This window comes from Cryptomeria japonica, chromosome 10 (genome assembly GCF_030272615.1).
Source record: "Cryptomeria japonica chromosome 10, Sugi_1.0, whole genome shotgun sequence".
NCBI classification, from domain to species: Eukaryota; Viridiplantae; Streptophyta; class Pinopsida; order Cupressales; family Cupressaceae; genus Cryptomeria; species Cryptomeria japonica.
Window position 1 is genome coordinate 737,415,925 of NC_081414.1, and position 72,089 is coordinate 737,488,013.

The 72,089-nt window shown below is 36.4% G+C and overlaps 1 long non-coding RNA gene across 2 annotated transcripts; it reads right to left on the minus strand.

Moving 5' to 3' along the window:
- Window positions 1-20,582: 20,582 nt before the first annotated feature.
- On the minus strand, window positions 20,583-30,996 carry LOC131047345 (uncharacterized). Of its 2 annotated transcripts, none has more exons than XR_009106111.1 (5): window positions 30,380-30,996; window positions 30,083-30,204; window positions 21,356-21,509; window positions 21,079-21,210; window positions 20,583-20,890 (listed from the first exon to the last, which is right to left on the minus strand). It is a non-coding gene; the product is annotated as an uncharacterized LOC131047345 (long non-coding RNA). The 2 variants fall into 2 exon arrangements; XR_009106112.1 differs by having other exon boundaries at window positions 30,083-30,201; window positions 30,380-30,995.
- Between the last annotated feature and the right edge of the window lie 41,093 nt (window positions 30,997-72,089).

Here is a 72,089-nt window from a genome sequence, read left to right on the forward strand (position 1 = left end):
GGATTTTCCTGCTGTTGAAATGGTTGGAAGACAACAGGTAAAGCTTTGATTAGATAACAGCACTATATGCTGAGGCGGATCCTTTTCAGTTCCTTTATCCTGCAATCACACTCTGTAGTTTTCTCTCACTGGTATGGCAAGTATCTCATCACTCGGATACACACACAACATTTGCCAACAACTTACAATAACAAACATCATCAACCTTATAGACAACAATTAGGTCAGTAGCATAAACCCTAAACCATAAGCATTTTAGGTTTACAATACAAGAGGCCCAATCTTGACCGTCCAAACACTTTGTATAGAGAAATACAATTTCAAACAGATCACAAGGCAATCTGCATCATCCATTCTTCACCGCACATAGAAATGAGTAACTCATCATGATTTCTTCTCATACCGCTAAGAAGAATGTTCATTTCCGAGGTAGACATTTAACTCAGTCGATCTTCACATGCAAGATCCTCAAGGAAATCCTTCACGTGCACAAAGCTGACGTGGCATGACGATCTCATCTTCATCTCTTAGCTAACTCATCACAGAATGTCATCGGTTGCATCGCACAAGCAAGATTTCCAAATCGGAAACCCTAGAGCTGAGACTACCAACTGGTAGTCACACTTAGTGAAACCCAGACACCGGTTCATTGCATCTCTTCATACCGGTTCACCAACTTCTTCCAATCTGCATACCGATTCACTTGCACTTATTGACATCAATGACAACATACATTATCATCATATCAACATGTTGGTTCATCATATGTCAACAGTAAGCCCAAACCGAACCCATTCTATCTGACCCTTATAGTCAGGGATAAACTCTTGCATAATTCTATGATAGATTCTGGAGATAGCACCACTGTCATGCCTAGACAGATCGTTGAGGTCTTGAATATCAAGTGTGGGCCTTTAAGTAGAGGAGTCATGCAATTAGAGGGGAACAAGGTTTAGACCATAGGTCTTATCAAAAGTCTCTCGTTGACTTTGTTCGCATGTCCCAGTATTATTGTATCCCAAGAAGTAGTGGTCATTGACATCCCGCTTGTTTTCGGGCTCTGTCTTTCCCGAGATTTTATTGCGAAAATAGAAGGCTACCTGTCTTTAGATTGGTCCCACCTTATCCTCCGAACTCAGCGTGGTGCCAAGCTCAAAATGCTTTCAAAGCCCCTTCATGTTGAACACATAGCAGATTAGACCATGATTAATTTTGAACCCACTCATACTTCCATCTCAAATGAAGAAAGGAAAGTCATAGAACTCCTAGAGGATGAGGAAGTGATCGGGGAGATCCCACCTAACTAGGAGGTTTTCTTGAACAAATTCACAGACTTTGATCCCTTCTCTAACTACCATGCCACTGACCTAGGTACCTACTGCATCTTTGACGAAAACCAGGTCATCCCAAATCTTACCAAAGAACCATTTTCTAAAGAAGAGTTGTCATCGACACTCTAGACCCTGCACTTTGACGGCGCGAGATGCCAGGTAGGTTCTGGAGTCGAGATTCACCTTACTTCACCTTTAGGCAAGCGAATCTTGAAGTCTTTCCATCTACAATTTGCATGTTCTAACAACGAAGCAGAGTATGCAAGACTGATCCAAGGCTTGAGCTTGGCGGAAAGAATGGGTATTAAGAAATTGAGAGTCTTGGATGACTCTGAACTGGTGGTTCACCAAGTTCGAGGAACTTCCAGTGCCAAACATGTTTGCATGAGATCCTACCGTGCCAAATTAGAATTTGACCCTGTCGCGGCCTTGCTCACCAGTTCCCAAATGGTCTATGTGGTCATCCGGCTAGCTATCCCTGATAACGAAACCCACTGGCAAGTCTTCGAAAGTGATGAGAAGATTGCACTGTTCATTCAAAACTCAGGTGAGTTTGCAAACCAATTTCAACCTAAGGTGAAGGAGGCTTACGGAGAGAAAATCATCCAGTTGAAATCCAACAAGCTTCCTAATGGTCTGATCACTCTAGAAAATTTGTTCGACCATGATGAAGCCAAAAATGATAAGTGAAATCTTACAGCCAATAAAGGAGATTACACCAAAATGTCGATGGGAAATGGAAGAATACTCAAAGTAGGAAAAGATGTTTCTCTAGAGGACCGAAGAAGATTAACCCGGTATTGTGATGAATACATGGGTGTCCTAGCATAGTCCTACGAGGATTTGAAAGGCTATGACCCCAACGTCATTCAGCATACTATCGAACTCACTGATGGGGCTAAACCAGTCCGACAAAAGCAAAGGTCAGTCAACCCAAAAATTGAGTCCCTCATGGCTCAAGAGTTGAGGAAGTTGATCGAATCAAGGATTGTCTACCCCATTAAACACAGCACGTGGGTGTCCAATTTGGTGCCCGTAAGGAAAAATAATGAAGGCATCTGACTCTGTGTAGATTTCAGAGATTTGAACCAAGCATCTCTCAAAGATCACTACCCCTTGTCGTCCATGGAGCAGTTGTTGACCATGGTGGCGGGATCTAAAATATTCTCGATGCTCGATGGTTTCTTGGGATACAATCAAGTCTTGGTGAAGCCAAAAGACCAACACAAGATAAATTTCACCACCAAGTGGGGGACGTTCGCATACCGGAAGATGCCTTTCGGGTTGTCAAATGCTGGAGCAACTTTCCAAAGAGCTATGGATTTGGCCTTTAAAGAGCTCATCATTAAAATTATTTTGATATACTTGGATGACCTAACTGTGTTTTCTAAACACCAAGAGGATCATTTTGATCATCTCGAGTTGGTTTTCCAAAAGTGCCTCGAGTTTGGGATTTCCTTAACCCAAAGAAGTGTATCTTCAACGTCCCTCAAGGTAAGCTACTAGGACATATAGTGTCCAAGGAAGGTGTCTTCATTGACCCTGACTGAGTCAAAGCAATAAAAGATCTCCCCCTTCCGGTCAATAAAAAAGGAGTTCAGTCTTTCCTAGGAAAGGTCAACTTTGTCAGTCATTTTATTTCTGATTTTGCCAGAATAATAAGGCCCATCACCCTGATGCTCAAGAAGGAGACATTTCAAATGGACTCCTGAAGCCAAAGGAGCTTTTGACAAAATCAAAGATGCCATCTGTTCAGCCCCCGTGTTGTCTAACCCGGATATGTCAAAGGACTTTATAATGTATGTTTTTTCGGGGTAGTATAGCATTGTCATGGTCCTGACCTAGAAGGATGTCAAAAAAGGGAGTGAGCATCCTATAGCCTTTCATTCAAAGACTCTCAAAGAATATGAAGCTAAATATAAATTTGTCAAGAAGCAAGTCTTGGCCATGGTAAAGGGATTGAAAAAATTTAGGCACTTCATTTCCTGCAACAAGGCCACCTGTTTGTGGCTCACTCGACGGTCCGAGAATACATCATGGAAGGTCACATCGCCGAAAAGAGGCTAACTGGATCACTAAGATCCTGGAGTATGATGTTGATGTTAGGCCAACCAAAATAGTTCATGGCAAATGCTTATGTGAATATATAGTTCAAGAGTGTGAACCTCGTGAAGGTGAGATGAAAACAGAGGAAGACGTGATGGTTTCCCTTGAGTCTCCAAACACATGCTGGATGGAGGCCCGAAAGCACTTCATGAAGACAAAGATTTTCCCTGAAAGGTCTCCCTCTGGAAAAGAAAAGGTTCTATAGACTTCAAAACAACAGTTTCCACTTGGTGGATGACATACTTTTCAAAAGGAATTTTGATGGGGTCTTGCTCTGTTGCATAGATCAATGCCAAGTTGATAAAATCCTACATGAATTTCACTATGGCTCGTCGAGAGGTCATTTCTCAACACAAACAACTATCATCAAAATCACTTGTGTCGGATATTTTTGGCCTTCCATGTTCAAATATGTGCACACTTTGGTGAGAGAATGCAAGGAGTGCCAGTATTACACTGGTAGGGGCAGAAAAGCAACAATGCCACTCAGACCCGTGATGGTAGAAGAGCCTTTTGCCCAATGGGGACTCGACTTCATAGGGAGGATCAATCCCCCGAGCTCGGCCGGACACAAATGGATCCTGACTGCTACTGATTACTTCACCAGATCGTCTGAAGTCGTCCCCTTAAAGAATTCATCAGAGAGCGAAGTGCTGACATTCCTAGAGGATCTGGTGTGTCGATATGGTTCGCCAAAGACCATTATATCAGTCAACACGCGTGCATTCACCGGTTAGTGAATCACTCAATTTTCCCTTAGCAAGGGTATCTATCTCAAAACCTTCTCTAACTACTACCCACAGGGGAATGGGCTCGCCGAGTCCACTAATAAAAACCTTATTAGGCTCATCAAGAGGATAGGCTTAGAATATAAGAGGGAATGGCACCACCACTTGAGGAGTGCATTGTGGGAGGACCGCATAACGCCCAAGTAGATCTTGAAAAACTCCCCATACAAGCTAGTCTATGGGAAGGATGCATTATTTCTCATCTCTTTAGAGATTTCGGCCCTACAACTACTCAAGTCCATTGAAGTGGCAGAGAATGGCCCCATGGCCATGAGATTGGTGGAAATTATGGAACTAGAAGGAGCTAGAGAAACAACTTTTGCATCTCTCTAGGACCGACAACAAACCATCAAGAGGTGGTTTGATAGCAAAAAGAGTTCCAATCCAGTTTTCAGGCCAGGGGACCTTGTGCTAAAATATAATGAAAGAGCGGCCAAGCCTGGTTAGCACACTAAGTTTGATGGCTTGTGGGAGGGGCCTTTTAGCATCGTAAATTGCAAGGGTTTAAATTCATTTGACCTCGAGGATATGCATGGAGACTCTCTCCGGATCCCATTCAATGGGATCCACCTCAAACCGTTCCATTAAGGTTTTCCCTTTCTTAATGTACATATTGTAAATAGTTCTTTTTTTCGTGCCTTACTTATTTTAATTATTCTCAGTCATAATCCAAGCAAAGTAATTGAAATCATCTTCATCGTCCTCCATCTAGAAGTCCGAGTCTCCACTATCATCTGGAGTGTCATCTCCCTCCGACCACTTGTGGCCATAATTGCCATCAGACACCCCAACCATGTAGATAACAACCAGATTTGATTGTATGTGCGACATCAAAACCCGAGGAAAGATCTAGTCACTGAAATTTGAATACCATTTAGTATCATCCAGGACAGGGACTATCATATGAACTCACAAGAGGAACTCTGCAGCAAGCTCGGCGCGAAACCGATGGGAGGATAGCGTCATCATCCTCGGACCGCTAATGAGCAAGTGTAAGGTTACTTCTTTGTCGGAAGTAATAAAATGCCTTAGGTCAGACGCTAAGGGGAGCCCCCTGAAGGGGACATGGTATGCCACCACATCTTCCAACCTGCCCAGATAATCTTGAGAAAAGAGCGCCTTGGTGAGTTGTGAAGTGAATAGCCCAGCCAACTGAAATCCAACAATGAGGCCACGAAGCATGAACAGATATCTGTGTTTACATAGTATCGATCTGCATTGTCAATAAAATCCTCGTCGAGCACCCATTTAACAGCGGCGATTATCAAGGGGTTCTTCCACCGTGTCATCATTTGTAGCCTTCGGTCATAGATGTTCCCAAGGAAAGTGACCTGCGCTTTGTTGTTGACGAGCCTAACATGAGTATCCATCTTCTGAAGAAACTTCGTCATTGAGGCTAACACTATGCAAAAGAATGTCTAAAAAGACATATTTATAACGAAACTATAGCTCAAGGTGACAAGCGGTTGAGCCGCCAATGCTCCCAAACTCCAACGCTCCTGTCATTCTTTATTAATTCGCACAAGAGAATGAGCTTTGATTCAGAGTTGGCGATGTCCTACCCAGTGCCTCGAAGTAGGAGTTTATGCAAGCAAACGCCATGCGTATGTGTAGGTACATCACATTTAAACCACGACCTCCGTAGGACTGTCTCAACTTGTGCGAGCCTTGCTATCTACCGATCTTCTTGGTAAAAGAGATCTGTTCGGACAAGATTTTCGTCTCAAGTGGCTTCAAGCAACGACGGGCTAAATAAGTTTTCTCTCAAAATTTAAAAGATGATGGCACTCTTCCTCATCAAAAGTTAATTGAAACCGCAAAGTGAGTTGGCATGTGTGTGAATGGACGCTTGCTATTAATTGTCTTCTTTTGCGAAAATCTAGGGATGCAGTGCATTAAAGAAATGTGGTTGACCTTTTTTTCATCTTATTGCTCTTTTGTAACCTAAGTGTTCAATTTTCTCTCAAAATTTGAAAGGTTGGCGGAGAAAAGCCCTCAAGCTGAAAATGGAAGTCGAAGCCACATCTTCAGGCTCTGCTCAAGGAGGACTGTGGGTGGATATTTTTGGAGAGCTCTCGTACTAGATTCTTTTGAGAACATCTTTGAGCACAAGGGACGTATTGAAGACGAAGATGGTCACCCGTAATACGTCCCTTGTGCTAGATTCTTTTGAGAACATCTTCGAGCCTGAAATCTGCAAGCAGCCCAAGAACCTTAGAGAGGTTGCATGCAATAGAATGCTCCACCACATAGCAGAACCACAATCAATGGTGACTCGGTTCTGGGGTAGTGGTGTGCCTCAATTTGTGGTCCCCTTGGTTCCATACTGTCCAGAGCTCATAGTGGTCTGCGCCGGGGGTTTCGACCCCACCTCTTGTTCAATCAGTGGCTCATTCTTGAGGGTGGTTATCTCCCCAAAAGCTATTAGGACTATGATGTGTTGTCCCATTTTTGAAGGGACGGAGGTATTCTATGAGACTACAATGGACGAATTCTGAGGCACTAGAAGAGATGCATTGTCTTTTTGCCAACGTACGCTCAACCGGAGTTTGTCTTCTGGGCTCCTGAAGCTCCCCCTTGTCCTACAGCAACCTAAAGCGCGAGGATCTCAAAGATATTTCCTCCACCCTTGCCTAGTTATGCGGTCATGATAATGACCAAGACATCACAACCACGATGATGGGCTTTCTTTTTAAATGCAAAAAACAGAGGGAGTCCTTCCATTTTGACTTCTCGATTTTTATAGCTAGAGCCATGGTGAAGTAATTATTAGAATTTCAACAGTTGCGGCGGTTCAGGTTTTCCTTGATCTTATTCCATTTGCTCTTGCACCAAAAGGAGGCCTTCTCCAGCCAACACATGCAGTTGGCAACCTGTGATGAGTCAGGAAACAAGATGGCGGTGTCGGCTTGGACACCCCTATTGCTAGCTTCCATGCATACCAGGATTCTGACTTTTTCCTGACTCTGGTGCTTAAAGATTTTGGTTCAATCCCTAACGAACCACTGGCCCATTTCTCTTAGGTCCAGATGAACTGGATGCAAAATGAGCACCCTCCCTGCGACTGGTTCATAGGCCGTGATTTTTCTTTCGTACGAGTGCATGGTTTCTCCAAGGAACCATTTTGCTTGCCCGTCTATGTGACTGAGAGAACCCTTGCTCTAGAGATCGTGCAGTAGTTGGTGGGGATTGAGAGGGCCATTGGAGAAGGAAAGCACAATACCTCTATTTCTGAAGACCACAAGGCAATTGATCCAATCACTCTGGTTCAAAGGAACATTGCAGAAGAGGTCCTGACATCCAAGCTAGTGTAGCTCAGGTTGGTAGTGATTGATGATTCTTGGAGCTATGACCCCAATGGTTGCCTCAGTAAGAGGAAAAATGCAGTAAAGAATGAGCCACAGAGATCGTGGGAGGGGCGCACAAACCCTCAGGCTGATGACCCAAATTTGTATGTGGGTCTCGATGATTTTCCTGTCCTTAAGTGCCCCTCATGGTTGAGCTTTTATTTAGTCTTATAGAGGTATAATCCTGCTAAGCCTATTCCTCGGGTGATGTTAGAAAACATGACTTCGGATGCCTAGACCAAGAAAAAGAGGGAAGATTTTTGGATCTATCAGCATGAAGTAAGTCATCCTAGAGCTAATATCGAGAATGCCCCCTTAGACGAGCACTTCGAGCTAGAATGGCATCAGCTCAATAAATCATATGAAGAGACAAGTGATAGTCCCCACGTGGGGACTCGTCCCCCGAGGTGGCCCTGTGGTAGGATGTAGAGGTTATAAATATTGAAGAGAAAGATCCAGAACCCCATATCCTCCTTCCTCTAGCTGGTTCTGCCCGTAGGCCCTATTCCCAGGTTGGTAAGAGACAAGCTGAGAAGCAGGCACGTGACTCCCCTCCTAGGAAAAGGCAGCATCTAAGTTCTACAAAGAAGAGTTCGCCCTCTCAATCCCAAGGGGTCCTCTTGGATCCTCAGCAGTTGGTGACTTCCACGATCCAGTGTAGGCTTGGTTTTGGAGAGTCCAATCCTCCCTTGATTATGGGGGTAGTGTCCACAAACCCTTTTCCGTTAGGAGCATCTCCTTTCGTCCCATTATTTTCTCCATCAACCATTGCCCATCCTATTCAAACCACTTTTGGTGGGCCTATTTCCTAGTTCCCCTTTGTGGTTCCCCTTGGCGCAACATTTGTGGGCCAGGCTATTGATAACCCAAATGATTTCCAGCAGCATGTTGCCTATTCCAAGACAGCTCACATTGGTAGAACGAGCAAACGAAAGGAAAAGGAGGGTGTCCATCCAGCTCGTCCACACCTACAAACTCATTTCAGTGAAGAGAAAGATTTTCTCTTCTTTGTAAACTTGTTCCCTAAGGTTAATAAGCCAAAATCTCAAATGAGGCCCAATGATTATACCTTGCATGCTATCAGTGTCAACCTTCTAAATGCTACGGCATCTGACAAGGTTGAAGTTATGAAAGAAACTTCAAAGGTCGTGTCTTCAGACTTCATCAAAAAGAGTCATCGCCTGGAGAAGATACAAGCAAAGAATGCACATCTTCGTGAATCCTTGACCCAACTGAGGAAAGAAGACAAGGCCTGAAGTGCAGAAATCAATCGCCTGCAAGGTTTGCCGACACGGGCCAATTTAGAGAAGGGAAAGTTGCAGTTAGCCCTTAATAACATGAGCTCCTAGTTGAAGGGCTAGGAGGCGACAAGAAGCGTGGCCTTAAAATAATTGCGGGAGAAAGAACTGGAGATCCAGCAGCTAAGAGAAGCTTCTAGAGATGCCACCCAAGTGCAAGCTCAGTTGCGTGAAGAAGTATGTCTAAAGGAAGAATACGCTCGGCAACTGAGTGATGCATAGGTTATGCTTTCAGAGGAGAAAGTGAAATTCAAAGAAGAGATGTGGGAAAGGGACGATAGTCTAGAGTAGTCCGAGAGGAAATTTTTAGACACAGAGGTTTTGTTGCAACAAGAACGAGACCATACATTGCAGCTCAGGCAAGAGGTGCAAGATGGAAGTGCCAAGATCCTCGCTCTAGAAATTCAAGTGATCATTGAGCAAAACAGGTGCAAGGGGTTGCAACATGAAGTAGTTTCAAAGAGCGAGGAGGTCTCACAGTTGCTAAGTATTCCTCCCCCCGCACAGGTTTCTCAGGATTTTTCGACAATTCTGGTAGAATTGTATGTTTCTCATTGGGAAAGAATTAAGCAATATAAACCCTCATTGCAGCCCGTGCTAAGATTCATTCAGGAAGCACAATCCCTTTGCGCCAAGGTAGGAGCCCTTGTTAACAACTCTATGGTCATCTTGGGTCCCAAGATCCCCATGGCTCAGGACCTAATCCAAATGTTGTATGTAGCCCAAGATGAAAATTTGAGAGAAAAAGGGATAGTAGACTATCGGCAACTGATCAAGAGGATGAATGTTTTCATCAATCACCATAGAGTGGTCATGCACGTATCAGCGGTGCTTGAGCCTTTGCAAATCTTTGTCTTAGATATCAAGCATCGTATAGAGGTTTATTTCATTAGGCTTTCCTTCTCCATTCCTCGTGGATGGTTCTGTACTAGGAGTTGAGAAAGTATTAAGTCAGGTCGAGCATTTGCAACAGGACAGGACTTTCATCCAGTGCCTGAATGACCCCATCTCGACAGAAGAGGTTGAACGTCTCTTGCACCCCCTAGCTTAGCTCTATGTGCTAGTAGGCTTTCCTTTCAATGAAATTATCTGCTTGGATAAGCATTATCAGAATCTGGAAGCACAAGTATTGCCCTTCGAGGAATATTGGTCCTCATTGCAGCAGGTTTGTGACCTACTCCGCCCTATCTTGGCATGAAGTCTGGTCATCCAACCAGCAATTTTGGGTTCTTGCAATCTGCAGGCGGAATCCCCCCTTTTAGTCGCCAAGAAATGTTCACATTATTTCAAGTTGAAGTCCACAGGTTGAATTTTGATCGAGGTGCATTTTCCCTTTTTAACTTTCCAGTTGCACTCAACGTACAGGCCAAATGTTGTTTCGACGTTGCCCCTGACGGCCTGCGTTTTATGTTCAAGATTTGGAGGAACGCGAGGTTGCCAAGTGGATTGGTTTTGATGATGTGGCATTCTGTTGGACCCCACCCTGTATCTTGAGAAAGATGGAGACACATGGCATCTCAGCCTTGCCGATATTATTTATGTTTGGATGCCCTTCTATGGAGATCCCCCTGAGCTACCGCGTGTTATTTAGGGTGTGTTGTCTGTCAAGCTGCGATTAGCACAAAATATTTTAAGCTCGGGCAGGTATGAAGATTGTTGTGACTGAGTGAGAGTAACAACCTCAAAAGTCATTTTGTTGGATGTGTTCTTGTGGGATGCCACAGTAGTGTTTTTTTTTCTTGTTTCAGAGGCGATTGCACGTGGCTGGCGGATGTTTGAACTGTTAGCGAAGTTGAGGGCTCTATTTATGCTTTGTTTTCCCCTGTTTTAGCGGGTCCAAAACTTTGAAAGATCTTAGATAGAATTTTAGCCTTTTAGCTGTTGTTGATTCCTGAGGAAAGGTTAATCAAATTGTGTCTGCAGCCTTTGTGATACCTCTTTTCAGTATGCTTTGATAGTTTTTTGTTCTTTTCCTATAATTCCAATGACTTTAGAAATGTATATCTAAGACTCTGTTGATTAAACTATGTTTCGCACTTGTTATATGGTAGATGCGTGATTGATATTTTTTTATGTTGCAAAGGGATCTTAATTGTTGGTTTTGTTTGGATATATAAATTTTTGAATGGGCTTTAAAATCTCATGTTTCTGGGTTTTATATGCCATTAAGGCTTTTACAAAATCTTCTGGCGCATCGCCTAAGTAATTTAGATCATTTTGCTTTAAGTTTCTTCTTTCCCTTTTCCCAAAACTATAAGGAAGAGTTGACTTCTTAAATCCAGAGGTCATTCAGTGAGTCATGTGCAATAGGTCCCCCATCACTGAATTTCCCATAAGGTTGTCTTCTTTCAAAGTAAAATTTAGAGTCAACAGTAGCCTATGAGTCTAGGAAACTAAAGCAATATGAGCTCAATTATGCACCACATGATTTGGAGTTGGCTGCCATAGTACATTGAGGAGAAATCATTTAGGACCCAAATATATATTCACACAACCAAACATTAATGCCTAACAAGGGAGATGACTAGAATTCGTTAGTGAGTATGACTTTAGGATTGAGTACATTAAGGATAAGGAAAATAGGATAGCTAATGCCCTTAGCAGGACAAGACATCTGGTAGTCATAGCTACAACCAACACAAATTTGAAGCAACAAGTGTTGCAAAACCTTAAAGGAGATGACCATTATTTTTTTGTTAAGATAGCTCTAGAAGAGGATCCATCTGATTACCATTTTGAAGAGTTTACTGTAGACACCTAAATTTGACTAATTTCATTAATTGAATTTACCTATCTCAAGCACCTTTAATTAAGTAATTACACATTATTTAATTAATTAGTATTCCTTCCCTCTAGCTAATTAATATTATTAATTACACTATAGTCCCCCTTTAATTAATTATTTGATAACCATAAATCAATTAATTGATTAAATTTGGCCCTTCTATTAAATATGTCGAATTGTGCAATTTGATTATATAATTCATGTTGACTTTTTCCTCTATCCTTTCACTGAATTAATTAATTAATTCAATTCCCCCACATGCCTCCTAACCTTAACCCTTCCTCCAACCCTTACCTAAGCCTAACCCACCGAGCTAGCCAAGGGTTTAGTCAAACCCATCCCTTATCCCTCACCATATGTGTGCACATTCCCTAAAATATCTCAAAATTCCCTAAATATCTTAAATTTCCTAGAATTTGGGGAATGTTATTGAATTTGAGGAAAATATCCCAAATTTCCTCAAACATAGGAGTAGCATTATTTTTCAATCTCTTTTGGAATAGAACCTTCCAATTTGGGTGGCTTAATCCCAAATGGGCATGTGTCCTCAGATACAGGTCATTCCTTCCAATGACACACATCCTTCTTAAGGACACGTGTCATTCTCCTTCATGGCACTTTCCCTTCTCAGGGACACATATTTCATCATCATGTTTGTCCATCTCTCATTCAAGCCTATTTAAACCTTGTCATTTTCCTTCCAAACCATCCACTTTCATTTTCGTAAACTTATAATGCAAAAATGCTCACTCATCCTTTTGTATAAACACATCCATTTAGCATAGAATTTTGTATCACATCTTCCATAGTTTTTTTTCATCTTGCATTCACTATCATTGAGCACAATCAAGTATCTACTATATAGCAAGCACACATCAAATCAAAGGACAAAGAAATCAAAGGAGAAAAATGGAGTTTGCATTTTAATTACTTTTTATATTGTTTATCTACTTTTATTTCTTCTTAAACGTCCTAGTCTTGAGTGTGGTTGAGATATGTGTTTGTCAATTGCTTAGTTTATCTTTTCAATAGTTTACATACACATTTTTTGCATACATTTACTTTTGAGCATGATGGAATCTTGAGGTACCAAGGAAGGATGTATGTTTTGAACCAAGGGGGTTGAGGAAGACAATCTCGGAGGAAATGCATAATACACCATATTCAGGTCACCTTGGTGTGAACAAAATTGTAGCAGACTTGAGCCCATTATACTTTTGGCCAGGACTTCAAAAGGATGTGATAGCATATGTGACCCAATGTTATGAATGCTAGAGAGTCTAGGTTGAGCTTATTCATCCATCAGGGCTATTGTATTCACATAGGATACCAAACTACAAATGACAAGTTATTAGTATGGATTTCATCTAGGGAATACCTATGTCTAAGAATAGATATGATGTTATCTTGGTGGTTGTAGATAATCTCACTAATGTAGCAAATTTTATTCCAAGGAATCTTAAGGATGGTTCCTTATCCTAGCGAGGAAATTTGTCCAGAAGATCTTTAGGCTACATGGAGTACCTGAAATGATCATTTCAAATAGACATGAGGATGACTTCTAGGTTTTTGGCATCCTCAAATGTAGCCTTACTAACAAGGTTGATTTTAGCATAGTGTATCATCAATAGACAAATGGACAGACAAAGCGGGTGAATCAAGTATTGGAGAACTTAGGATGTATAGTTTGGACCAAGAATATAAGTGGGAGAATCTACTTCCTTTAGTTGAGTTTGCACATAATAATTCTTTTCATGCATTCGTGGGAATAGCACCTTTCGAGGCAATTTATGGGAGGAAGTGGCGCACACCTATTAGTTGGGATAGTGTGAAAGAAATAGTTGTTCTTAGACTCGACATGCTCAAATCAATGGAAGAGTAGATGAAGATGATTAAGGGGAGATTGAAGGAAGTTGCAAATAGGCAGAAGAGATATGTAGACAAAATTAGGTCAAAATTCAATAATTGAGAGGCATTTCACTCCATTTAAGCATTTCTCTCATCCCATCGTTATGTTGTATTTTCTATCTATTTCATCTTCATTGTATCCTTATGTTGTCCATTTGATCTCTCATCATCTTAATACTACCATCAAGTTGTAAAAATCATAAGCAACCATATTTAATACATCAAAGAAATAAATAAAGTGGAAAAAGGGTGCAACTCTTTCTTCTAGCTTAATCCGAGGAGAAAAAAGCAAACAAGGTAAAAGGTTACTCATTGCTTTGAATTTATGTCCTTCCTTTATTTATTTTTCTTGTCTTCATATTTCACATACATTTTAATATCGTGCTAAGAATTTAGTCAATTTCACTCAAAGTAACTAAAATGCATGTGGAGAATAGCGAGCATGCAAGAAAACAAACATGCTAATTGGGTAGCATAATGGGTATTCAAAATTATAATTGATTTATTCATTAGTTTTATGGGTAACGACATATTGTACCACAAAACATTTATTTTTCATAAGCTTTTCCTATTGTACCTCTCAGTATGTTATCTCTAGGTTACTACTTTTTTGCTTCATTATAGGAATTGTAGTACTTGTCTTAACTCCACCATGTATCTCCTTATTCCTACATGTCTCCCCCTCTACCTATAAATCCTTTAAAAATTATCTCATTTCAACATTCCTCACATTATATGCTTTGATCAAGAGGCATCTTCAACCAAATGCTTTGTACCTCACTTTATTTCTCTAGGTTACTATTTTTATGCTTCATTGTATAACTTGGCTTAACTCCACCATGTATCTCCTTACTCCTACATATCTTCCCCTCTACCTATAAATCATTTAGACTTATTTCATTTTGAACATTCCTCACATTAAATGCTTTGATCAAGGGGCCTCCTCAATCTAAGGAAAAATCCACACCCATCAAAGGATTATAGTGTAAGAATTTGTTGAAAATAGCCAAGATCTAGACCACAATGAATAGCACAATAAGACAGACAAATAGATTGATAAGAATACACTATATTCTAATCAATATGCAAAATACTGATCAACTAGATCATCAAAAATTACATACAATGTAGATGGGTCTGATTATAAAGGCAAGGTCGTGTGGATATGTGAGCACACAATCATGATATGTGGCTCAATGAGAAACAAGGGTAGGTAGGGTAGGTAGGAGAAATAAAAAAATATTCCGCAAGAGATGGATCACTCACCGAAGGTGGAATGTAACAACAAGATAAGACCACAGAAAGTGAATTTCTCCTACATACATCGTCCCTATGTGCACACTCCCCTAAGTGTCTCATATCCAAACTACTATGAGATGCATTATCTTGAGTCAACTTAAGTAAGGTGTAATTATATTCTATAAGAATAATAATTACACCAACACCCCCCCTTAAGTGCAACTTAGGTGAATGAAGACTTAAGTCAACAATGCAAGATGTGTGGGACTACGAGGCCATGTTAGGTACCCATATACAAATGCAAATGCACAAACACCAATACAATCTCTCACAAACAAAAAAAGAGAGAAAAACCCAATGGGAAAAATCTCCCCACCAAAAGAGAGATGAAAACTATACAAATCTCTCAAAGAAGTATGAGAAGGACAAATCCCCATGTGAGGAAAAAGTCACCCCCATAAGAGAGAAGAAGAGAGACCAAGTAGTCACCCCTTAATATAGAATTTGCACCAATGGTAGAAACTCGAAACTGAATGAAGAAACTGCTCCATGATCGTTGAACAACGTTCCTCCCCTTAGGAAGAAACAAAACCAAAGGTGAATCCATGAAGTCTCCCCAATCATGAAGAGAAGACGTAGGGAAAAACTCATGATGTGTGGAGTCTTTGAAAACTACTCAAGTATCCCCATGTCGATGCTGAAAGTTACCCTCTCCAAATCAAGTGTATCGATCCACACTGTTGAAAAAGACAATCCAAGATCTAGTGGAGTTGAATGTAGAACAAAATCCAAAGATTCAAGTGTTGTACATAAGAATACACAAGACCTCTAAGGATAAAAAGACCTCCTTCAAGTGTTATACATAAGAATCCACAATCATGGCAACCTCGAAAGAATGAACAAGAGGGTCAGAGTGTTCCCTCGCAACATCGAAGAAGGATTGTATTCAATAAAAAGAAGATGAATATCATCAATTATGTCTCCCAAATCTGTAATGTAGGACTCCACAAACATACCTGCAATGTCTGTCAAGTAGTCATCCCAATAAACTAAAGTTTTAAGACAAGGTATACCCTGCTACATTGAATCACAAGGCGGCAAAACTATTGCAATATATGCTTCATCAAAGTGCATTAGGTGATGTGATATCAATAGGAGATGAAATATAGGGCTCAAGAATGGGGTCGCCTGTGAGAATCCCCAAGTTCAAGTACCCAAAGTTATCCTCGATATTTGAATCATCACAAAAAATGTGATCTACATAGGAAGATGCAATCTCATCAATAGGACCAAAATGTGAAAAGGAGTACAACCGAGATGCATGATCCACCACCTCAGTTGTAATGATAGCTCTACTCTCCATGTCTCCAGTGATAACTGAATCAGGTGTGAACTCCACAGTTTCCTTGTTGCCCCATGAGTGATTTGATAGATGGAAAGAAGATTGTTTGTCAAATGGGGTACACACAACACATCATTGAAGGAGTTATCTCCAATGGTAGTAAATCCTTTCCCAATCACATTCATGTGTATGATTTCTCATCAAAATCTGTGACATGTTGCAAGGCTCAAATGAAGAGAACATAAACTATGAAAATGCCATATGATGAAAAGCTCCTGAATCTAGAAGCCATCTCCCTAAATCATGACTTGTAGTAGCACAAAGAGCTTGTCCTTTGTTTGTCCCAAAAGTGTGATCCTTCCCTTTACCCTTTTCTTTGGAAGAAGAAGCTAAAGTAGACATTCTAGAAGACAAACTAATTTTGTTCTTCTCAAGAAGATGTTTCAATTCATCAATATCCTTTTTGTAACAATGTTGTTCATCATGTCCTGACTTATTGCAATATGCACAAAAAAGATTGTCCTTATATGATTTCCTCTTAGGTGAGGATGTAGAATCACCATGTTAGGGAGAGGATGATTGTGCTCCATCTTGTTGTGGCTTTGGTTTTGACTGGTTTTGGTTCTTGCCTTTTCCTTGATTGCTTTGATTCCCTTTATTAGCCACCAAATCTTATGACTTTGAATATTTGAGAATCCCCATCTTGATCAACTTAGATTGTTCAAGTCTCAACATCTTCGTGAATGCATAAAAAAATAGAGGAGTGTATGAGGCACCTTGAGCCAACTAATGGGTGTGAAAGATAGAAACAAAGGCTTCATACTTTGATGGAAGCTTGTCCAACAAGTTGTAAACCTATTGAGCATCCTTCTTAGCAATGCCACAATCCTTAAGCTTTGCTCTTAGCTCATTTGCTTTCGTGACATAACCTTGGATTGTATCAAAATCCTTGGGATCGAACTTGGTGAGATCACTATCAAGCTTGTAGCCCTTAATGTCATCAACTTGACCATACAATTTCTCATAAATATCCCAAGCCTCTTTAACTATAGTACACTTATCAATGTGAAAAATGAGGTCATTTGATACATAATTTCTCAAAGTTCCAAGTGCCATAGAATTTTTCATGCTCACCATTCAACTTGAGCATTAGGATTAGCCTTAGGATCACGCGATGATGTTATTGTTCCATTTACATAATGAATGAGTCCTTTTTTCCATTAACTTACTCCATGCTTTAATTTTCCATGATGCATAATTATGTGGAGTTAAAAGTGAAAATTCCGGAGAACCCATAGCACAAAAATGAAAAAAATACAAGACAACAAGAGACAAAATCACAGAATAAAAATATCATAGAGCATCAATCATGCATTATCCATTCACATGCCCCTCTCAATATTTCTCTTCACATGTATATAGGGCTTTCTATTACCAAGATAGATACCACAACAATTTCATTTTACTCGACTTATAATTTCTATTAAGACAACAATTTGTTTTAGCTCCACTTACAATTTCTACACATAATTCATGACATTTCACCTAGTTGGAATTCTTCCTTTTCTCCATCCATTGAAAAGTTTTGAAACCCACAACCAAAAGGTTTGTGGTAACCTCGTGCCTTCGATACTTTCCATTATCTTTTCATCAATGTTTAATAATCATTTTGGGGGTTCTTCATTAAAACTTTATTGATCTCATTAGAAAATAATGGCTATGGAATTGAATTTTCTTCTTCACAAAGATCCTCTTTTCTTATGTGAGTACAATTGTATTATAGAATGCAATTTCAATATCCTATAATTTATATCCACAACCTTTATATATCTACAACCTTCAAGCATATGAATTAAAATTTTTGTTGTCTTCGACATTTATCTATAGATGTTCAATCTTTTCATTTTCAATTTTATGTTTTTCAAACATTTAATTATATTCAACATTACAAACTTCAATTTGAATATCATTTCATGGTAAAGATCTTTCACATTCAAAAGTATCAATCAAACATTTCCTCCAATCCTCTTCATTGTTCTGTTTTTTTCCTCCAATCCTCTTTGTTGCTCTATTTTTTTTCCTCCACTCATAGGTCCCTCTTCCATTTTTCTTTATGGCAATTGTTGCACATATTTAAAAATAAAACAAAAATTACCCTAATGACAATCCATTTTTTTGTCAAAGAGTGGATAAAAGAATAATTTTATCTTGTGAAAATTGTGAGCTTTTCCCAAAAAGATTTGATGAAAAACAACTATTGTTGCACATATACAACCAAAAAACATTACCCCAATGATATAATCAAAATTTGCAAAAAATTGTGAGCCTTTTAAGACCTACGTGTTTGTGGCATTTGAACTACCATGCCCAACAATAGATTTGATGAAAAACAACTATTGTTACACACAAACAAACAAAAAATTACCCTAAAACTGCACATATACAAACAAAAAAATTTACCCTAATGGTATTAAATCAAAATTAGTCTCAACGAACAAAAGATTTGATGAAAAAAGGAACTATTGTTGCACACATGAAAATAAAAATATCATCCTAATGATATAATCAAAACTTGTGTCAGAGAGAGTTTGACAATGATGAAAAAAGGAACTATTGTTGCACACATGAAAACAAAAATATTATCCACCACATTTTAAAAAATGGATAATGTATATATGTTATGCAATACATGAAATCAACCACGTCTCTAGGAAAATATTTTCGTTATTAAAAAAATATATACAAATATCTTTTTTTTTTTTTTGAAAAACACGTTCTTCATTTTTACCTAAAAATTTTGCCTCCATTTTTAACAAAACATGTTGCCTTCATTTTTGCCTAAACATGTAGTCCGTATTAAAAATGGTATACAAATGTTTGTTTCGCTAACAAAAATGTTGCCTTCATGTTGTCATAGGGCTTCAATGATCAAGCCTTAAGGGTCAACAAGTCCAACATGTTTAGAGACGTCATCTTCTTTTTGGGACTTTACCTTTACTGTTTATGACCTTTTCATCCAAATTTGATTAAATGAAAAGAGTTTTGAATAATCAGAAGAATTTATTCAAGAAAATGTCAACATTTTAAAAATACAAAGACTAACAATCAATGGGTCAACAAGTCCAACTTGTTTAGTTGAACAAGTACAAATTCTTAGAAGTTTCATCGTGATCAAGACATTGTCAACATTTTAAAATTACAAAGACTTAACAATCAATTAAAATACTTATATTTGCAAATATTAATATTTCACAAGTTAACCAAATGACCTATTAAATGACCTATTATAAAAGCAACTCAGGTAACTTATATCAAATAGACCTAAGCTTTATACTTTATAAAGCATAGGTAAGCTACAACCAACTAAACCCAAGCTCTATGAGCCTTTATAAAGCATAAGGTTAGCTACTCCATAATCTCACCAACTAAACCCAAGCTCTATGAGCCTTTATAAAGCATAAGGTTAGCTACTCCATAATGGATGAGCTCTATGAGCCTTTATAAAGCATAAGGTTAGCTACTCCATAATCTCATCCATTACATGAGATTTTACAATCTATTTGAACAAACCAACCAAACCCAAGCTCAGCTCAATGAGCTTTTATAGAGCATAGGTAAGCTACTCCATAATCTCATCCATTACAGGAGATTTTACAATCTATCTGAACAAACCAACCAAACCCAAGCTCGGCTCAATGATCTCTTATAAAGCATAGGTAAGCTAATCCATAATCTCATTCATTAGCATAGGTAAGCTACTCCATAATCTCATCCATTACATGATTTGCAATCTATTTGAACAAACCAAACAAATCCTTCATTACACTGCTAGTGTGTTTGGTGTATGAGATTTTACAACCTGTTTCAAAAACCAACCAAACCCAACACAACATATTTGAACAAACCAACCAATTGGACCTTTAAATCCTAACATTTAGCCTACCTTATATTTTTCACACCAAACAAACAAGTAGGTAACTGACCAGTTAGTAAGGCTTCCACAAATAGATAACAAACCAGTTAGTAAAACTTCCAGAGTATATGTACACTAGATATTGTGCTTGATAACCCATTCATCAGCAATGCTTACCCTTCATCAACTTCCCAAATTTTAAATTAAAAATAAATATCGAACATCAAATCTCAAACCTGACCAATACTTGGCCATAAATTATATACCACGCATAAGTTCGATAATAACAAGCAACACAACAAAGTGTGATGCCAAAACATTATAATGTTAACCCAAATATGATAAAAACATTATATATCTTGGTAATAAGCATTTTGTTTAGATTTCGCAGTGTGTAGTTGCTAGTTGCATTATAAGAAGGGGGGCGAGGGACGTGTAGAATTTGCATCCATATTGCCTAGCTGATAAACTTTTATTAAACTTATGGGTTTAATGGAAATGTTTTGGAGCTGCATGCAATCTATGGAGACACAAGAATTTAGATCTTTATATTTGTACATCCCCATTTACAAGTGATTTTGTTTACATTCATTATAAAATCATTTACGTAATAACTTTGAATTTTGCTAACCATGTAGCATTATAAAGAAGTAAAAGAATATGAAAATATGTTTGGATAATGCCAAAGTTCATATCCTCAATCAACTACAACTAGGCACTTAGTGGTGCTTCTCTAAACTCCCCAGCAGATGACGAAGAAAGTAAATGGTGCGTTATTGAGCGTCTTCTAGAACTTCGTTCAAAGCCTTTTAAAGGTCATGCTTTAGAATTACCTGCAGCAACTACAGAATTAATCCTCATGCCATCTGGCAAAAAGGAAGAAAGATAAAAAATGCCTATGCTTCTTGAATTTTCTCTTATTAGAATCTTATCAAGTTTAGTAGATGTAAATCCCGTCAAAGCAGATAGCATAAATCAATCCATCCGATCTTCTCCATAGAAAAAGAGGCTACATACATACCTCAAACTGGTCACATAGAACTTAAACTTAAGACAAGCCTTGCACTTCCATTCACATGTGTTAAAGCAGACTTCATAATTATAGTAACAGCAATACTGGAACTAAGGATGGGGATGGGTATGGGGAATGCAGCTGCAACCATCGTCAAAGACAAGGCCGTTCACTCCAATGGTTCAGCATACATACTCTATAATGGAGCAACTAATATGACAAAAAAACCAAGATGTATTTAATCCAATGCAATAGGTGGACCAATTTTCTTAAAAGATAAAGGCACCTGTTACAAGTTTCTTCAGAAGTTGTGAAGGAATTTCCAAAATACGATGGTGCAAGGCTCAACCCACCACATGGGCAATCCAATACAGAAATTGGACCAATTTTCTCCATATGGTAAGGTACCGAGGCAAATTTGCCTTAAGAGGTAATGTAACCTGCAATATATTATAGCATGATGAGAATGTTAGGCTCGCTTTGACAGTGTCCAAACAAAAGCTTCCTTTAAGAAAACCATTCAAAAGCACAATTAAAATGAAGTATTCAAATTCTTGAAGAGAAACGAAATTTTCAAAAGAAAAAGCACAGAGAACCAGACATTCATTTTGTATAGATATTTCAACAAGAATTTTATCAATGATCAATGAACATGAATCTGAATAGATCTCGGTGAGTTAGCAGACATGTAACAACCTCAAACATTATGCAGTAGGAAACTTCAATTCACATCCATACAACCTAAACTTCAAAGAAAATTCAAAATTCATCATATTTTGAACTGCATAAATTTTTACTTAGAGAATACGATGATTAAAAAAGAATTTTGTGCGTTAGTTACTAATTTTCGAAATTTGTTCTTTGGACGCTAAGGAAGGCCAGCCTTAAACCCCACACACTATGCAACATATTAAGCCTCGAGAATGTCAGTCAACTCTAGTGTTTTTAACACTTTTAAGCCTAAAGTCAAAGCTTTGTGTGCATGATTTAAGCTGTTCGACTAAGGAATAAGATGATTAAAGAAGAAAACATCATATGCTAGATATACTTATAGAGATTTAATATTTCAGAATATTTTAAAGTCTGCCAAAAAATTCTCTCTAGGAAAAGCATACCAGTAGCCATTATAACCAACTTCATACACCCACAGATCCTAAATAGCACCTTGGATTTCCACGAATTTTTTTTGGTTTTCTATATGTGACTTAACTGCTTATAGTTATAACTATTGTTCTGGTCAAAAAGTGGTCATTTGAAAGTGTCGACCGATACCCACTTAAAGGTACCCCAATAAATGCGCACTACACCCACCTCACAAATGGCCAATACATATGTACAAATGTCTCAGTAGTCGTCCGTTATGGGTATGAATAAAGTTGCACAACTCCTCCAGTTAAAGTCCAAAAATTCATACTACTGGGGTAAAGTGGATGGCTATTGGTACATGTGAAATTTATCAATGGACTTTTAGTTATCATTTTTTTGGTTTCTTTATGATTTCTTTAAAGTTAGTGATTCATTTTTTTGGTTTCTTTATGGTTTCTTTAAAGTTAGTGATTGAGGGGTTGGGTGAACAAGAAGTGAACGGTAATTGGAACAGAACATGGGCAGTAACTGGTGCTCTTCCCCTGTACATGTGAACAGTTTCAAAAAAAATTATTTTATTTTAAGACAAAAATGCATAAATATAACAGCCATCAAGTTTAGCCAATATATCTATATAAAAGAATACTTGGCATGTGTATCCATGCACGTTCATTCATGTGTGAAGCATAGGACACACACATGTGCATGTAGACACAATCACACCATACGTATTTACGCCCCCTGCATCAGCTATGCATGGGCTTTAATTCAAGAAGCATATGGCTGTGTATGATTTAGGGTTCAGGGTTGCTACTTTACCCACAAACTATCTTCCCCTCCCCTCTTTATATGTATGTGTGTGGGGATGTGTGTGCATGCATATATACATATATACACATCTACACACATACATATTACATATGTCCATGCACATACACATACATACACACGTCACATGCAATTCAGGTGATTAGAAAGGCATTTTCAACAAATCCATTTTGAAAATATACTAGAATGATGGCATTTCTTGAGGTGTTTTTACCAAATAGATCATTTTGCTTCCACACTTGTTGATACGGCTTTAGAAACTTTCAAGCAAATGCAATTGGCCACAACCTTACTCAGCATCGTCCTGCTTATGCCAAATATAAAGCTTTGGAACAGGGCATAGGCATCTATCAGAATCATAAAGAATGAAAGTGCCCTGGTAGACATGATACATATCGTGCAATCATCGCATTCCATGAGATGACATTTATTTTGAGGCATTTTATCAAACGGTTCGTGTGCGTTGTCTATGCTTCCCTATTTTGCATACATTTCAACTAGGCCAGTTGCAACGACATCAGAAAGAAGCTGTCTAGGTGTCCATGCACTCCGACCTATCTAGAATGGATTTACATCTTATATTGCCTGGTAATTGGTAAAACACAGGTATATATGTATGCATATCTATATCTATTCATATACCCCAAGCTGTCTAGACTGAATATACATCCTATATATTGCTTGGTAATCACTTCTCTATCTCACAATCTATTTCTCTTTATCTCTCTCCAACTCCCTCTTTCTGTCTCTCTATTTCTTCCTCTCTATTTACCTATCTCCCTCTGTCTTACCTATCTCCCTCTGTCTTGCTCTCTCCCCTCTTTTTAAACATGTCTGCCCCTTCTCTCTCTTTTACTCTCTCTTCTTAGACCTCTATATTTTCTATTTGCCTCTTTTATACTTATTCTTCCTCCTTTTATACTTTCTATATGTGCATGTATGTACATGTGCCTTCTCCACAACCTCCTTGACCGTTTTAGGTTCAAAAACCCAAACTCCACTACTGATATGGGCATTTAGCCCCCTGACAAAATGCAGAACCAACATGGCCTCATCATCCCTAATACCTCATACTACTTGAGCTTTAAAAATCGATGCTTACTGCTCGACGGCCAAAGTATTCTGATGCAAGGCATAAAACTAATCTGCTCTCCTCTGCATTCAATGATCGGACAAGAATTGAGCTTGAAAGCTCTCAAGGAATAGCTGCCAAGACACAGAAGACATATCCAAGTGGAGCAACAGCCCTCTCGGAGGGCGAATTTGGAGGTTCCTGGGGTCGTTAGCCTTCTTCAAGAGATACTTAACCGATTGAGCCCGAGACAGGAGAGACCAATGCCAGAAGGGTCTCATCATTCTGATCAGCTAGACAGAGAGAGATCTTGTACCCCTCCTCAGTCGAGAAGAAGTCACGATGAGAATCAAGTGTCTCCTAGGAGGAGAAATGCAGTAAGATGAAAATGCAGTTGTGGCCAGTCATATGCAGAACCTTCTTAGGTCTCAGCCGCCCACATTTAGTGGGTCCAGTAAAGGGCTTGAAGTGGAGACTTGACTGATTGATTTAGAAAGTTGTTTTGTCATGCATCCATATGGCAATAACACCAAGGCCCAGTGCGCTATCATGCACCTTAGAGGCTTTGCGTCAACATGGTGGTGATTAGAGGAGCAGAAGCTCCACTTGGATATGTCTTACGTGTCTTGGGAGCTATTCCTTTCGACCTTTCGAGCTCTTGTTCTTGTTAAATCATTGGAGACAGAAGAGAGCAGATGAATTTAATGCCTTGCATCAGAATGCTTTGTCCGTCGAGCAGTATGAGCATCAATTTTTCAAATTCAAACAGCATGCAGGTATTAGAGATAACGAGGCCGTGGAGCTGAAAGCCCGTATCAACAGTGGAGTTCGGGTCTTTGAACCCAAAACGGTCAAAGAGTCTGTGGAGAAGGCAACCTTAGTTGAAGTTCCTAGCGGGGGTCATTACAGTAAGATGGTAAGATAGAGTAAAAACAACGATATACAATAAGATATGTTGAGACATGGCCCAGCTAGGACTCGAACCTAGGACCTTCCATATGCTGCTAGAGTGCTCTACCACTGAGCTACCGGCCCCTCTTGGACCAGTCCATCGTCAACCTGGGTGTGGCTTATTTCCAACACCAACAAGATAGGTAGAGAGGAATAGAAAAATAGGGGGAGAAAAATAGGGGGAGATAAGAGAGAGAGAGGGAGAGAGATATATGGGAAGATTCTTTTTGTCATTGTTACTATCCTCTCACTATGTATAGCATAGTACATTCGTTGTACTTTATGGAAAATTTACATATTGGTAATTGGTAATTGTTGATTGCTATTTGCAAATAAATTTATTTGTTTATTATGATGAGTTTTAAATAATCACCTTGTCAAGCATAATCATTTTCAATAATGAATAACACTCGTTCTCCACTTAAGCGCTAGTGAAATGATGAAGTAATTTCAATAATGAGTGTAGCTTAATCATTTTCAATAATAAATAACACTCGTTCTCCACTTAAGCGCTAGTGAAATGATAAAGTAATCAAACGTCTAAAGCTATTCATATAATGTATATTAATAAATATAACTTAATTATATATTTTTAAAATATTGTATATATATTTAAATAACAAATATAAATAAATAGAAACATATAATATATTTAATGTTTTAATCAATATTATATGTAAAAATTATATATAATAATGATAAACATAAATTCTATATATGAAAAATAAATCATTTGAATTGTCAATTAAAAATAAATAAATTCAATCAAAACATGTTACCTAATAATATTTAGTAATTAAAAAACAAAATCCAACACATTTGACCATAACTATGAATTAAATCAAATTCAATATATTTGATCAAAAATATTAATTAGTTAAAAAAATCCATCAATAAAAACAATTTACTATGAAATATTAAAAGATATATAACTATTTAAATATTAAAATAAGTGAAAAAAATAATTAATATTTTCCAAACAATTAAAACTCATTATTTTAGTATTCTTTTGAACTATTTTCAATATGAACTAATAAAAATTATATTTTTATAGATATGTAAAATATAAAATAAATATCAATTGTAAATTTTTTGCTCAAAAAAATTTACAATTGATAATGCTAACTGAACCGCAATAGCTATCATTTTGGCTTCTAGGTAGTAACGATGCATGTTGTGGGATCAATTAGGCACACAAAGATCAAAAAGCACACATTTCAAAGTGTCCTCTGACTTAAAATCACCAGTACTTGTAGACAAATGCCCCAATAGTTTTGCACAAATGGGCCAATTATGAACAAAAATTGACAAAAAGTGATCGCCTATTCGTACATGTGAAATTTATTAATGGGCTTTTCAAAAATTGGAACTATGACAGCTATTGGTGCTCTTCCCCTATATACATATGCATATGTACATATACATATATACACATATATGTACACATACATATATGTACATACACATACACATACATATACATACACATATATGTATGTATACATACATACACATATATGTACACATGTACATACACATACACACATATGTACACATGTACATACACATACACACATATGTGTACATATCGACATCAACAGAAATAGTATGTGTGTGTGTCCTAACCTTGTATATATGTAGTCAAATACCTTAATTCAACATCATCAAAGGAATTTTCGAAACAGGCATACATTTTAATGGAAAGGGTTTGTTTTGATGCATAAAAGAAGCAAAGGAATAGAGTTCTAAGACTTGTTTTCAAGAAATTGAGGGAAGAAACCTTCTTCTAACGTCTTAAACTGTACGCTTAAAATCTCCTTCATTGCCTTAAAAGTGCCTTGACAGTATCTTAAACTGAACGCTTAAAATCTCCTTCATTGTCTTAAAAGTGCCTTCACAATTAATCCTATTGTCAAAAGAAGGTTTTCTGACATCAATTTCTTGAAAACAGTTTCTACAACACTATTCCTCACTATTCCTCTACTTCTCATATGAATCAAAATAAGCCCGCCATTAAAATGTACATCTGTTTCAAAAATTCCTTTGATGAACTAGGGTACTAGTAAACATGTCTGAATCACTTCCAAAAGTACTTAAAAATAATTAATAAGTTTCACAAACACTTAGAACTCGATAGTGCATAAAAAAGTGGTTGCAAGTCTGCAATATTGGACCTTTTCAATGATATGAAAGGTAAACAGGTCTAACAAATAGACAAAAGCACTTAGAAATATGAATAACAGCTTGTAATGCATAAAGAAGCAATTGTAGGTCATAATAGTAATAGAAGACTATCAAAATATCCTTCAACCAGAAAAAAACAATGAACTACATGCAAACAAATGCTGGCATATTGACAATGAATTTTCAATTATGAATGCATATTGAGTATTGACAACGAATTCTGAATTATGAATGCATATTGAGTATTGACAACAAATATCGAGTATTGACAACGAATTCTGAACACAAATGTGATATTAAAGCTATTAGTTTTCCACAATCCATAATAGATTCGATTGTGTGAGCTTGTGTCTAGCTTTCTATCATCCTGATCCAAAAGCTATAGAAAGAACAAATGTGCTATGTTAAGGTTCTATGAGGTGCAAAGGAATAGAGTTCTAAAACTTGTTTTCAAGAAATTGAGGGAAGAAACCTTCTTCTGACGTCTTAAACTGTACGCTTAAAATCTCCTCCATTGCCTTAAAAGTGCCTTGACAATTATCTTAAACTGTACGCTTAAAATCTCCTTCATTGCCTTAAAAGTGCCTTGACAATTATCTTAAACTGTACGCTTAAAATCTCCTTCATTGTCTTAAAATTGCCTTAGACAATTGTACGCTTAAAATCTCCTTCATTGTCTTAAAATTGCCTTAGACAATTAATCCTATTGTCAAAAGAAGGTTTCTGACATCAATTTCTTGAAAACAGTTTCTAAACACTATTCCTCTACTTCTCATATGAATCAAAACAAGCCCATCATTAAAATGTACATCTGTCTCAAAAATTCCTTTGATGAACTAGGGTACTAGACTACATATGACAGGTAAACATGTCTGAATCACTTCCAAAAGCACTTAAAAATAATTAATAAGTTTCACAAACACTTAGAACTCGTAGTACATAAGAAAGTGGTTAAACAGGTCTAAATCATAGCCAAAAGCACTTAGAAACGAATTTCACAAACACCCAAAACTTTTTAATGCATACAGAAGCAATTGTAGGTCATAATAGTAAATGGAAGACTATCAAAATATCCTCCAACCAGAAAGAAACAATGAACTACATGCAAACAAATGCTGGCATATTGACAATGAATTTTCAATTATGAATGCATATTGAGTATTGACAACGAATTCTGAATTATAAATGCATATTGAGTATTGACAACGAATTCTGAACACAAATGTGATATTAAAGATATTAGTTTTCCACAATCCATAATAGTTCTTTCTATAGCTTCTGGATTCGATTGTGTCATCCTGATGATGGATCAGGAGTGCGATCCAAAACGTTGATGGAAACAAACTCAATACAATCAAATCCAAAAGCTATAGAAAGAACAAATGTGCTATGTTAAGGTTCTATGGGGTACCCCATAGGTGAATTGTAGAGATCGGATCATTTTCATATGTTAAAGTATATTTCTTCACAGTGTTGTGCCATTATACTAGCTCTTGTACTTCGAAGACCAAACGTCGCAAGGCAAGGGATTGTTATTACACAAATAAGAATGTGTTGAATAACAGCATAGTTTTCTAAATGGATACATTCTCTCACATGGTTGGTTACTTGGTTAGGACTCTAGTCCAATTTGGTACCAATTATTATATTATTTTTTGAAATCACACGTCTGTTACTTCAAAAAAAAAGATTTATAAAAAAAACGGAGTGCCACATTTGAGAGATCATCTTCCCACGGACAAATTGAGATAACATCTCTGCTTTTGGTTGAATTATTATGCTTTTGATATAACATCTCTGCATCTCTGCTTTTGGTTGAATTTGCAATAATTTAACATCCTTTTAGAAGCAATTCTAGACATGATTGGCAGTTCTATCCTTAAAATATCATGTTTCTGTAACTGCGAAGAATAAGTCTCTCTAAACTGCAAAGAAGGTTTCTGTGACATTTGTCTCTTGGTCTCCAATCCTTCAGATTTCTTCTCCTAGTGTTGTTTTCCATTGCAAGGCACACAAAGAGTCTCTTAAAATCTGCTTTTATTAGCCCTCCTTTTAGAAGCAATTCTAGACATGATTGACAGTTATATCCTTAAATATCATGTTTCTGTAACTGCGAGAATAAGTCTCTCTAAACTGCAAAGAAGGTTTCTGCGGCATTTGCCTCGTAGTCTCGAACCCTCCGGATTTCTTCTCCTAGAGTTGTTTTCCATTGCAAGGCACACAAAGAGACTCTTATAATATGCGCCCCTAAAAGGTTTTACTTTTATCTGATTTCCTCTTACACATCTTAAGCCTGCAGGTAATGGAGGAGGAGTGAAAGGAGGAAAAAGGTGTAGGAAACGATCTAAGGATAAAATGTTCAAGCTTGAAAAAGAGAAAGAAGGGGAGACGGACGTGTGGCATTCACACTGTAGGCATACAAGCTTTAGGAACACAAGTAACAGTATTGTAAGCATCGCATAATAAGTAGTAACCCTACTAGTTGTAAGAGTTGAGGCCCTCTCACCAATCCTCACTACATAATCTGAAAGAATAAAAAGTCACATGCTCTAAGGATTGTAAAATTAAAAGTCACTTGTGAATGATGAAGCAGCGAGGAATAAGCCAGGGGAGGAGGCTGAGAATGTCTAAATTTGCAAAGACATTTTTAATTTATTGACTAAATTTAAGAATTCCCACTAACAACAAGAAATATCATTTACTCAGACATTAACGTGCTTCAACATATTCTAAAATCAAATGCATAAATAGAATGCAATCCTCATTTTAGTCAAGAAAAGTATTGAGAATATATATAACGATACACGGCATGAATGATGAATGAATAAAAGATGAATTTGTTTAGACACTGACAAACTTCATGACCTAAGCAAGGATTCATAAAATCCTTACCTGTCACTCATGTACGCTGAGACAGACATGCTTTTAACAGAGGTTCTGCTCTTTACAGTATCAGCATAGCGTTAACACCACCGAAAATATCGCAATTGAGGCCCTAGCTATGATGTGCTCTGCTGAAATTTTACAATTAAATTGAATAAAAATTACACACAAATATAATGTATGTTTAAGGAGCAAACTTCCCAAACTTAAAAAAAAACAATGGTGAGACCAAATAATTTTACGTCTATGCAATATGCATTATACTTCGAAAAAAAAATTACAAAAAAGTATACCTATAAAAAATACCTGGAAAACGACACAAAATATCTCCAACGCCGATTGTAAAATGAATCGAGGGTTAACAGCCACTGCCTTAAAATGAAAGGGTTTGCATTGCAATAAGTAGCGAGCGGTGAAACAGCTTGAAACTGGTAGTACCAATTGCTTCAAGGGTCACCCCTTCTTAGTTAAAAGAAATAATACAATGCCACTGGTAAAAGCCATTAAGGGTTAGCAGCCATTTGAGTGATAGTTAAAGGGTAAACTAGAGCATGAAGCATAAAGATAGAAATTGCCTTCACACTTCCGATTTTCTTTGCTCTTCTATCATAACCGCGATTGCCAATTTCATTCAGAAGACGGCCCCCTTGAAAAAGCCATGAAAAGAGGTAAACAAGGTACACAAACGCAAGCTATTTTACCTCGCCGGCAAAACCTAGAAATTCTAGGCAAATTTAATAGAGTGTACAGGCTGTAACTGGTACGATCTTGAAAGATATGACTGATCCTTTTATTATTATAAGCGACCCACCCCATCAAACCCTAATGAGGTTAATTATGAGTAAACCCTAATGAGGTTCAACCAGTTAAACGGTGTTCATACTCATTGAGAGGAATTAAAATAGCTTGCCCAATATAAGATGACGCGTAGACTGAATGGAAGAGCCAAGTAGCATATTTTATAAGAAGACGTGCCATAAAGCTATTTGAAGGGGCATTAAATATTAGCATTTTTATTTTATTTTTAAATATAAAATATTCTTATGATAGAAAATCATTTTAAAATAAATATTTTATTAAAATATAGTGGGTAATATTTATATTTAATAATCATTATCATTCAATAGAAAATGTTATAATTTTTTTATTTTTTTTGAATTTATGAATGAATTTAAATAGAGGTTAGACCATCTTCATATGCTAAATTTATAATATTTATGTTCAATAATCATTATGAATAATCATTAAAGATAGAATGTTTGAATAAATTTTTTTAATTTTATGAATGAACTTTAGTAGAGGAGAGTCCATCTTCATATGCTAAACTTATAGTGCTAGAGGAACTCTTCAAATTCATGTAATCATTAACTCACATTCTATGTAAAATATTAATTTAAAAAAGTATAATCATTTGCTAATGTTCTTGTAGAAAAGACTAAAGTTTAAATTGGTAATTTAAGATAACCACCTTAATTAAGTTTACTTACATTTAGTACAAAACATAACCTCATCTGAGCTAATCTACAATATATAGATTATGACTGGTTTTTTTATTGATATTTTTTGATGCATTATTTTCTATAACATAAATATATTGTATAAATTTTAATTTGAAATTTGACTTTTTAGGAGCACTTAATAATAGTAAACAGTACATAAAATATTTCTTTAAATCTTTTGGCAAGAGCATATATAAAAAGAGTTAGTCTTTTACATTCATAAATTGTTACTCTTCATCAAATATTTATAAGATATATGGAGAAAAGATTTGTCCGTGAAAAGAGAAAAGTGGACAAACAACTTTACTTAAATTTAACAATTTACCACAGATATTTAGTCAATAGCCTATTTATGGTGGGCATCGCCCATCCAAATCTAGCACTCTCATGTTGCATATTTCTCACTTCAAGAATTTTTAACCCAATTTTGTTAAATTCTAAAACAACACTACCTCTCTACACACTGCCTTCCTCAATCGACATTCTACATTGCTTGCAATCTATCTATTGCATGAGATTTAGGATGATCTTAATACTTGTCTTCACCATTTATGCTCACCACCTTATTCACCATTGAAAGATTAAATCAACAATTGTTTGGAGATAAAATGAAACTAACAAAATTCATGTGTATTTACTGTGAATCAATTGAAATAGCGACTACACATAGCTTAGTTTTTGTTCATCTCATTTTTTAAAAATTGCAATGTAAGGGTTTCGTTAAAAGTTCTCTAGAAACTCTATCCATTTTTTTTCCATTAGCACCATTGATAGTTGATCTAGGAGGATCTCCCACAATCGGTCCAAATTGATGACCTCAAAAAATTGTTGATGTTTAAATATTATGGAAAGTCTTTCATGTTGTAGAGCTCATCAAGATTTGTCCAATGTATTTTGAATAGGCTTAAACGGACATCGTATGCAAAAGTTATGGCCTTCAGAAGTTGAGGGAAAGACATGGGTCCATTGACATGTGGTTGAACCACAAAATGACACATGACATTATGAGGATGACATGTGGCATGGTTAAATGTTGAAAAATGGTACAATACAAATTTGAACCAGCAAGTGGACCAATCAAATATGACCACATGGACCATACAAAAATTAACACATGGCAAGTCAATTTGCAAACGCAATAAGTGAGATTTAAACTCAAAATTTATCCACAACAAATAAATGGCCCTATCATTATGTCGTGTGCTTAACACATGAATGGATAAGAATTAAATTATATTTAAAGCAAGATAAAGGATGATGATGCATTTAACATGAAAAAGTGTATTTGGTGGGATTTTATCCCAAAACTTGGCCAATCAAATCCCCACATTTTAACCATTGTGCCATGCATTTGAATGTGAATATTAAAGTCAACAAAGGTTGCACATGTTGGGTTTGAAAAAGTGAGTTTCTAAAGTCACAACCGCCCACATTAAGACTTGAACCAAAAACCTCTACGATATAAAGCTTATCCTTGTCCATTACACCACATGTTATTAATGTATTTGAAAAAGCAAAGATATGCATTTAATATGCAATCTTCTAAATAAAGAAAAATTTAATTCACAACAAGCCTAGAACCTACAACTTTGCCTATATAAAGGCAAAGTATTACCAATAGACTAGAAGCTTGTTAATGACAAAGAAGCACTCAAAAATTGGCTATATTGTATTTTATAAGCAGTTTTGGAGAGTTAAAGCTTTTTATAACCTTTTTTATTTCCAGGAAAAATTTGGAGGAACACAAATTAGAGAGTTCATATCTTCCAACAAATTCTAGAAGATTAATTTTGCAGGTTTTAAATCAATTTTAATGGAATGGTTGTGCATTTGAAGAGACCCAGAGACTTGGCCCATAAGGGATGAACTTCGTTATCAACTTGCAATGTATGATCTATGTTTATTTATGGTTCTTTCTAATTTTTGTCATTTAAATCACTTATTGAATGGTGTTAAATCAATAAAGAAGTAGTTATGAAAAAGTGAATAATGACTTTTAAATTATTGGAATACAAATTAGTGTGAAAGTAGTTAATACCACTAATTTTGGATCAATAGATGGGTACAATTTATGCGAAATCATGATGTAAGTCACTTGCCATGATCTCAATGTGTTTTTGTCACAACCCCAAATTTTATCAACATAATTATTATGGATGGTTTGGACATAAGGTGGCATAATTAGAATAGTAATTATATTGATTGTTGACTTTATATTCATTTTGAATTTGGATTATGGATCAGCTACTCTTTATGTTTATTTAGAAATACATGAAAAAATTTAAGATGAATATTGATTTTTATACATAGATAATGTTGATGTAAAATTGAGTTCCATGAGTTGATGATAGGTTTGAAGTCGAGAACATAGCTGACGTAGAGGTTGGCTAACCTTCTAGCAGTGGTCGACATGATGGATTCTATTCACACACTCACGTAGTTCATTATGAATGCATGCTTGATTTAAAGTTGAATTATAACCAAATATTGTTTTGAGAATTTTATTTCTTGCTCAACTAAGAACAAATAGTTATTTATTTAGTTAGGTTGAAAGAGTTATTCAATTTGATTAAACTATAATGATAATAATATGTTATTTCGACTTGGATTATATTTCATTTTTTATTCTTCCATATTTGAAATAAAGAAAAAAGAAGAAAAATGATTTGATAGAATGTTAATTAGACTTGATTATTTTCTTAAACTTTGGTTCAAAATAATCATTATTGGTTTAATTTAGGTGGGAAAAGAAAATGAATATATTTTATGTTTTTATAAATGAATTATTATATGACTAATATCAAATAAAAGAAGAATGTGTACTCTCTTTCATGTTTTAGTCATGCATAAGAATCAATTAGTTAAAAAAAATTTCTTGAAATGTGACATATAAGGACTATCACACCCTTATTGTTTCAAATAATGTTTCATACAATTCTTGTTTTAGGATTGGATAAGAAAGACATTCATTGTGTAGGAAGTTTTTCTTTATATAGGAAAATGATTTTTACAAGAGCATGCTTTTTGGATTGGGGGATTTTTACACATTACACTAACATCAAGATTTTATTTTTGTATTGGATAAAAAAATTCAAGAAGAAAAGAAAAGGCTCTGCACATTGCTCTCACAATTATTTTGCATTTGTGGATAAAAATTGGGGGTATCTTTTGGGGAATTGAGGAGCTCAAAGGAGCAGATCCCATCACAGGTTACAGGAACAGGACGAAAAGGTGACGTTTTAGGAGGAACCTTTCCTTTTTTATTTTAAGTTGGAATACACATAGAATTGGGGAAGGGTTGAATTATAGGTGAAGGAAGAATTGGATTAAAGGTTGAATTGAATCAGTGGTTGTATGGAGATAAAATGAAACTAACAAAATTAATTTGTGTTTAATGGGAATCAATTGAAATAGCGATTATATAGAGCTTGTTTTTTGTTCATCTCATTTTAAAAAAATTTGCAATGTAAGGTTTTCATTAAAAATTCTCTACAAACTCTGTCCATTTTTCTCCATTAGCACCGTTGATAGTAGCATGCAATTTATACAGAATTATGATATGTCACTTGTCACGATCTGAGTGTGAACATTTCTGTCACAACCCCAAATTTTATTAGATATAATTATAATTGATGTTTTGGACATAAGGTGACACAATTAGAATAGTTATTAATATATTGATTGTTGACTTTATATTTATTCTGAATTTGGATAGTGGATCAATTACTCATTCTGTTTATTTAGAAATACATTAAAAAAATTAAGATGAATATTGATTTTTGTACATAGATATGTTGATGTAAAATTGAGTTTCATGAGTTGATGATAGGTTTGAAGCCAAGAACATGGTCAAGGTAGAGATTGGCTAACCTTCCGACAATGGGTGACATGATGAAATCTATTAACACACTCACGTAGTTCATTATAAATGCATGCTTGATTAAAAGTCGAATTCTAACCAAATATTGTTTCAAGAATTTTATTCCATGCTCAACTACGAACAAATAGTTATTTATTTAGTTAGGTTGAAAGTGTTATTCAATTTGATTAAACTAGAAAGATAATAATATGTTATTTCATCTTGAATTATATTTCATTTAATCGATTAAGTAGAAATATTTTACTTACATATTTGAAATAAAGAAAAAAGAAAAAAATGATTTGATAGAATGTTAATTAGACTTGATTATTTCCTTAAACTTTGGTTCAAAATAATCATTATTAGTTTAATTTAGGTGGGGAAAGAAAATGAATATATATGTTATGTTTTTTTATAAAATGGATTATTATTTTCAACTAATATTAAATAAAAGAAGAATGTGTACTCTCTTTCATGTTTTTCATGTTTTAGTCATGCATAAGAATCAATTAGTTTTTTTTTTAAAAAAAAAAAAAAACCTCTTTCAATGTAATGTTCCAACAAAACTTTCATGTACAAAAAAAGACTATCACACCCTTACTGTTTCAAACAATTTTTCACACAATTCTTATTTTAGGATTGGATAAGAAAGTCCACATTCCTTGTGTTGGAAGTTTTTCTTTATATAGAAAAATGATTTTTAAAAGAACATGTTTTTTGGGTAGGAAGAATTTTACACATTACACATGCATCGAGATTTTATTTTTTGCATTGGGGATAAAAATCGGGGGTATCTTTTGGGGAATTGAGGAGCTCAAAGGTGCAGATCCCATCACGGGTTACAAGAAGAGGAGGAAAAGGTGACGATGGTTAATTAATACTTTTGTAGTATGAGTGTTGGCTTTTGTAGTATTCTCTAACCTAAAGAGAGCTTGTGATGTTTGAAAACTCTAGAATCTATGTGGTGTTAGTTTGAGATTATGAGAAGGGTCATTATATGCCCAACAATAAAACTAGTAGGCCCCCTTATTTCAACACATTTGTTCCCATAAACTATCCTGCACGACTAAGACATAGCCTTCAGGAACCTTGAAGCATACGTTCATTTGCTTTTCAATAGAGGATTTTAATTTTGGATCTCCTGCCATTGACAGTGCTAACACTGTAGTTAGCATAAATCTAGTCAAGAATGACAAAAAAAAAACCATGGACAACTACAATATAGTGAGAATAGAAAATGACCAAAAAGTTAATTTTTCCTAAAAATCATTATTACTAAATACAAGTCAAAATGAAGATATAAATTCAAAATCTCTTGGCTATTTTATGCCAAGATATAACAAGAGACGCAAAGCGTCAAGTTCTTGTCGATGGTGTGATGTTTTGGATTAGTTATAATAAATTGGAAGTGCAAAATATAGTCCATTGATAGTCAATGGTATAAGATAATACAATACTTACAAAAAAAAATGTGTCATGTGCATGAAAGTCAAAATTTGTATAGTTCAAGTCATTGTCCTCAGAGTTTACATCATGAGTTGTTTGATTGACTTTGCTATTTTTCAATGAGAATTCAATGGTGACACATCTAGATCAAATTTGGTTTAGTTGGCTATGTTTCTAGTTATGAGATTTCCCTTTATTTTGTTAAAGTTTTAGGTTTCCTATTAGAAAAAGGTATAATATAACCTTTGATTACACCAACAAATTGATAACTTGCATGGAAAAAGATAAGTACAATAAAGTAGCAAATAAGCAATTTGGAATTGCAATAATACTTCTTTCATAAATAATTTGTTGTTTTGAATTTTGGATTCTCAATAGTGATGCAAAATATAGTGCGCTTGAAGAATATGTACATATTTCCAGATCTGTTATATGAAACTTTGCCTTTGATTACAATTAACAACGTTCCTTTTCCTTGCAAAAAGAGAGATTTCAAATTTCAATAATCACAATTGATTAAATATATTTGCTTAGAGAGATTTCAATATTCACAATTGATTAAATAAATTAAAAAAGCAAATTGAACATTTTTTATATTTTAGTTAACTTTTTTTCAAAGTTTTCACTTTTTTAAGATGTACTTGTGCTGGGGAATTTGTGCAATCATCCATACTTGACATTATGACATTATGTACGAAACTACTTCATCCACCAATGTATCTACACTCATATTTAGTCTTCTTTATGGGTTTTCAATGTGTTCTACAAAACAAAAACAAAAGGAAAAAACACTCCAGATAATATTAGAATACTACATATAATTGATTTCTACTACATATAAAACATAAATCAATTAGACTGAATTGTAAAAAAGGTAAATAAACAAGTATTTATGAGAGAAAACTCCATAATATGTTTGCAAAAGGAGGCCTAGAAAGCTATTTTAACTCTTTAAATCTTCATATCAAATATCACAAATAATGCACGTGACAAAAATACTTTCGTAAAGCAGATGATCTATTAACTTTCCATGGTAATACATAGACCAGCATGCACATTTGTGTATAGCATGTATATATGTGTACAACACAGTTGAAAAAAAACATATAATTATTACATGGATCTAATAATTCTTTGTCATCAATGAGTATATAAACTTTTAAATATACGAAGTTTAGCTTGTTTTACCAATTTTTAGAAAAAGTTGTCAATATCGTCAAATCACTATGTCAATATGCTTTGAATAAGTTCTGTGATAATTGCTAGCACTATAAAAGTAGAAAGGCACCTCAACAAATTTGTACAGGTTATTCGCACTCTCATCAGGATGACCTCATAGCAAACATTTAAACCCAAAAATAATGTCATAAATAAAGAATTAATGCCCAGAAATAAATAAAGGCAAACAAAAACATAGAATTAATGTCCCTTTTAAGAAGAGATAAATCTGAATTGTTAAATGATTTTTGATGTTTAACTAAGATTTTTTTTCCTTGAGCTATTTTCTTTTTGTTCTTGGGACTATTTTTATGGCAATTCCAACAGTGAAAAACATAAGATTTTCTTGAGAGAACAAGAGGCCAATTTTAAACTTCTATATATGTGTCTACAACAATAAAAGATTTCTAACTGAATTGTGAGTAATACAAAATTTAAGAAATCCTCATTCGGAATATGCCACCCTGAATGCATATAATTTGACAGTTAATATAAATATTGTTACATACTATCAATGCTTGGAAAAAATAAAATATAAAAGATTAGAGGAAATGTAAGAGAAAAAAGAGATCTGCTTACAAAAACTTGACAGAGTTGTATAAAAAATTAAGATCAAAAGACGAAAAAAGAAAACCAAGACAATCCATTGAAAATTTTGTTGAATAGAGAACTAAAAAAAACATTAGAGAGTGTAAAGCGGAAAATCGAACCCTAGGTGTTTCCCCCACTCCAAGGAGAGAGAAAGGAGGGTCACTAGGGTTCATGGTTTTCACTTAGGAGAGACTTTACATTCAAAAGAGGGGTTGAAACTCACAAGATCCAATCCCACACAATGCAAGATTGAATTCTAAATGAGTTTCAAGGGTTGAGACATCAAGGACACCCTCTTTTGTAAAGAATGTAGATAGAAGGATTGAACTAGGAATGCATGTAAAGTAAGAAAGATTCGCTTATAAACGGAGATAGGGATACATGATGAAGCTACGGACCTGAAATTAGTAGTAAAATGTCGAGACGATGTTGTTCTGCAAATTTGAGCGAAAGTTGATGGGACGATGGCACCCGGAGTGCACACGGTCCTCCAAAAAATCTACGAAATGAAGGGGGATCTGTTCGTCTCTGCACAAGGATTCCAGATCTTCAATTACAGCTGCGTACCTGCAACCTACACACAGAAAAGAGAGGACGATTGGGGGGTTAGGGATTAGGGGTTTTCCTTTAGGTCAAACCCCGGTTTTGGAATTAACCAAGAAATGAGAATGCTATAAATGTAAATGCTTGTAATGTAAACAAGTACTGATACCTTGTTGTAAGAATGTTTGTATTCTTACATGCGGAGGTGTAATGATGTTGTATGTTATATGTTGTAAGTGATCTCCTCTTCAATGGTTGAATCCTTGTCTTGAATGCAACATCTAGCCTTGAATGGAGACTTAAAATACTCAATTGCTTGAAGGAATGCTTGAATGCTTGAATATCGCTTCCGCATCTTTCTCTTTCTTATTTCCTTCCTTCCTTTCTAGGAGAGGAAAAGTAGTTTATATACTTGTCAATTAGGGTTGAGAGACTGATTTTTCCGGCCTTAGGCCGACCTAGAAGCATTGTTTTCCGAATTGCAAACTTAAAGACCCGATGCCCAACAAGAGACCGGGCCCAAAATAGGGCCAGGGACCAAAGCGTTGGGCGCCATGGTCCTGGGGGACCAGGGTGCTAGGCGCCATGGTCCTGAAGGACCAGGGCACTGGGCGCCATGGTCCCACCTCCCGGGACAGCAGGGTGCAAGGAAGGATCAGGCCAAGGTGCAGAAATATGCAGTTTTTGATGTCGCAAATAGGTTTCGGGGTCTCCATTCAGGTTCAACGTTGCACCGCCATCGTGAAGACCCAAATGCAATCGAAATTGCAAGTGTCGCAATTTTAGGACGCTACAGAGAGAAACAAGAAGCATGAGAAAATGAGGAGAAAATCAAGTGAAAGGGAGAAGTTTTAAAGCATATGAAAGTAACCATTATCTAACCCTTATTTATAATATTGGATAAGTTATTATTTGGACTCTTTAGTGTGCAATCTAAGAGTTTTGTAGTGAGGTGAAACTCAATTGAAAACTTGGACAAAATATGCATTTTGCTTTGTGTAAATCTGTGACATCTTGTTTTTTGGTTCATTTTTCATTGAAACACTACTGGCAGTTTTTATAAAGTTTATTGTGGATTGTAGAAAACCATAAATTTAAATTGTAGGCCCTTTTGCTTTGAGAATTTTCTAGGAATTATACGTGTTAGTGTAAATAATTATTGATCATAGATATTGTAGTCACACAAATCTGTCCAGCTTAATTAAATGAATATTTGCTATTTATTTGATTAAAAATACACTAGCCATGAGTTAATTAATTAACATTTAATTAATTCATCTTCAAAATATTCTTCTATTAATTAAATAAATTATTCAATTTATTTTAATTCATTCATTAAAGCAAGTTCACAAATCAATTAAATGAATAAAATCTATTTATTTAATTAAATCCCCCTATTCCTCTTTTAAATAAATTAAATTAAACATTTATTTAAATCATTATCCCCCCCCACTTGCATTCTCCTAAAAATGCAACTTGCACACATTTATTGAAATAAATGAATTTTTATTTTAATAAAATCCTATTTTCCCTCACCCACCAAACCCACTTGCAATTCTAATCTTCTTCTAGATTCTTCTAAACCCTTCCTAATTAGCCTAATCCATCCCCTAATTATTGTCACATTCCTAAGCAACATGGAGTCACTTCTCAAAGACTTCAAAGTCTTTGAAAAACATTTAATGCTTTGTGTGTTCAACAATTTAACCTCCAAAGTCTTCCAAAACCACTAATGACTCTTACATGACCATTAATGGCTCTTACATAATTCAACTTGTCTCCTCAAGCATTTATTGCTTTGACCATGTTTATCCCCTTTTGCCTTTGCACAAGAGTTTATCCATTGGATAAAAGCTTTATTCTTTGAATAAAGAGTTTATTCATTCAACTAACCTTGACCTTAACTCCCAAGGTCATATCAAGCATTTAATGTTTATTCCCTCTCCTCTCAACCTATCTCACATTGACACTTGTCATCCTGGGATTGGGTTGAAAGCCCTCACATGGATTTGAAATCATTCAATCCTGACCCTTGTTGAGATTGCTCAATCTCAACCATCCATTGCTCCATTTTTCCTATAAATAGAGCTCATTTCTTCATAATCCAGATCCTGAAAACTTGTATGCATTTAAGCTATAGGCATTTTGAGAGAGCATTTTAGCATAATCAACTCATATATTGTCATTTTGGTTAAAATAAATCATTTTAGTGTCTATAGCATTTAGTATTAGCTTTTCATTCATATTTAGAGCAAATACCTCAAATCTCAATCCTCCATAAGCATCCATAGTGTAAAAAGCTGCTGAGAGCTACACTAGTTTGGAACTTGGAAAGGAAAGGAACAAAGGAGAAGGAGCCAAGAGCATGTTAGGAGGCATTTGGAGATGTCTCATCATATTTACTTTCGTAGTTAAATATTCTCTCATGTTTTTGGCATCTCTTTTGATATGCCTGTTTAGATTAGTTTTTGATTGATTAACACTAATTGTTTCTTGTGTGTTGTGTGTTATTTATCATTGGCTAACCTTGCCCTTTTGCAAAGCATCAGATATTATTACACCTTACTTAAGTTTACTTAGGAAATGCATTTCATAGTAGTTTGGGTATGAGACACTTGCGTGTTTGTGGCACATTGGGATAGAGTGTGTGTAGGAGAATTTCCACCTTTTATGGTGTGATCTTGTTACTACTCTATCATATCCACTTATTGTAGAGTGATAATTCCACCTTCAGTGGGTGATCCACCTCATGTGAAATATTATATTATTTCTCCTACCTACCACACCTATTTCCTACCTACCCTTGTTTCTTATTGAGCCACATGTCATGTTTGTGTGCTCACATATCCATATAGCCTTGCCTATATATGCAGGCTCATATTCATTGTATGAACAGCTATTGATCATTTATCTATTGATGAGAATACAATTTATTATTGTCCTATATTTTGTTTCTCTTTATTGTACATTTCATTGAGCTCTTGATCTTGGCAAAATCTTACATGGTATCAGAGCCATTAGAGCATCATTGATTCATCTTTGAGAGGCATTATTGCGACGTCAAGAGGCAGATTTAAGGAGCAGCATCTTTTGGAGGCATCCTAGACCATATTCGACCTCGCCATCACGTTCGAGTGATCGTTTCCATGATTTTTTACTATAAATTTGCCTATATTGGGTGAAAGTCGACTTTGGGGCTTCAGAGGAAAAATTTAGCCAATTTGGCTATACGGTACGGATTTATATATATATATATATAATTTTCTGCAAAATATATTTTATTTAAATTTCCCAGTTTTTTAAATATTACATTGTGAAAAAATTTATTTGAAAAAAAATAAAAAATAAAAAATTTCTTATTTGTGGGGGGTCCGTTGATCCCCCCACACGCCACCGTACTGTCAATTAAATATTTTTCACAAGTATTTTCCGGCCCCACACAGTCTTCCAGGCCTCCCACCGACAACCCTTATCGCCCATCCCTGCTCCATTTGACGTCGGCACTGCTCTCCCGATGACTACCTCATGGCGAGTTTTGTCCTAACCGCCCTTCCTCCCTGGTCGACCTGCTCATGGATTTGTCGTTGGACTTAACTTTCCCGACTATCTTTTGCACTCCTCCACTGAGCACCAACAGCCTCCCCTAGCCCATGTGTCTTCGCTTCTGGTTGCACGTGTCTCCATTTTCGACTATCGTGGTCTTCTCCTATCGATGCCGACATACATCGCCCTTGACCATCACCATCGATGACCCTTCCTCCTTCTGGGCCACCTCCACTCAGCCCCCCGTGATCACTGATGCTATTGAGTCTCTTGTCGACCTACAGGTTCCCCGTCCTCCAGCGACCCTAACCGCTGACCACTGGCACCACAATCCACTGTCTGCGCGACCCTCATGGTCGCCGCCCATGTTGTAGCTCCTTCTCAGTCATTGTTGTTTGTCCTTCCGGCCGGCCATGCTCCTTCCATTGGCCCTACCCACCTATTGGCTTGCTTCCCGTCAGCCTCGCAGCCACGCAGACCCTGCAGACTGCACCACACAATCACTTCCTAGGCGCCACCAAAGCACACAGTCAGCACCGTACAGACTAGTCAGCCTGCCACATCAGAAGTACCATATGCCATGCAAGCCTTCTGTACTGTCGAGTCACAATGCCACATGGGAAAAACATGTCAGTAGACCATACACTTTCCACATCATCTATCCATATAGTACGGACGCCACGCAAGCGGGGAGGCGAAGTTTTGGCGATGGCCATACGACCGTCAAATTTAATCATGCAATTCATTGACGTCATGAGTTTTTTGATAATTTATCAGCCCCCTCCTGTTGAGCTTTTCGATTTTGTAGTCCAACTTTGGAAGGCCATATCTTGCTCATTTTTGCTCCTTTTTTGGTGCATTTTTTCGAAATGGGCTAATTTTTCGTGTACTTTCTCGTGGTGGAATTATTTTTTGATTTTCATGGATAGATTTTTTTAAAAATATCAATTTTTGGTGATTGTACCCATCCAATCCCCATTTCTTCAACTTTTGGAACTCTATTTGGGCTCATACAAACTCCTTTTCAAGTGTCATTTTTTTTAAAGTGCATAATTTTTTGTCTACTCTCATAATATGCTATCAGTTTGCAGCAATTTTAGGTAGAAATTATACTTTCAACCTATGGTCTTTTTTGTCCAATTTGGCACTTCGATTGCATAGATCTATCTTTGCTGATATTTTTCATTATAGTTCTCAGCTTATTGAGGCAGTTGTAAAACAAAATCAGAAGTCCACCTTGCCATTGTTTGCAAGTGGCCTATTGTACACACACTACATATAAAGTGCCAAATCATCATTCTTTTATTTTTTCTTTTTTTTTAGGGGGGGTACTGTGATTGATTGAATTTGGGGGGATGTCTCTTGTTCTTTTGTTCCCTTGTGTTCTTTCTATTTTTCTTCTATGGGTTCTCCTAGGTTTCCTATCTTAACTCCTCATAATTATGCTACTTGGAAAATTGATGCATGGAGTAAACTTATGAAAAAATGACTCTCATTACATTGATGGAACTATTGTTGCTCTTGTTGATCCTAAGGTTGATCATGTAGGTCACTTGGATTGGATCACTAAAAATATCATGGCAATTGGTACCTTAAGAAAGTATGTATCAAAGGATCTCATTTTTCATATTAAGAAATATACTCTAATCAAGGATGCTTGGCAAAAGTTTCAAGACTTGTATGGTCAAGTTGATGAGTAGGGGATATCATATTGATAGTGATCTCACCATGTTAGATCCCAAGAACTTTGATACTATACAAGATTATATCACTAAGGCAAAAGAGTTGAGGGCACGACTCAAATATTGTGGTATTGATAAGAAGGATACCCAATTGATCTTCAACTTGATGGGAAAACTTCCACAAGAATATGCAGCATTTGTTTCTAGTTTTCAAACCCATAGGATGACAATGGGTTCAAGCTACACAATGCCTACATTTGATTCTTTCGCTAAAATGTTGATGATGGAACAAACTAAGTTGATAAGCATGGGCACTCTTAAGGCTTTTAAGTCTCAAGCACTTGTGCCAAATCAAGGGAACAAAGGAATTCAAGGAAAGGACAACTCAAACAAGGAGAAATGGCAATCAAAGCCTAAGGACAAAGCATCACCTTCTCCATGTTAGACACAATGCACCAATGAGAGGGGAGGTGATTCAGTGATCCTCAAACTTTTGCCTTTAACTATCCTATGTGAGCATACCGGTTATTAGATCTAACACAATGCAAACTTACCAGATAGTGAGGAGACCAACACAAAAGCAATCACACATAAAGGGACATCTCATAACACTAGCATGTACGAGGAAAACCCAAGATGGAAAAAAACTCAATGAGCAATGTTGTTGGAGTCTACTACTCCAATCCAACCTCACAATCAAAACTTTGTTACAATGTTTAGGGCTACAACCCAAGGAACTACAACCCCTGACTTGTTTATGGGCCACAACCTAAAGGAGCTTCAACCCTTGATTTAGGGAACCAACCCAAGGAGCACCAACCCCTGACTGATTTATGGGCTACAACCCAAAGGAGCTACAACCCCTGCACCGAGCTACAACTCAGTGTTCACAAAGATAGCTTCAAATACAAAATTAATACTACTGTTACAAGTGAATCTTGTAACCATGTCATATACCTCTCTATGTTGCATCGGTTCACTCTTTTTCTACTCTCATTTGTTGCTTTGCTTGCCGGTAAACTCTACCGATTCACCTCTCCTCTATTCTGCTCTACTGGATCTCCTCTTCACTGTTCTACTCTTTAGCGGTACTATACTCTGTCGGTTCTATGTCTGCCTTCTCTGCAACTTCCTTCACTTCTGCTCTGTCGATATGGACACTATTGGTTCTGCAATGCTATAGGTTGACCACTTCAACCTGGTTCGCCCTCACACTCATAGTCTTTTCTCAGATACTCGTTGAGTACTCGACTGATTTTCTCTCACATGTAGAAGTAACACTTAATCACTTTGAATCAACACTTTCTTCCTCTCCTCAGCAACAACACTCTCTCATCAAACAACACTCTCTCATTCAACAACAACCATCTTTGATTTTGGCTTGCATATTTATAAACTAGTTTTCTCGCCAAAAACTAATTCAAACATTGGGTGGTTAGGGTTCCCTCATCAATCTCGAGGCAAACCAAATCCAATCAGATCTTGTCCGATTTGATCTCGTAGATAACCAACTGTTCATCTCCATCATTGTCGTGCCTTCTAATACACGTTTTCCAAATATAGAAAACACGACCGTTTATCTCGACCTGCATCTGTCAAACCACCATTAATACCTCTACTATTTCCTTCTCGAGGTCTTCTCACAAACTAATTTTCTCGCTTTGATCTAGGTGCCAACAACTCCTTGATTTGTCTCAATCACTCATTCTTCCTCAAGCCACACTCTTCTGATCCAATCCACAAATCACGAGATCCATATTAAATGCACAATAGTAGAGACACCTATCTCTACACAGCACTCCATCGACCTCTGCATGCTTGCCACTTCATCTCCGTGTGGCTTCCATGTCAACATCCACCTTTGCTTGAATAACCATGTCGGTTCAGGGATTACCAACCAAACACTCGACTGGTTCTTCTCTTCTATCAGTTTACAAACCCTGGCGGTATCTTACACTTTAACAGTTAACTCCTCATCTCTGCACTTTTGTTGAACTGTCGATGGAACACCTTAACTGGTCACCAGACGTGTCTATCCATAGCATGATCATTCTCATCAGGTTGGGAAGTCTTTTGCATCTGCACCTTGTCCATATTATCGATGGACTTACATACTGGTAAACACTCTCAATGACACCATGTCATCAACCTTCAACATACTCCATCTTCAGTCAAACCATTCTTCTCAATCTACACCTGCTTAGCCTTGCCTTCTCCTTAATCAGCTCAGACCATATCTCAACCGGTTTGTCAAAGTGACAAACTCATCACTCTTCATCTGTACCAACATCTCAACATGCCTTCTCAAACAGTCCAATGCATATCCCTAATTTCATGCACTTGCGACCTTCTTTTGATTCACTGGTAGATCTTATGTGAGCCTTCAAATACCTACCTTTGCCTCATCTCCCTTATCTCAAGGAACTATGATACACACTATGCATAATAGGAGATAAGTTCCACTTACTGATGAGAGTGAGTCCTTGTCATCTACATCCTAAAGTGCACTCATGTGTCTTCCTTGTTTGTGCAACAAACCTTCAAACAAGCACATGTGATCCGGTGTGGGCACATTCGCTGTCAGTCATTGCTTCTCATGATAACTGCATCTTCATCCGGTGAGAGTCCTGCTGATCTGCAAGCTCACAGTAAACTGATGACCTGTTCATCCTTGTCCTCCTGTGTTGATGTGATTTAGGTAGCATTCTGCCTCTTCATCACAAACAATCGATCAAGCACTTTTCCCATCCTGCTTGTATATTGTTCACAATCTTGCTGGTTGACAGCTACTCACTTGGTTGATTGTCTTCCCATGTCAACACGCCACTTACTAGTTGGCATCCTTTCCTTACCGGTGATGCATTGTACCAGTAACCTATTTGTAGACACCTAAAAATGTCTCATTAATTCTATACTAGTTATTCGTGTATTTAATTAAGTAATTCTTTAATTATTTGATTAAACTAATTATTTCTTCTAATCATCGCCCTTCAACACTTCTAATTATTTTATTTCTATTCTCAAATAATTTTAATCAGTTAACCATACCTCAATTATTAATTAAATATCAATTATTTAATTAATTACGACATTTTCCTTAGTTAAATAATCTTTATTATTTAATTTATTCTATTTCCTAAGTTTAAATAATTTCATTTAAATTATTTAAATTAACTAACTTATTCCTCCAATTCCCCAAATTATAATTCCAATTAATTTCATTTATCTCAAATTCATATTTCCCCAAATTTTAACTTCAATTAATTCCATCCAATTTCATTTCATATTTCCCCAAATTCGAATTTCATATTCATTTCATCTAATTTCATATTCCCAAATTCACATTTTCCCCAAATCTAAATTTCAGTTAATTTCATGTGCATTTCAGCATTCGAATGACCAAATTCAAATCCAAATTGAAAATAAGAATCAAATTCAATTTCAAATTCCTACAACACATGCTAAAATCAAAATTGATGGATCAAATCAGTTGTCTAATCAGTTAACTCAATTAACTCATCAATCATCCTTTTTAACTCAAAATCAATTCACTTATCTCTCCAATCAATCCAGTCAACTAATCCATCTATTCAGTCTACTGATCAATCAATGGAGTTCACTCTTCAATCAATCTAGTTTACTACTCAATCAAATGAGTTAACAAATCAATCATTTGAGTTCACTGATCAATCTAAATCAATTATCTATCAATAAACACTTGAGTTCTATTTCTCACCCCCTTTGTATTGAAAATCTATAAATTCAACCTCTTCTTTCAATTGAATCTAGCATTCAACCATTCAACATCTAGCTTTTTTAGAATCAAAGTCTTCAATATTGTTGTCTATCTTATGCAGGAAATCAGTGCAATACCTGAGAGCCACCTACATCAACAAAAAAGGAGAAGAGAAATGGAAGCCTTGCTATGTCAATTGACGGAGTCTTAGATAGATTGTTTCAATTCAATTGATAATTGCTTTATTTCAGTGTTATTTAGGAGTAATAATTAGATTTAGAGTTGTGATTCACTCTTTGATAATCTGATTTACATAATTTATGCCTATTTGCTGCCTAATAACACTATTCATTTCATCCTCACAAGTTAGGCACTAACTTGTGTACTGGTGACTACAGTGATCATTTCTTTGAGTGACATGCTCTTTCTTACCTTACCGGTGTTTTGCAACATAAGGTGATATCAAGGATATCTCATCTTGTACTCCTCCATGACAGTGTTGCACATACATCTCTCATATCGGTTGTCATCCCATACCGGTTGACATTAATGACAACCCAATGCCAACAATCTCCCCCTTTGGCATTGATGTCAACTCGTGTGGTATCCGACATACTACATAATCCTTCTCCCCCTTTCCCTAATCCATGGATTCTCAACACATGTATGTTGTATACTACAAAATCCTTCTCCACCTTTGACAACAATGGCAAAGGGCACTGTCAGAATTCTTTCTCCCCTTTTTCTTTACCAGATGACTCTCCTCCTTTGATACCAATTTTTACATATTGTTACATCTTCTCAAGTTACAACATTTGAGATGGAGGACTCAACCATCAACTAACACTAATTGAGCATGCAAATTTAATATCATTTGTTAAAATACTCAATTATAGAGGGATGTGTCAGTGAATACTACTCACCTGCCGGTCAAACTGCATCACTTCCCGTTTGATCTCAAATTTATGTAGAATCAAGTGTGATTGTACTATCAATAAAACCAACCAAATGACAAGTAGATACCCATAACAATGAAACTCTCTTGGGTATTCCTATTATAACTTCCATCATCTATAGTTTGGGCAATCAATGCTCTTACACTTTCAAGTTCAAGCATGCTTGTCTTGCATCATAACCACTTGAACTCCCCCTGGGTCATACTTCTCAAGTTCTCTACTCTGGTGAGATCTAATACCAAGGGCTCGAATCATCTCCATGTGCCAGTTGAGTTGTGCAACTGTGATCATCTGACGATCTTTTAGCTCCATTATTTCACCACAACCTATGACATGATCGTGGATTTTCATAATGCCATACAATAACATCATCATGCCATAAAGTAAACCGATTAGCCCAAAGACATGCATGTTTGCATGATCAACCACCGGGCCAACATATGTCATTCAGGTTTTTTCCAATATCACCTGAGACATGAACTCCACATTCCATGCTACCAGGGCTATTGCAATGATCTCCAACCTCATTGTCTTACATAGCCTGCAAGTACATGTTAGCCATCATGTCGGTAACATCCTGCACATACCAGTTCACTATCACTACTGGAGCACCTTCCTGTGACTCCTGACCTTTGTGTCACTTTGTATCTAATTCCAATTGCTTATTAAACTTTGACACAATAGTAGTGATCCAGCACTCACCTGTAGGTGTGTAGTCAAGGCAGACTCTACACACACTTATCTTCTCATTTTCTTCCTTCATACCGACAACAATTTGTTATTCTTCTTATCCACTTTCACTAAGGGGGTGAATATTTTTTATTAGCATTTAGCTCCCTTTGAGGTCTTGCATCTCCTCTAATCATTTGGAGATATCACCTATGCATTGAATGCACAATGTCGGTCCATGGTCTTCTTCCTCCATACCTGTTTGGTCTCATTCTTATTCCCATTTTCAGTCTTGGGAGTAGGTATTTCCTTCTTCTGCTTATGAGTCGTTCCTTTTCCAGATTTTGCATCACACACAGAAGTAGTGTTATAGTAGCACACAACATTCATCCCAACTTCATGATTGGGGAATCTCTTAACATACTGATTTGACCATCTTCTCTTGGTCATGTTGTTGTGTCTAGCAGTTGAAACCGGTGGGCCTCTTGCTCCTGCAGGGATATTTATCCTTTGGTTCCATGCAGTTCTCTGATTTCCATATGCTCTGTATCCACCTTTCTGCAGAGCATAATTGTTGTACCGACCTCCATGTGACTGCAAGTTCCTCTTTCTGCAATCAAACTCTCTATGCCCAAATCCATTGCAGTTATAACATACAACGTTCACATTACAAGGAACAACAAATGGATTCTTTCTAGCATAATCGAGAGAGGGGACATGCATGTATCTACCCCTAGATACATTTTTCTCATATGCATTATGTCTATGAGATCCTAGATATCCTTCTACATTCCACTGCCTTATGGCCATAAGCATTACATACAAAGCAATAATCGGTAAAGGATGGCATATGACTTACAAATTTATTCTGCCATGCATGGGGAGATCTTAACAATTTGGCATCTCCATTTCTCCTTCCTTGAGAATGGATCCTGGGTTGTCCATTTTGTGCAACTCTTCCATCTGGTCTCTTCTTCTGCCACACTTGCTTTGCCCTCTAGGTGGTATTATTTCTTTGTCCTCTGTCGGTAGGAGGTCTTCTTTGTTGTCTTCTCATGTTCCTGCTTCCTGTGAAGTTGTCTTCTCCCATCTTCCCTTTACCTTTTGGATCTGCATGGTTCCTCCTTCTTGCAGTACCGATCTTTATTCTTGTTTGCAAGTCTTCACTGGTTGTATTTAGGTCAACCTTCTTCTGGGGAGCATTTCTCACTATGAAGGTTTGGCCTTTGTTTTCTCCATTTGAGGAGACAAATAGAATGTCATTGTGGGGCACATTCTTGTTGGTGGAACATTAACCGACATCACTACCTAAACCTTCAGTGTCCTTGTCATGCTTTTGCTTCTTCAACATCTTGTCCAAGGCATCACTGTTGCCATCAAACCTGATTCTTACCTTGAGTTCATCCTGACTTTTATCAAGGTCACTTCGAAGAGTCTCCATTTCTCCAACAAATTGCAGATATTTGTTATCCTTAACTTCTAGCAGAGATGCTAGATCATTACACCGACACTCATTGGTGCCTTCTTCTTGAATCCTCAACTCTGAGATGCATTTCTCAGATTCTTCAAGGCATTTTGTCAGCCAGTTCTGCTCCACTATAGCAACATTCTTTAATAGCTTGTACTCACTTCTTACTCTCTTGAGTTCTTCAAGTGCATTTACCATCTCTCCTTCAAGATCAACTTCTACTTCATCTTCACTATCAAATAGATCTTGATGGTTAGATCTATCTATCTTGTCTCCTTCTTCTTCATCATCACTACCAAACACATCATGTCGGTGGGAGTGATCTACATGATCAGTCTCAAATGTGTTCTAATCATCTTCAAATTCTTGAGCCATGAAGGGGTGGGTTCCTTATTCATCAATGTTGTGGTTTCTACTGGATCTGCCTTCATCATCTGCACATGTATTTGTTGCCTTGTTCTTCTCACTTCTACAACCCGATCGAGTGGTACAGGGTTCATTTCCATAGAGCGTCTTCTTTCTATCCCATAGACTCTTTGTCGATTTGCACTTATCCACCTACGAGGGAACATCACCGGTGAGTCCACTAAATATAGCCTTCATGGATTCTTCATTACACATGCATCTTCTTTCTTATTCAGATCCAGTGGGAGGACTGACATTCCTATGGAGATCATTAACAACTTACATCCATACATTAAACACTAGAGATGATAGGTGGACTTCCATTTACAACTCCAAAAAGAATAGTTTGAACCATTAGAAACTAGAGCGGGGATTGACACTAAACAGACCATTGTGTCCTTAAGTTGGAATCTACACAAGCGAGAGAAAGCTTGACAAACAGGGTACCTAGGCTCTGATACCAATTGTTAGACACAATGCACCACTGAGAGGTGAGGTGAATTAGTGGTTCTCAAACTTTTCCCTTTAACTATCCTATGTGAGTATACCGGTTATTAGATCTAACACAATGCAGACTTACCGGTTATTGAGGAGACCAACACAAAAACAATCACACATAAAGGGATATCTCATAACACTAGCATGTACGAGGAAAACCCAAGATGGGAAAAACCTTGGTGAGAAATGTTGCTGGAGTCTACTGCTCCAATCTAGCCTCACAATCAAAACTCTGTTAACATGTTTAGGGCTACAAACCCTGACTTGTTTATGGGCTACAACCCAAAGGAGCTTCAACCCCTGATTTACAACACCAACCCTTGACTGATTTATGGGCTACAACCCAAAGGAGCTACAACCCCTGCATCGAGCTACAACTCAATGTTCACAAAGATAGCTTCAAATACAAAATTAATACTACTGTTACAAGTGAATCTTGTAACCATCTCATATACCTCTCTCTATCGGTGAGACACCTTCTTTGTTGCACCGATTCACTCTTTTGTTGCTCTCATCTGTTGCTTTGCTTGTCGGTAAACTCTACCAGTTTACCTCTCCTCTGTTCTTCTCTACTGGATCTCCTCCTCACTGCTTTTCTCTTTACCGGTACTATACTCTGTCGGTTCTATGTCTGCCTTCTTTGCAGCTTCCTTCACTTTTACTCTGTCGATATGGACACTACCGGTTCTGCACTGCTACCGGTTGACCACTTCAGCCCGGTTCTCCCTCACATTCACAGTCTTTTCTCAGATACTCATTGAGTACTCGACTGATTTTCTCTCACATGCAGAAGTAACCCTTAATCACTTTGAAGCAACACTTTCTTCCTCTCCTCAGCAACAACACTCTCTCATCCAGCAACAACCATCTCTTATTTTTACTTGCATATTTATAAATTGGTTTTCCCGCAAAAAACTAATTCAAACATGGGTGGTTAGGGTTTCCTCATCAACCTCGAGGAAAACCAAATCCAATCAGATCTTGCTTGATCTACTCTCCCAGACATCTAACTGTTCATCTCCACCATTGTTGCGCCTTCCAATACACATTTTCCAAATATAGATAACACGAACCTTTATCTTGACCCACATCTCTCAAACCGCCATTAATACCTCTATTGTTTCCTGCTCAAGGTCTTCTCATAAACTGATTTTCTCACTTTGATGTAGGCACCAACAACTCCCTGATTTGTCTCAGTCGCTCATTCTTCCTTGAGCCGCACTCTTCTAATCCGATCCACAAATCACAGGATCCATATTAAATGCACAACAATAGAGACACCTATCTCTACACGACACTCCACCGACCTCTGCACGCTTTCCACTTCATCTCCATGTGGCTTCTACGTCAACATCCACCTCTGCTTGAACAACCATGTTGATTCAGGGATTACTGACCAAACACTCAACCGGTTCTTCTCTTCTACTATTTTACTAACCCTGTCGGTATCTTACACTTTACTGGTTAACTCCTCATGTCTGCACTTTTGCTGAACTGTTAGTGGAACACCTTAACTGGTCACCAGACGTGTCTATCCATAGCATTCTCATTCTCATCAGGTGGGGAGTCTTTTGCATCTGCACCTTGTCCATATTACCGGTGGACTTATATACCGATAAACACTCTTGATGAAACCATGTCATCAACCTTTGGCAGACTCCATCTTCAGTCAGGCCATTCTTCTCAATCTGCACTTGCTCAGCCTTGCCTTCTCCCTGATCAGCTCAGACCATATATCAACTGATTTGTCAAAGTGACAAACTCATCACTCTTCATTTGTACTGACATCTCAACATGTCTTCTCAAACAGTCCAGTGCATATTGTTGATTTCATGCACTTACTACCTTCTTTTGATACATTGGTAGATCCGGTGTGAGCCTTCAAATACCTGCCTTTACCTCATCTTCCTTATCTCATGGAACTATGATGCACACTATGCATAATAAGAGATAAGTTCCACTTACCAGTGAGAGTGAGTCCTTGTCATCTACATCCTAAAGTGCACTCATGTGGCTTCCCTGTTTGCGCGACAAACCTTCAAATAGGCACATGTAATTTGGTGTAGGCACATTCACTGTCAGTCATTGCTTCTAATGATGACTGCATCTTTATCCGGTGAGAGTCCTATTGATCTGCAACCTCATAGTAAATTGATGACCTTTTCATCCTTTTCCTTTTGTGTTGATGTTATTTAGGTAGCATTCCACCTCTTCATCACAAACAACCACTCAAGCACCTTTCCCATCTTGCTTGTACACTGATCACAATCTTGTCGGTTGACAGCTACTCACTTGGTTGAACCATCTTCCCCATGTCAACACATCACTTACTAGTTGACATCCGTTCCTTACCGATGATGCACTGTATCGGTAACCTATTCATTTCATCCTCACAAGTTAGGCACTAACTTGTGTACCGGTGACTACAACGATCATTTCTCTGAGTGGCATGCTCTTTCTTACCTTATTAGTATTCTGCAACACAAGGTGATGTCAAGGATATCTCATCTTGTACTCCTCCATGATAGTGTTGCATATACATCTCTCATACCGATAGTCATCCCATACCGATTGACATAAATGACAACCCAATGCCAACACTCCACACCAAGGAGATTCATCCTCTTCCAAGAGAGATAATTCACCAAACAAGGAGAGACCTACTTGTGCCTATTATAAAAAGTTTGGTCATAAGGAGCATCGTTGTCATTCTAAGAAGATTGATGAGCTCTCACACGTCCTCAAAAAGCACAACATTGATTTGCCTAATGCCTAGAAGGATGATTCATCAACTTCCACTTCCACACATTCAAAAGGAAAAGGGCAAGCATTCATGGCTTCTACAAGTGGGAAGACTCACACTTTTGTTACAAGAAAAGGAAAATCTCTTTGTGCTACTACAAGTCATGATTCAAGGAGATGGATTCTAGATTCAGGGGCCTCTCACCATATGGCATCTTCATAGTCTATGTTCTCTTCATTTGAGCCTTCCACCATGTCGCAGATTTTGATGGGCAATCATACATACATGGATGTGATTGGGAAAGGATCTATTGCCATTGGGGATAACTCCTTCAATGATGTGTTGTGTGTACCCCACTTGACAAATAATCTCCTTTCCATCTATCAAATCACACATTGCACAACAAAGAGAATTGTGGAGTTCACACCTGAGTCAGTTTTCATTAGAGACTTGGAGACTAGAGCTATCATTGTGACTGGGGTGGTTGATCATGCATCTCGGTTATACTCATTTTTAGATTTCGTTGATGAGGATGATTTCATATATGATGATTCTACACATGATGATCACACTTCTTGTGATGATTCAGATTTTGAGGAGAACTTTGGATACTTGAACTTGGGGATTCTCACATGTGACCCCATTCTCAAGCCTTGTGTTTCATCTCCTCCTATTGATATCACATCACCTATTGCACTTGATGATGCAGAGTGCGATAGTTTTGCCTTCTTGTGATTCAGTGCAACGAGATATTTCATGTCTTCCAGCTTCATATTCATGGGATGAGTACTTGACAGACATTGCAGGTTTGTGTGTGGAATCCTACATTGCAGATTTGGGAGACATAATTGATGATATTCATCTTCTCTTTAATGAAGATGATCCTTCTTTGATTGTTGCGAGGGAGCACTCTGACCCTCTTGTTCATTCTCTACATGATCATTCTTTCGAGGTTGACATGATTGTGGATACTTATGTATAGTAGTTGGAGGAGGTCTCTTTATGTTTAGAGGAGACATGTGAGTCTTTGGGACATGTTCTACATTCATCTCCACTAGATCTTGGAGTACCTTTTTCATCCGTGTGGAGCAGTTTACCACCTTTGGAGGGGGGTATCTTTCAGCATCGACACGGGAACACTTGAGTAGTTTTCAGAGATTCCTTTCATCATGAGTTTTTTTCATACATCTTCCCTTCATGATTGGGGAGACTTCATGGATACACCTTTGGTTTTGTTTCTTCCTAAGGGGAGGAATGTTTTTCAACGTTCGTGGAGTAGTTTCTTCCTATATCGTGGAGCTTCTATCATTAGTGCAGATTCTACATTGAGGGGGGGCTACCTAGCTTCTCTTCTTCTCTCATATGGGGGGGACTTTTTCCTCACATGGGGTTTTGTTCCTCTCATACTTCTATGAGATTTCTCTTGTATAGTTTTCATCTCTCTTTTGTGGGAGGGTTTTTCTCTCTTTCCCCACTTTCTGAGAGCTTTTTTTTTTTTTGATCGATAACCAGGATATTATATTGCTTAAAATAGAAAAGATTTACATTCAAAAAGTAGATAGACAGTCTGCTTTAACATGGGACCTCGCCTCTACTACAATGAAGGAACCCGAATAGACACCAGCCCAACAAGGCCGACAACCACAAAAAAGGCCACTTACAAACACATACCCCACAAAAATAAGGACCTGATTAGCCCAGAAAACCTATCTACCAAACCACCCCAATGCCTCTTCCCTTGAAAAGTTAGGGATACCTCGACTGGGCCCTGCCTCCTACATCTCACTCCCTCCACCTGGCACCATTCTCGGTTTGTCACCACACAGAGAACCACGCTCCATCACCTTTGTCTGCTTCCTTGGAAGCTGATGCCAAACCATAAGCCTCCCATCCTCATCCAGAGGGGCCTCAGACCAAATTGGGGTCACCTTCCCGCGAATTTTTAGTCGCTCAGTCGGCTTCAAATTACGCACATACTGCACAATCTCTCCCCATCCTTTCCTTGCGTCCTCCATCTACAATTCAACAGGTCGGGAGGCCAACCAAATGACAAACGACTGCAGCACCCCCGCATCCACGCCGATCCTCCGCTATGGTCCAACCATCGACTTCAACCCTTCTCCAATAGCGGCTTGAGCCACCACTTCCTGCAAACCACCTGCCCATTTAGGTCTCAACACCAAAGATGTGACCCATTACACTTCCTCCACTGACTTTCCCACCAGCAAGGCCAAGGCAACGAAAAGAGATGAAATGTCAAGGTTAGTTCTCAACCGACAGTCCAGTGTCAAGAATTCCTCCCCAAACATCAACCTCACTACCCTCCAAAAATCCTCACCATCCACCCTGAAGACATTCATCAACCTATTGCTCAAGATCAAGCCACGAAAGGCAGGCATTTGCCCGTCTGTCATCAATGAAAAGTTTGCCTCCATCCTCACTCGCCTCTGCTCCAAATCCTGAACACATCGCCTATCACCAAAATCCAGCCACTATAAAATGTCAGGGAACAAAACACCAAGACCTTTAAAAGCCACCACCATCACATGTCATGATTGCTCCACACGAATCGCAAAAAACTAAGCATCATTGCCAGTCGTTCACACTGATTGCCTCCATCACCACCCATCACCGCTAGGCCACTCGCAATGACATCGTAGATGACAATCCACAAGGATCTTTACTTCCCACATGTCCATGGTCATTTCAAAAACAAGTTCGGGTTCACTTTTCTAAGTTAAGCCATACAACCAAAATCAAAATCATGAGGAGTTAAATTTCTAAAGTCCTTGAACAATCTAAAATTATTTTCCAAGGAGCCATTCGCTCCCACATTTGAAAGCTTGTTAGCTTCCAAGTTAGCTTCCCTGAGGACGTGAGTCACCTTAAAATCTTCAAAACCACCCAACAGAAGTTGCATTCTTTGAACTTGTCTAAGTGCCACACCTCCATTCAGCCTCTAGCTATCCTGTTCACCACAATCTAAGAATCTCCCTCCAAATGGAGTTTCTTCACTCCCAATTTCATAGCCATGAGAATGACTTCTAATGTCGCTTGACACTCAGCAACATTGTTTGATCCATCCACCAATCTTTTAGCACCTATGGCCAGAGTGTTTCCACAATCGTCTCAAGCAATTACCCCAACTCCAGAGACCCCTGGATTGCCCCTCGAAGCGCCATCAAAATTAATCTTAGTCCACCCTTTATCAGGCGGAGCCCACTCTTGAATTTATTCATCCTTTTTCTAAAGATTAACCCTCAAAAGCCCATTAGCAGGCCGCTTTGTGAGAGATTTCATTGCATTGGTTTGCATGCATTTACATTTGTACACGAGTACCTAACATGGCAACATAGAATATACATTTAATTAGTATATTCTAAAACAACATAAATCTCTATTAATATATTTGACTAATAATAATACAAACATTGAAGATATCGAACAAAAATAAAAATAAAATATCTATAAATTTGTGCATTGACATATGTCAGGAAATACTAACACGTGGACTAGAGAAAAAGATGAATATTTTAAGTTGGGCAGAGACGAACACATGCATTTTTCTTTCTAGAAGCCTAGAGTTGTGTTGTTATTCCTTCAAAGGAAAAGGTTGTGTTTCTTCTACAATTGTAGTCTTGCGCAGTAGGGTTGTGTAGGCCAAGGAGTTATGTCTGCTCGTCTCTTACATTGGTATACGCTCAAATGTTTGTAATGGGCAGGGGTATCCATGTTGGGCATCCTATTAGGAAAGTTGAGTTGTTGGTTGGAGTTGCACAGTATTTGCAAATGCTAATGGAATTCAATAATTGCAAATGGAATGCATCACAATAGAATGACGTCCTAATCGTGTAAACAATGTGTGAGCAACATATAGGATGCACACAAAATAAATGCTACATAAACAACATAGTTCGGGACAACAATATTTTTTTAACATTTGATTGTTATGTCGTACACGTATAATTTTCTCTTCATCCAAACTTTCTATCTATTCTCTAAAATTGTGGATTTTTTAATTATAATTACCTCCTATTTAATTTGAATGCCTAACTCTCTCATCTAAATATGTAGATGTTCCTTTAGGATGCCTTAGAGTTGTTTCCTGAAAAAAATTGAACAAATGGTCTTAGATGACTTTAGAAACAAATTTCATGTTTTATTTGAAGTGCCCAACAACCTGCTCATCTTAGAACTATAATCATGAAAATCAGAAAACAACTTCTTAAGTTGTATGTAAGATGTTAAAAAATACCTATTGAAAAGAAAATAGTTGAAACCTAAGCTGTAAAAAAAATACCTATTCAAAAACAATAACAACACTTTCCAACATACAACTTTTTTACTAGGAAGATTCATTCCTACACAGGTCAGTAATTAGTCCCGAGAATGATTTTATGAGATGGATTCTCTTTTCTCATCCGCAACTGGAAGTTTAGGGTTACAAAACCAGAATCCCTTACAACTATTATCTTTTGGCCTACAAAATGGAGTCTTATATCAAACCCATACCATTTTGTTCCATGTTTTTTGAATATGTATTATCAAGTCTATAGTTCTTATCAGAGCATGATTATGAATGAATTAATGATATAGAAGTGTCAATCATGCTACTAAACGAGAGAACTGAAGCAAAGCATTCGCACATATAGATCACATATAATCATAAAGCTTTATTGTGCAAATTGCTAAGACTTAAAATACCATAGGTTATAGCCACCATTACAACTGCAACCTAAGATCGATCTCGTACAGAGTTGGGTTTGTGATTCATGGTGGCTTATTATCTAACATTGGAATTAGGTGACTACTCTTCAAGAAGTTTTCCATTCAAAACAAACAAAAAAAACACAAATAATGTTGCCATCATTAATAGCTATATTGACCTAACAAATGGAGAAAATGACATGCTTTAAAGAGATTTAAGAGTGAGCATATTTAGATTAAAGCAATGCTGCAACAATAGGCACAAAACAAAGATTAAGCATAACATAACAATCGTTACCTCTATAAAGACAAATAGAAACTTGCAAGCCAAGCTGTGAAGCCTACAAATCCAATGGTAGAACTGTGGTTGTAACTGAGATCTAGATGATGTTTGTACCAAGAAGAATAAGAAACATAAATAATTATAATCATAAAAGTCTAAAAAAGAACTGCTAAGTTAGAACAAAACAAAATGCTCACCTGCAAATATTCCAAAGACAATATTTGCTCAATGCATGGAGTTAAATGATGCAATCGATTCCTGGACTGATTTAGCAACCTCAAGTGATTTAGACTGACAATTATGGCTCATAATTTCCAGCTAACACCATATTCAAATGAATGAACAATGCACATTTATCTTGGAACTTTTGAGTATGTTGAATAGTTCCAGTCATCAATTTCAATATGCATTCATTAGGCCAATATTTTTCCAGATTATGGTGAGACAAATGGTTGCATCAGATTGGGCTCATCTTTCCATGCATATGATTTGTCCCTGCTTGCATTGAAGATGGCAAGATTTGTGTAGATCTTCGTACTTCCTTTCATTAACTTAGATAAGATTTACATACTTTAGTATATTTTTTCATATTTCTCTCTCACATGTCACAAATGTTGTAGGTAGAATGATGAAAATTTAATTCTCTACCATGACTGTAGCCACTATAGGCCAATAGAAGGAGAGGTAAATAATTTTGTTAGAATTATTTGTTTTTAAATATTAAAACTATACATATGTAAACAAATTTTTAAAATACTTGAAGATGACTGGTCAAAATAAAGAGGAAAATTGTGATGCATAAGTATCCCGCCTATCGGCAGGAACTAATAAGTTCCATTTCTCTGAAAAAATAATTTTGAACAAGAGAAATTGTCCATTTAAAATAATAAAATATCATCACATGTCCATTATTGGAATGACTTAGATGGTTGGGACTTTGTATATCATGTGGGATTGGATGGAGAATATTTGAAAAATATGATAATAAATATTAAGAAGTAATTTGCAAATTTATTTAAAAGAATATGAAAATAGAGGGAATAAATTCCAGGATCTATCAACAATAGCTGTGTTGAGTTCTAGGCCAAGAAGAATTTTAAGTTAAAGTCTAGATCTTTGTCAAAGTATTTAACACCTATATATGTCAACAATAATGTCTGGATCTTGATGAAATCAAGATCACTCAATAAGGTCCTGAAGATTTTACTACAGCCAGAGTTATGTATTTAGAAACTTTGAGCAAGAGCCATATATTTAGATATTTGTATAAGAGGAAAAATGTGCATAGCCAGTTCCTTGGAGAGAGTCTGCCAAAAAAGTTGCAGTCTACATAGTTATAGAGGTTGACAAAATTGCTTAAAGGAAAAATGTACTTCGCATTCACATGTGAAGTCTCTTGTTGATTTTTACTCATATATATCAGTATCAGTATAAATATGTATGTCTTCATATTCCTTAACGTTTCATTTGAGTCCTCCTTCATTTTTCTTTCATATTATATATGTTGATAGTAAAGTCCAAGTCCCGATGAAGATCATTCAATAAGGTCATGAAGATTTTACTACAATGAGAGTTATATATTTAGAAACTTGCAACAAGAGCCATATATTTAGATATTTGTATAATAGGAAAAATGTGCATTAGAAGATGTGCATACCAAGTTCCTTAGAGAGAGTCTATGGGAAAAATGGAGTCTACATAGTTACAGAGGTGGACAAAATCGTCTAAATGAAAAGTATACTTCACATTAACATGTGAAGTCTCATGTTGATTTTTACTCATATTTATCAGTATCAGTATAAATATGTGCATCTCCATATTACTTAATGTTTCATCGGGGAACTGGCTACACAACCAATAGATCGTACATGCTGTGAAAATTTTATCATGGTACTTGTTGCAATATTATAAAAAATAAAGGCTTTATGCCCACATTATTGTAGTCGTTAAGAGAAAAGCAAATAAAGTCCACGGGGTTGTGCACTTAAAGTTCTTTATTTCAATGTAAAAATATTTTAAATATAATTAAATTTTTTAATTATACTATAAGTGACCCACCCCATCGAACCCTAATGAGGTTAATTATGAGTAAGCCCTAATGAGATTCAACCAGAAACGGTGTTGGGACTCACCTAATTTGGGATAGATTTACTCCACCTCTACCTAAAAACACCATGCTTCTCCTTGTAGGGGGTAGAGGTGGGGTGGTGGGAGGGGGAAGCAATAGAAATGATTACTTAATTGGGCTATGAGTATACTAACTTCTAATATATATATATTTTTATTATTCTAGATCGTTTACAAATATTTTGCTCATATGAGCATCAACTTAAGAGTCACAAATTATAACCCACTTATAAGAAACTACCATTAGCTCATTTCAAGCAATCACACTAGAATCAACCTATGGAAGACTAAGAGTCACAAATTAGAATCCACTTATTAGAAACCACCTAGAAGCCAACTGTGGAAGACTAAGAGTCAAAACTTTGAATTCCATATTAGATGTTCCTTTGGGATTTGAACCTTGATCTCCATAATGAGAACTCAATGCTTTAACCAATAGAACACAACCCCTTGGACACTTCTAATGTATTATAAATAAATATGCCAACAATTCAAAAAGCAAATTGTTATATAAACTTAATTAACCTATATATATCTTATTATTTTTGTGTTGTGTACAAAAATAAGAACAAATGTAATAGTTGTGTTATAGGCCATATATATCTGCCCTTAATTCTAATAGTATTTAGATATAATATAGTTGTAAATAAATATTTAACTCATAAGTAAGACATAATATACCAATTTTATGTCTCTATAACGATTGCAATTATCTACTTGTGAATGAATATGATCAATAGAGAATTCGATCTGCCAATCAAATAATTATCCTTTCTAAATTAATTGTTGTATCTTATTATTCAAATCTAATATCCCTTTCTATTGTTTCTACTTTAATTCCAAATGTGATTTACAACCTTGATAGATGCTCTTCTCCAAAAGGGTGGTTTGTCTTATATAGTCCTCAATATGGGATGAAGGATCACGACCAAAATTAACGATTACATCATTTTCAAATAGAGAAGTGTCTCTTAGTCAAAGCTACCCTTTCACTAACCACTATGTTGAGTGAATGATTTTTTAAGATATTCATGATAACTCTAAACAAATCATTGACCAAGATCTGATGTAAAAAAGATCTTGCCAAAAAATTCTGACAAAAAATATAAATATCTTTTTGAGATTAAGATGTACACACAAATCGAAATTCAAAGCACAAACTTCTCAAAAATAGTTAACCAGTGATAAATATGAATTTAAAAATATTCATATGATCTCAAATGTGGGTCATCAAAGATAACATTGTTAACACGAAAAATTTCAAAAAATAGTATTTCAAACCACACAATGTTATTCAATAAAGATAAAATATACACATGGAAATTAAAAGAATTTGCATCTTAAAATTCAAAGACAATCTTGTGTGGACAAAATGTGAAGTAATCTACATTATTTGAAAACCACAAATAAAGGTAATGCACGCACGTTAAAATGATCTACATGTTCAACCACCCAATATAATTTGTCAATGCCAGAGACAAACTTTTGTGCATGGAAAAAGTGAAGTTATCTAATCATCGGAAAACCACAATATGATTTGTCAATGATAAAATTGTGTGCTCCAAAATTGAAAAGAAATACATCTTAAACCACTATAGATAATCATGGTCAAACAAATGGAATTTGCACTAAAACCAACAAAAATGTTTGAAAAAGACAACTCCACGTCAATGCAACCCTTGAAATGGAATCCAAATTTGGGTGGAACAATATCTTGTAAACCCTATACAATATAATAAAACCCCAGTCAAATTAGCCTTAGAATGTTCAATATTTTCATAAAAAATATCAAAAAATAATTTGATCAACATTTAAATTGTATTCTTCATAAGACATGAGATGTGGAGGAGATTTGATATGCATTCCCCATAGTCAAATTAGCCTTCTTATTGCAATAAATAAACTTACGAGAATACATATCCTTGACAATGATGAACACCTCTTTTTGTTGCATGCAACTCATTCCACTTCCATGCATTTCCTACTCTTTAAAGCTCCAATCCACTTCCACTTTCATGTTGTAATTATCTTAACCTTTATTTTTTATGTACACAGACTGAATCCATTCTCCCACTATAGAGAATGTCTCTTGATGTAATCATGCCTTTTTAGTACCCATCTTTAAGTAGATACTAACATATTCACAATTTGTAGTTTAGAAGTTAAAATTTGTCAGAGAGATAGGAAATGGCTATGCAACCATACAAATCATCAAAAAATACATGTATAAAGAAGAGCATATATATAGGAAGGGGCCTAACCTATGTTCCAACCACTTTACTTTTTAAGATATTCACTTTTTTACTTTTGTATTTTCTTTACTTTTTAAAATTTGAATTGTTCTTGAACTCAAGGCTATTCGCAGACAGGCAAAGTTTATCAAGATACATTCTAGAACCATCAAGCTCCTCCACCTACATTGCACTAGATGTGTGTATCTTGTGTGGGATCATTTTGCATTATCACTCAAAGTAAACTGCAATACATCATCATTTTCACTTTATCAACTGTCATCATATATGAATATTTTTGTTGTGAAGCACCCTCCACCTTAAGGAAGCCAAAATTATAGTTTGCAATCAAAATTGAAATCTCTCCAACATGTAATTTTCATTACAGTCTCTCTCCACTTGATGCCCACCTATAATCCCCTGGCTTCCTCTCGAGCCTTGAAACCTTCCTCTACTTGGACTCCTTTGCTATTGTTGTCTGTATGATTACTTGTTTGAGCATCAAGAAAGTTGTAATTGCTTCCTTCCCATATCCCTTTGTCGAGATGTCTCTACCTCTACCATTATTATTTTCTATAAATTGTACACTATAAAATGGTTCACATACAAATCTTTAGACACCCATTAAGATAATTTATATACTTTCCAAAACACATTAAAGATGTGATAGCTAAAATAATCAAATTTATATTAGAGAAAAAGGTAGCATGGTTCATAATAGTTTCTATATTCACCCTATCTATCTCCTTATACAACCTCTTGAAATTGAAAAACACCCATATCAACAAGCTCCCTAATTTAAATGATCCATCCGCTTTAGGCATCTCTTGGATTGTGTTAATGTTCTTCTTATGGTTAGTGAGAATAACCATGAAAAAAAGCATCATCAATCTCCAATCAGATAGCCCTAGTTTTTAAATCCAACACAACTTCATGATACAAAAGGATATCATTTTTTATTTTCCTAAACAACATAATCTTTTTTCAACTACCTCATTAAACTCTCCCTCAACCAAAATAGCATAAAAATGGATCTCTCCCTTAATTTTTGTAAGCATAAGATCTTGTTGTTTATATTTTGGCTTAAACCTGCTTAATAATAATAGACTTGACCTTATATAGAGATGGCTCACCAATTGGCTCTTGCTCCTGCTTCTAAGACAAATTTGATTAATGCCCTCGCTCCTACTTCAACCTTTGCTCTGGATCTCGCTACACCTATAGGGTTCCTAGTTGATTTTATTATTCTTATTGCTCCTATACACTCTCATGTGATGGTTTCTCATGGTTTGGTGGGGTTTGGATCTACTCCAACCACGAGCGTGCCTCCCCAGCCTTACTTTATTGATGTGCCTTCTTTGGGCATGAATACTCCTTGCTCTACAACAACTATTTCTCTCTATAGGTATGTCCTTCTTACCTCTTCAATGACGGGTAATAGGAGCTAGGACTCATGCAGATTTGGTGGGTGATGGGGTTTTACCCCCTATTGTTATTGAATCTAGTGTTGTGGGTGTTGGGATTACCACTCCACGCCCCTTTTTTATGGGTGATGGGTGATGGACTCTTAGAAGCCCTTAGTTGTTGGTAACATTGAATTGTTCCCTCGTGTCAAGGGTTTTTTATTGCTTCTATTATTTCTTCTATTGGTTGATTTTGTGTCGAGCAAGCTGTGGGATTGGGATGTTCAATATCTCTCAGTCAAACCATGGATAACCTCATTTAACCCTCTTATTAAACCACTCCATGTGTATCTAGTTTGGGTTTGATCTTTCGAATCCTCCCCTTTATTTTTGGGAGTATTCTTGTATATTATATGTGTATGTATGCGTAAGTTTGGTGTGTATCTAAGTACATCCACATATAAATAAATATATGTTATAGCTGTACACACACAATATACAATATACATATGTACCTACATTAATAGATATGTGTCACATATATGCATATAATAAATGTTGCATGCATGTATGTACACATACAATAGATATACAAACACAAAGACATGCATGTGTGTATATATATAATATAATAAAAAATAATAAAATAAATGATTTGAAAACAAATTTAAAAAAATGGTGCAAAAGTAGAGAGATGCAAAATGTAGGGAAGGAAACCCTAGACCGTGCAAAAATGGCAGAGAGGCAATCAAAATTGATGTTCGATATTGTGAATAAGGATTTTTATTTCTTTCAGGTGTTCTGCAATTATTTGTAGGGTAATTGAAAAGAATAAGAGTAGACATGAAATAGGGAAATGGCTTAAACAAAATTCGAGGAACCCAAAATAAATATACTTCATGTTGAAACAATTCTTTATGGTGGAATTTGAAAATGAAGCAAAGCGCAACAAAACTCTTGCAAATGGACTATGATGATTTGGAGATTTGTATGCATTTTCCCAAAGATGGGTCTCTAATTTTGATCTCACAATTCTAAACTCCAGTGATAAATCGTTATAGATTCAATTGTAAAATTTGCCCTTCGAATTATGGAGTGAGGATTGTCTACAAAAGATTGGAGATAACATAGGACAAACCCTAGATATTGATATGGGTGATGAGAATTCCATTTTCTTTGCAAGGATTCAAATCTTAACCATTTTTTCCTTGCTTGACAAGATGAATTTAAAAACAACGGTAAAAACATGGATACAAAAGATTGAAATAGAAGAAGAAAAGTTATTCTGTGTAAGATGCGGAAGAAAGAATTGTAGAGAATATAATTGTAAAGTTTCAACAAAAAAGGTTTGGCTACCAAAGTCCAACAATAATAAGTAGGATATGCCTGAAAAATAATATCTCGCAGGACACACCCATGAGGGAGACAAATCCCCATGGAATAAAATCTACAAGGGTACAATCACCCTCCTCTTCACCCCTAAAGATAGTGACGAGAGTGGAAAACTTATCCTCTATGAAACCCCCAAAAGAGGAAGTAAAGTCCCCAAAGAATGACATTGTAAATACATAGATTGTAGAATTAGATGAAAAAAGATAAAATGGAGATGAAACCAACAGTGGAGAGTGGAGATGAGTTGGCTATAACGGATATGAGAACTATTAGTCAAACAATGACAAAACCATAAAAGGTTGGGACTTCTAGGCCAAGAACTATAGCAAGAAACTTGAGCAGAGGATGGTATGCTTTGAAAACAAACATCCATCTTGAGGTATACATGACAAGATCCAAGGGAGATACCTCCCTAAGAGGACAATGAAGATTCTCACATGGAATGTCAGGGGCTTCAATTCCCCTAACAAATGGCATATAATCAAACAACAAATTGAAAACCAATTGATAGAGATAGCTCTCTTTCAAGAAACCAAATTGATAAAAGAAGAGGCAAAAAAGTTTATTAAGCACTTCTATGGTTAGTCTCAAAATGCAAGAAATGCAAATAGTGCATCATGAGGCTTATGCATAATGTGAAAAAAAAAAAAAAATTTCAGCTCAGACACTAGATACATGTCAAAATTGGATGAAGATTGAGGCAAGAAGTTTAATGTCCAATTTAGTTTTCATTTTATACAACATTTATGGCCCTGTCAAGAATGAAAAGATCATAATGGAAAAGTTGGAATTATGGAGAACCATATAGACAGACCTCTTGAATCATAATGAGAAGATCATAATGGGAGGATACTTTAATGCAATTCTCCACCCTAGTGACAAGGTGAGGAGACTTGGGAGAATGAGACAATCACAAAAGGATTTTGCAAACTTTAAAAGTAATTGTGGATTGGTAGATATGGAACTATCAAATGGGAAGTACACATGAATGAATAGAAGAAGCAACTTCTCCAACATATCTAAAAGATTAGATAGTTCTTGTTAAAAAGCGCTTGGATCAATAGAGATTTCTAGCCGAATATAATAATAAAATTATTTCTCATATCATATCACTATCCTGTGGAGCATAGTTTGACGAAAGAATCATGACCAATCAAATGCCAATTTAAGTTTGAGAAAATGTCATTCTATGATGCAGAGAATCCACACCAAAACCACATTAGGGAGATTTATTTCTCCCAATTTACCTATTCAATAGGTACTAACTCTTCCAAGTCTTCACAAGTCCCTTACTAGACTTCTAACCTACTCACAAGGCTACAATAGCCCAAAACTTACCCAAGCTTCTCAAACCCTTAACCAACCTCCCACACATATTCCTCCATGCATAATCAACCCTCTTGAACCCATATCCATTCTCCATAGTATTTAAAAACCATTAGTCTCCTTTGTACTCACACAACCAAGGCTGCCCCAAATAGGATTTCTACCTTCCATTAGTATCCAACCCATATCTTGCCATAAGATTCCTCACAAACACCCAAACTCCCTTTTCAATCTTAAAGTGCTTCCAAACATGTTCAAACTTGACTCTCTCTACCCAACCTTCCAAAATGACAAACCAATGTTCAATGAGGACTCACTCTTTTTAGGACAGTTAACAACATGTTTAGGACAACCAACAACATGTTTAGGACAATCATATATTAAGGTTTCTTTTCCACTTCTCAATGCCTCGAAAGGCTTCTAGAGACTCACTAGGATTTGCCCACTCACTCACCAGCCAACATTCAAACTCACAAACACAAGTTCTTGTTAAACTGTCAAACTAGGACAACCACTAGCCATTTTAGGACAATCAATAGTTTGTGCATTTGGATTGTTTCCCCAACTTGACAACCCTTGTTCCCTATCTCTGGAATCCTCACACACTCTCCACAACCCTCACTTGACCCCTCAAGGGCCTCACTTGATTTTGGAATCCTCACACACTCTCCACAACCCTTAATACATCACATGAACTCAAAAACTTTATGTTATTGCATCATTCTTTATTAAGGCATAAAGACCTATTAGGTGCTCCTACACCATTCTGATGGCCAAGTATAATTTACACTTTGAAGACATGGTGGATGAATTTGAGGAATATTAGAGGTATACACATGCTTGTCTTTTTTAGACTGCAAATGATGAAATATGATCTAAATAATTGGAACAAGCATATCTTTAAAAATAGTTTTGAAGAGAAACAAAGGATTGAAGAAGATAATATGGAACAACTTAGCAAATTTGTAATTTAGAACAGAATGTCACAAATGAAATTTTGGAAAGAAAAATAATCTATGGTTAAATATGATGAAATGTTAGTTCGCAAGGAATGTTACTCCAGAGATCCAAATCAAGAGATGACTAGTTGAAGGAAGGGGATAGAAATACAAGTTTTTTCAACTCAACAAAATTGAGGAGGAATCGAAACAAAATCACATAGATAGAGGACAAGAATAGTCGGGTTTTGTTTGTATTGAGAAGGAAATGATAAAAAAAAATAGTAACTTATTGGGGGGACAATAAATCAAAGCAAATACAAATTAAAAGGCGACTTGATTCCTTTCTCTATATTGGATTACCCAGTGCTATTAAGTAAACCAAAAAATTTTAACTGTTGGCTCTTTGTCAAAGTCTAGTTCTTTCGCTAGTGAAAGAACTTAAAGTCCAAGCTAATTAATTTTGTACCTTTTCTATAATGCATATGATAAATAGAGAGAAATTGTAGAGTAGAGTACTTGAGCATTATGGCGGACCTGAGATTAAGACTTACTACGCAACTAACTCATCAACACAAGTAAAAGTAGATTTTTTTTGAAATTGATTGAGATTGATTGAGATAAAAAGAAACCTTCGCTTATCATAGAATTGAAGGTGTCTTGTTGTTGAGAAAAAAGGGTAGACCTTACCCACACCTTACCATAGTAATGAGGCTGATCTATTCATTGACTAAAATCTGATTTGATTGGGAGGAGAATAATCATGGACTTGAAGACATCTTCTTGTCGAGATTTCAACATGAGCATTGGAATCTGACGCTTTTCGCTTAATGGGTTTCCCTTCTTTGATTAAAACCTTCTCGGTTGGTTGAGGATCTTCATCTTCATCTTCATCATCCACCTTAAAAATTTCTTCTAGTGATCAAAAGTTAAGTTCCTATCACCCTTTGTGCTATAAAAGAATTAGAGTTAATATGCATTTAATAACAATGTATGATTTTTTTTTATGATAAAATCAAATCAAATTTCATTTTATGTTTTCTTTGGTAATATCATGTCCATAATAATATCCACCTCTCTATTTCCTCTATCATTTGGTAGGAAATCCTCTTCCAGTGAGAAAAAGATTTAGTGATTCCATGAAACATTTACGAGAATTATATGTCATTTGTTGAAGAAAAACTTGTAATAGTTCAAAACATGCTACTTTCAAACCACTCTAATTCTCTAATGATAGTTGTGAAATAACATACAACAAGGAAACCTGAGTTCCTTTGACACTACGAATAATCATATACACATATGACAAAGAAGCAAATGGAAGAACAAAATAAAGCTCATTCATATTGGAATAAGAAAAAACAATGGAAACTGCTCCCAAAAGCTTCATTACTCTATTTTTATGCAAATTTTCATTATAGAAGAGTTTGCAATGAAAGTAAGAATTCAAGAATGATTCAATTACAGGGAGTTTAGTGTTGACCAATGCTTGATTTGTCAAGTATGTGAACCATTTGAGTGGTGTGTACATATTTACTTAAGAAAAAGCTATTGAGCCTACTACAAATGCAATGAAAGCAAAGAGCACTATAGTAGATTTAAATGGGGCACATGAGAAAACATTAAGAACACCATATAATTAGAGTCTTTCATGGTGGCATTGGAAAACAAAAACAGATTAAGTCATTGCTCTATCCAACAAATTAACCTGCATCAAACATCAATGTGAGTGCCCCTACAAGGTAGGTTTGGAGATATCTTCTGAATTTGAAATCCCATGGCTTCACATGACAACATGATCATTAGCTGATAAGCTTAAATGGCTTACATATTTTAGTGACATGCAGATTTTCACAGCAGGTCCATATTTTAGTAGAAAACCCATAATGTTACAAAGGGTGTGTAACTAGACCCATTAATATTTAAGCTTTGTGGTGCATATGAAATGCTTCAACATATCACTCCAGATATATTTTTGATGTCTGCTGAATTAATATCTACAGAAATATTCAAGATTGTTTACTTCTTTTTGGTATTTCAAATATGGTTTGAGCACTGCTAATGATTAATTACAACAGAGAACAAATGTGGCTTACTTGGTATGTGAAAAATTAGATAAGATTTGGTTAATCTTGTCCATGGAAGCATAATGTTACTCTGTAAGAAATAAAAACTCCAACTCTGAACAGGTCCATCTTTATATTGTGCTTTGCAATCTTTAGTTGAAGGTATTTAATGCATCCAATGACATGAGCAATCCATATTATTTATATGCTTAATTACTTGAGATGTATGCTCTTCTTGGCCCTCCTTATGTAATTTGAAGCTAAGGCCATCCTTCCCTTTATACATGTGCAGAGCCACCTGGAAAATCATAGCACAAGAAATAGATCCCAATGTGGTAAGGTACATATTGACTATAAGAAAAGAATGAACAAACCTAATTACCATGAGGAAAGTTACCATACAAACAAACTCCTAACAAGCCTTTGATTCTTAGGTGCTAAAATAGTTCTTTAAACAAATCAATTTTAAAACTAATCAAATAGTTAATTATTAAAAAATTTCCTATCTTGAATGGCTATCAGGCAAATATTAATTTAATTTGTAATTTTCAATTGATTGTTTTACATGTATTATTTAAAGAGAAATAATAATTATGCAAAACTTAAAGTAGTTTAAAAAAAAAAATAATAATCCAACACTAATTAAATTAATTAATAATGTAGACACCTATTTCTATCCATCCAATT